Below are 57957 nucleotides of genomic sequence, written 5' to 3' on the forward strand. Positions count from 1 at the left end.
TGTATAGGAAGACTCTTCAAAAAGCTCCTTTGAAAGCGGAGTTTTAAATGGCAGAAAAATCCCTTCAATGATTTCGCCGAAGTTCGAGTAGTTGTCCCAGCGCTTTGGAATTCGACCTTCAAAGTGGTTATTTATATTATTTTCGTCGTTTACCCATTTGCTTCTGTAGCAGGTGATTTTGATCACGCGCTAGTCATGTTCGATCACTTTGATTCGACTTTAATTATTCCTGAAATAGAAACTAATAAGATCAATTGACAAATGCCAATCAAATGAGCTATTTTCTCTAAGGTACAGTAGATTTGATAAATCTTAGGACATTCGGAAAAGAAGGCGGATAAATACGTTGTTTTGGACAATAAAAAGTTAATTCTTCCTTTTACGAGTATCAATTATCGTCAACTAAGCCCGCAAGTCTTCTGAAGTTGGGTTGATGATGACATTGAAACCAAAAGAACGCGAATTTGATTCCGCCAATCTGAGATTAAATAGGAACAGAACGGTCATATGATCAAATCATTCTGTTCCTAGCTACCAAAGGCAAACGAAGACTGTTCAAAAGTCAAACTCCGCCAATTTGCGTCAAAGTAATAAATTTGCTCTTGTGGAGATTTAACTTGTACTTTTTGACATATAATGACTTTGGGCAAACATGAGGACTTATGAACGAAGGTAAGTTAGAATTTTTTGATTTATTTCAGTTTTTTCTTTATATGCGGTGAACGAGTAAATAAGGAGCAGACTCATGAACTTGAAAAGGGGCGCTTTGGCTCGTAATTTCATTAAGGTTGATGCACAGGTATTAATTAATTATTGATGGCGGCTCGAACGGATGAAACGTTGTTTACGAAATGGAATTTGAATTTAATTCCAGTGTAATAAATTATAAAGGAGCGAACTCGTGTTACTCTGCGAGAAGCTGTCGGGAAATGATCAAACGCATAACTTCGTTGGCTCCTTCGAGGATAGAATGAACTCGGAGATCTCGAACAATCTGTTCGCACGGGTAGTCCTTCAAGTATCCGTATCCACCAAACATTTGCAAGCAACTTGAAAAGTTTGTTTTTCAGACAAGATATCGCGAAACATACCCGTTAGCGACTTCAGAGCAACTATCAGTAGCGTGAAGCTTCGCCATGGCACAGAGAGAAGCAGCAGCTGGATCCTTATTGTCTAAAAATTTTGTAAGACAAGAAATATTAAATTCTTTGTTTACCAATAGCCGAAGCTGCGTGTCGAACCATAAGTCGCGAGGTCACCAATTGCGTAGCAAGTTCGGCCATTTTGTACTGAAGATACTGTTGTCTGTCAAGAGTCTGTCCGAACGCCTTTCGCACGCCGATATGTTCTTTTGCGGCTAAGATGGCCTTCTGGGCGCCACCGAGAGAGCAGCTAGCGATATTTACTCGACCACCGTTAAGACCAGACATGGCAATATTGAAGCCTTTGCCTTCGACGCCAAGAAGATTTTTGACTGGCACTCGGCAGTTTTCCATGATAAGAACTCTAGTCGGATGGGACTTCCAGCCCATTTTAGTTTCGTCCTTTCCGAATGAAAGACCAGGAGTATCTTTTGGAATAAGAACGCAAGAAATTCCCTTTGGCCCCTTAGTGGAAGGGTCAGTTCGGACCATGACGGCATAGAGATCATGGACGCCTGCGCCGGAGATGAAGCACTTTGAGCCGTTGAGAACATAGTCATCGCCATCACGAATGCAAGTAGTAGCCAAAGCAGAGGCATCGGAGCCGGAGCCAGGCTCAGTAAGACAGTAAGAGCCGATGATTTCGCCGGACGTCAATCTTGGGCAAAATTCTTCCCGCTGTTCGGGAGTTCCGTTAACATCGATCATCCAGGATACCATATTGTGAATCGTCATCATGGCCGTGGTGGGAACACAATGCTCACTCAGTGCCTTAATTTATTGTAAATTATTGGGTTTCAGAGGAAAATTCTGCTCAAGATCGGGGCTCGATGATTGTACCTTCTTTGAAGAAATATCTAAAATCATCTGCGAAAATATCTTTTTATGAGCACTGGCTTTATAAGGGATGGGGTTGATATAAATAAATCGTCAGCGAGTATATCTACCTCAACAACAATAGACGTTTCCAATCGGGAAAGGCCCATGCCTCCAACATCTTCGGAAGTATACAGTCCAAGAAAACCTTGTTCAGCTGAGGACTACATAAATTTTTGAGGATAAGCAATCGTTGTCAGATCCCAAGACGGAAAACATCCATCTTCATTTATCATTTTACCTTGATAACGTCGATTGGATAGTGGCATTTAGCGTCCCACTCAGCCGAGTACGGACCGAGCTCTGCGGCACCCCACTTTTGAGCGGCGTCTTGCCAGACAAGCTGATCCTCGTTGAGGCCAGTTCCAGGGAAAACTGGAGATCCAGCAGACAGGGCTCGCTGCGAAACTCCCTTTCGTACCAATCGAAGCATCTGAGAATTGAAACAAATTAAATTTAAATTATTAAGTAGATATTTTCAGTGAAGAAAAACTATGTGAAGCAGCAGTAAAAATGACAATATTTTTTTCAATAAATGAGCTCTAAAGAAGTGAGAGTGAAATGTGTTTCGGTCAAGAGTTGGTTAGCTTGAAGGGCCGTTTAACTACAGTCATTTTCGATTAATAATTTGTGATATTAACTATTTTTCGATTAACTTTTTGAGTCCTTTTTCTACAGCAAGAATAGATGTCTCCGATGGAGCGATGGATTCGAGATCACTGTCGTTTCCATCAGCGTCAGGGTTCTCTTCTCTTCGTTTTCTAGCCTGAAGACGCCTCTTCAAACGATCAAGAGATGTTTCGGGCTTTTTGTTTCTTCTGGTTTGGGCGATGACTCCTTCAATTTTCCGAAACCACCAGAAGATGATGCAGCAAATAGTTTCTTTGGTGAAGGACTTGGTGATCGTGAATCTTTGCCTTCTTTACGCTCCCGCATCCGCTTTAGAAGTCTTGCCTTTTGAAAATTTGTATGGTTTTAGGATGAAGAATACAGTACCTTTAAATCGTTCGTCGTGACGTCTGATTTTGGTTTGATATCATCAAAAGCGTCAATAGAGTCTCTGCGAGAACGCTCTTTCTTTTTACCCTATGAGCATTTTAATAACTAGATTACTTCATTAGTACGAACCTCAGACGAGGAGTCTCGTTTTCGTTTTGAGCTTCGCCTTTCAGGTGCAGCTGTCGATGAAGGTTTTGGGGTTTTAGATCGCGATCTGGATTTCTTTGTTGGTTTCCTTTCTGCTGATCTGCGTTTCGGGGTTTTCGACCTTGAACGTCTACTTTTTGAAGTTGAAGGCTGGGATTTATCATCTCGATTTCGTTCTGGGCTCACCCACAACGTAGGCATATTTTCGAAATTTTCCATATTGCTTTTTGCGTCTTTCGCTTCAGCAGCCCGTTGACCTCGCGTCTTTCGCGGGGAGTACGCTCTCGCCTTGACAGGAGAAGGAGATTTTCGACGTTTTGAGGCCTTCGACTTTTTCTCATGAGAATCTTCTGTTCTATCGCGATGTTTGCTGTAACTCTTGTTCGGCTTTGAGGTCGTTGGACTTCGATCGGAAGGTCGAGACGATTCAGCAGTTTTTTTGATACTAGCACTGGAACGCGTTGAGCGAGGCTCTGGAGATGATTTCCTCCTTGTTTTTCGTCGATCGGGCATCAAATCTTCTCGCGGTTCGGGGGATGATTTTTTTCTCGTACGCCTTCGATCGGGCATCAACTCATCCTTTTTGGTGATTGATGGCGGCGGGACGGGGCGTGGCTCATCACTTTTCTCCGTTGGCGCTGCCCAAGAAGGCGTTCGACCTTCAATTGATTTAGATTCTTCAGTTGAAGTCCTTGGTTCTTGTCGCGATTTCCTGCTCCTGGGTGGCGAGACGGGCTTCGGGGGAGCATCTCCAAAGGCGGATGTTTCTGGCGGAGCGGGGTCGAACTCTGTTTCAGAGTCAAGATCTACTGAGTGAGTGATTTGCTTCGCTGGCTTTGACGGCTTTATGGTCAAAGAAACTGGTTTTTGCTCCGTGGGTGATGTAACTCGTCTGCATAATTGGATATTAAATGCAAATAAAATAGACAATAAATTTACCTGACAATCTTTTCAGCATTTTTCTGCGCGGCGGCTAATTCTGCCGGATTCAGAACGTCAAATGATGGCCTCAGTGTAGTAGAAATCTCAATTTCCAGCTCGTCCTCCTCGTAGTCTGATTGTTCCGCTGCCGTTTCATACTCATTATCCGTCTCAATATCAGTCATAATTGGCTCTTGAGCATTCGTAATCGAATCAAAGAAGGTCTTCGACTTGACGCGTTCGGCAACTGACTGTTCCGGCTCAGGATTATTCTTCTCTCGTTCTAGTTTCTCCTATATTCCATTATTTTTTGACCGAGCGACAACTGTAAATTTGAATATGTTACCAATGATTACATGTCAACGGATGTTTTCTACCATATTTCCTCGCAACAACAAAACGCACGTTGACAAATAAATAATTTGAAATAATCATTCCAAAGAATATTTTACCAACCTTTAACTCGTCAAACATCTTGTGAATATCAGTTTGATATTCGACCGGAGCTCCTTTCGTATCAAATCGTACAGAACCAAACGGAAGGAAAGATTCTCGCTCGATCAGCCGTCTACGAATTTTCTCCTTCAAACTAAACTCTCGCTCCATTTTTGAGAAGTTCTCCTTTCCGTACTCTTCGAATTCTTCCTTTGAAGGAACAACCTCGCCCTCCTCAGTTGGTGATGGGAGATCAAAGAACTCTTGGTCAGTGTGGGGCTCAGATTCAGAAGAGATTTCATGAGGCTGACTTCTTCTCGCGCCGTGTTCATTGTCACTAATTTCGGAATCAGATGAGATTTCTTGAGGTTTCTCATGTTTATCTCCCTCGTTTTCACCGCCACAATTTGTCGAGGAAGACTTACGCTCAGCATCTGAATCGTTACCCTTCCGTTTCTTGCTGAGGGATGAAATTTTTTCGTCAATTTTCTTGAGTACTTTTTCTTTGAGATTCTCCTCGAGCTCTTCGAGTTTCTCTTTCTTTTTGCGCTTCTTCTCTTTCTTCTCTTCTTTCTTGCGTTTCCTTTCCCAGCGTTCTTCTCGTCTCTTCTTTCTTGCGTCACGGTCGTCCTCTGGAATGTCTCGTATCTTTTCCGATTCCTTTCCATAACGCCGCGAATGCAAGATATCCACGATATCATCAACCATATTTTCATCTCGGCCATCAACATCTTCTGGACTACGCCTGTCATCCCTTCTTCTTCGAGATGATCTATCTTCAGGTGAACCGCTATATCTTCTTCTTCGATGAGATCTATCTTCTGGTGAGCTACTATAATGTCGACGTCTGCTAGAGCGATCATCGTGCTCTGCTGAATATTTTCTTTGTCGCTGAGGCGATGAATCTCTTCCATGTCGACGACCGATAGCATCACGAAGGCGATCATTACCAGCTTCAAAGACTCGCTCTTGGCTATCCTCTTCGTCAGAATAACGAACACGATTTTCGTAACTCTGTCTCCTTCGTCTCCGTTCAGGACTGATAGGTCTCTCGCGCTTTTCCATATCACGCTCGCGCCTTGCTTCATAATCAGCTCCTTTGGTCCCCCATCCGTGAGCTTCTTTTTTGCCTTCATACATTTTATCAACATCTTGACGCATGCGTTTTCTGTCGAAGCCCCACTTTTCAATAGGCATCAAATCAGTGGTATTATTCTGTTCTGTGCTACGCCATCCTTTGTGTTCTTTCGCCTTGATTCCATGCTTGACACAATACCAATACGGAATCTTGTCTCTTTCCATATCAAAATCGGGATGATCAGGGCCCCATCGAGGTGTTCCGTCTGGGTAGAAGCCAGACACATTCTTGTATCGCTTCTTATCGTATTCATTGCGAGTGAACTCGGGAGATCCACTCGACCGCCGACGACGGCGGGGAGGGGATCGGCGAGCTTCACGCGGAGGCGATCTTCTATCGCGATCGTCTCGTCTATGTCGACCATCTCTACGAACGCGCCAGTCCGGAGAAGGCGATCGATATCTGTCACTTTCTTTATGAAGGTATCGTCTGCGGCCCATTTCGTCGAAGTACAAGCCATCGCGTTTACGTTGAGATCTTCCACTAAACGTATCAGGAGCTCTGTCTGACATCTGATAAAGCTCTTCGTTCATATCCATGATCTCTTTCTCGGACATGCCAGCAATCGTGAAACTTGGAACTTCAATCCTTTCTACGCCATCGACGAAAGTCACCTTTGAAGAGTCACCAAAGGTTTCAGCTTTTCGGGATGAAGCCTCATCTATAGTTCGTTCCCGATACTGCTCTTTCAACTTTTGGAGATCTGATTTTCCGACCCACTGAGATTGTGGGATGCCTGGTGGTGGTTTATGAGCGTATTTCTTCTTTCGAGCACGGATATCGCGCTCTTCATCAGAAACAGTGTACTCATCACGGCGATGTGGGATTCTGTATTTACCCCTTTCAGTTCTTTTGCGTCGCGGGTTGTAGTAGTCTGAATCACCACTGTCGGAGTCTGATCCAGAGGAGCTCGACCCTTCGGAATCTGTTTTTCCAGTCAAATCAAAACACTCGTCTGGGACCAGATTGTCAAATTCTTCAGCAAATCGATTCTTGAGTCGAGCTGGAACAAAGTCCTCATCTACAGGTTCTGCCTTTACATCATCGTAGGTCGCATTTCTATTACGAATTCGGTCTTCTCGATCGTTCACTTCCTGTCCAAGTTGATATAAGAAGTCTTCATGATGAAGATAAGCCATTTGAGACCGGAAAGCATCTTCTTTTGCTTTCTTCTTAGCTTCAGCGATTCTTTTTGCATCTTCATCTTCGGACTCCGATGATGAAGCTTGGTCTTCAAGTTGCTTTGCTTCCTCTCGAAGCTGTTCTAGTTCCTCGAACATCTTTTTGTAAACAAGAAGCTTATCATCAAATGAGAGAAGTTGGTTGTTAGAATCCAAAAGAGGTGTTGCGGTAAGTTTGTTGATCCAGCCATCTTCATCATTATCTGGATCTTTTGGTGGATTGAACTGCGGAACGGGTTGTCCGCTGTCTTCGGCGTCGATTTCGGCCCGCACCTCATCCATAACGCTCTCATTGGTAGCATTTGGATGAGCATGTTCAGTGATTGGCAACCCTTGTGGGACAGAGCCCTGACCACCCATGGTCTCGTTCGTCATGTATATCATCATGTTGTAAGCAGCGATTTTCTGTGATTCCGTGGCGAGATCATCCTGTCTATTCATGTAGTATTTTTGTCTACCACCACATTCGTTTTGTGTACGTTTGAAGCCATGTGGATTCCCATCAGAAGCATCAAGCCAGTCAGGTGCCGCCGTTTGAGCGTATTTTCCCTTGCCGACGAAGTAGTTTACTCCTTCACTTTCCGTATTCTTTATGTGTTTTTCGATATTCATGACAGCTTCGGCTCGCTCAGAGCGTTTGTATGCATACTTCCAGATCTCAGAAGGAAGAGGTCTAGGAGTATTGCACTCGTGGCATTTATCACGAGGAAAGAAACTGTAATAATCGCAGGACTCGCACCACCATCCGCACTGGGAAAAGTTCTTTCGGAAGCGATTTAGGTAACCAGTGACTTTTTCACCAGCAAGCTGTTTTTCAGCACGACGTTGCATTGCTCTGATTATACGTTCTTTGCATCCCTTGCCGACGCTCGTATCCAGGCTATTAGCACCTAGAGTACTTAGATAGTCTGGCGACTCGGCAAAACCCTGTTGACTCATGATTTTTCTCGTCTGTTCGGCAGTTTTCACTCGGAGAGCTCTGTATTCCACCAAATCTTGTCGCACGGCTCCGTGTTTGAAGAAATCACCACCGAATAAACCTTGTTCCTTTGCGTGCTCTCTTTGCATGTAAATGGGAAGACCTTTAACATCTTGCGGTTTCTCGGCTTCAGCTTCCGGGTTGCTTTCGATCCACTTTTTTAACTGTTGAGTATGTCTCCAGTCATTTTCGTGAAAGACAGACGGATGAATAAGCTGTTTATTCATATTTCCATCGATATTCTTTGGCGCAGCTATATCACAACCAAAACAAAATTTGTAACTTCCGGGATTCTTGTGACAGCACACCTTGCACAGCCAGCAACCATCTTTGAGCCACCAACCCGAGGATAGTTTCTTTGGAATCCAGGCTTCTGATTCAAGCTGTTGTCTGATTTCAGGACGCTCGTACATCAGCGCTTTTCGTCTTTCCGCCTGTACAGCTCTTCGATATCTCTTCCTCGTTTTGCTTCCATCACCCTTTGGAGATTTTGGTTCTTCTGGAATTTCTTCTTCTGGTTCTTTTTCCTCGTTGCTATCACTTGATTCTTGAATTTCCCCGGATTCGTAACCGTCCTGGCAAGCAACAGTATCCGCATTTTTATAAGCATTCTCTTTGATTCTCTCTTCGAGAGCATCTTCCATTGGCAACGGTTGGTCCTTATCGAGATCCAAGCCCGGGTGAGACTCCTCAATTGATTTCATGAAATCTTGCACCTGGAAGAATTGCATTTCGTCATCAGTCATGACAGGAACCTGCGACATCGCGTTTATGTATTTTGGCAAAGTGGGACCCCTCGCGAGCTCTTCGCCTTGTCGGATTCGCTCAAGGAATTCTTTTCTGCGATCACGAATGGCATACTTTGTCTTTCTCCGCTCCATGCGCTCTTTTTGGCGAGCATCATCTTCCTCAGCTTTGATGATATAAAAGAAGTACGGATCAGCTGGAGCTGCTTCGCCGCAGTTCAAACAGTTAAGTCGCGTTGATTGATTCACGGAATCACACGGATACCTTGAGCATTGCCACTCATCAAGTGACCATTCGGTCAGCTTCTTTGCTGTACGATTCGTCTTTGTTTTTTTGAAGAAACCATCTCTCAATTTCTCCGCTTGTGAAGTAATCAGGCCTCTGTGATGCATGGTGCGGACATTGACAGCGACTTTCTTGAATGAGGCGGCTTCTTTATTTGCAATCATGCTTATTTTCTCCTCCAGTGCTTCCTCCAGATCATAATCTCGCAAGGCGTCTGCAAAAGTAATAAGTAAATCGATATTTATGTTTATGAGCTTGATAACTTCTTATTCATAAACTATAGATTGTATTTACCTGTCCCGTAATGAGGCCAGTTGGTAAGAGCAATGTATTCCTTCATGTACTGCCTTCGTAGGTATCCTAAAACAAGATCAAAAAGAGTTCTGCAGTTCCCGACTGCTAACCTAATTTATGGCCATGCGAGGTCAAATGATCTCGAATACAGTCTTGATGAACTGTAGGTGGCCAATCATAGCAGCAAAGGGCACAATAGTATCCATTTAGCAATCCATTGCTAAAACAAAGTTATAGAACAGCTATATTATAACGACATATAACGATAATATAACGATGATTATTAACTTAAAATTTATAACTGTAAGAATCGACACGTAATTTTGGTGATACAAATTAACTTCAAAGGAGTAATAATAATTTCGTTATTTCAAGCGGTTGTCGATATTGAAGTATTCCATATGTTCTTGCATTCAACTCTTTCCTACTAGGGGGTCATTTTTGTTGGTAAGAGAGATTATAAAGTACCATTTTAAAGAACAAAAATTGAGATGCACTCTGCTCTTTAAAGTAGTTCGACTGCCTAGTAGAAAATAAGTTTCTTTACTGTGCAATAAACACTTGAAATACTCAATATTTGAAAGCAAAAAAAGCTTTTCTGGGAATCTTGAAGTATGCTTCCAATCATTTTTAGTTCGATTTAATAGCCCAAAATACTGAGAATTGGGCTTTTAAACGACTACGGACGGGAGCATACATCAAAAAGGCACGAGAGTGGCCTTGAGTTGTCATTCACCTGGAGTAGAATTCGTAAATAAATTGGGTTCCGGTAACTCCAAACGACTGTTTGATCCAGTCGTCTACACATGACTAAATGTTGTGTAATATTTTGCCATCTCCCCTTCAGTCGACAATTTTTAGCAATAGTAATATTTTTGTTCTATATAATTGTTTATATACCTGAATTCTAGCAAAGTTTGGCAGATCATACGTTGCACCTTTACCACCTTTTTCATCAGCTTTCCAAAGAGCTTCTCGATCTAGCTTTTCAAGTTGATCACGAAGCTCGGGGCGAAGGTTGTTGCCATCTATTCGAGGAGGGGCGAACCAAGGCACTCCTTCTTCGCGAGGATCTCGTTGGTGGTGCATAAGGCCTTTTTCGGCAAAAGATTCATCAAAATATGTTGTTTTGTCTGAAAGATGAAGAAAATAATAACAAATTTGGATAAGCTACCTTTTTTGAGATCATACTCAGCCCATTCGTCCTCCCAATCTTGATACTTTTCAGTATCAAAAAGCTCATCATTCCAAATCGCCTCTGCAGAAGTAATCGAGTTTTGCTTCTCCTCATACGTTGGAAAACCGAATTTGATATCATCGACATCGTAATACACCTCGTATCCAGCTTCGATGTGACTCTTGCAGCCCCAAACACTGGACCAGCCCTTTGGTTTGACTAATCCTTTAGCGCTGTTATAGGAGACTTTTTTCATTTTAGACGCAGGAATGATGTTGTTATCCGTTTTCGGCGGTGGCATCAATTCCTTGTTTTCAACGAAGGCATCATCTGAGAACTGAGGATCCACGTAAAATTCTGATGATGGTTCCCAGCTGTCGTTTTTATCCCAGCCGGACCATGTATTCTTGGCGTTTTTCTTTTCACCATTTAGTTTTGGCGGAGCTGGTGGTGGAGGGAGTGGAGTTGTATGAGTCTTCTTCTTTGGGGATTTGCGGGAGGGCATGATTTGACTCGATCCTGTCCCATTTCGATCTGGCAAAAGGTTGAACTGATTTGTGCCTTGCATACTTTTAGGCCCGAGGGGCCTTGGTGGGCGCAAGTTTTGGCTCATTGGTGTCGGTGCTCTGAGACGAGTTGGTTGAGAAAGTGGACGAGGAGCAGTCAATCCGGATGAGCCAGGAGGTCGAGGGAATGAGCCCAACGGACGAGGTGGGCGTGGCTGACTACCCATCGCTTGCGGTGGGTGATAATTCCCTGCTCGTCCCGTTGTTCCCTGTGCAAGTGGCACTGGCGGCCGAAGAACTCCAGTACTGGACGTTCCAGCATTTGGAGCAGTTGATGTCGAAGGCTTTTCTTTGTCATCTTCTTCTATAAGCTCGGGCCATGGAGCTGATTTATTTTCAGCTTTTAACTCGTTTATCTTTCTAATCTGGGCGGGATCCTCCTCGACTGGATCACGAATACCTTCTTCAGGCACTGATTCATTAAACGGAGTTGCCATCTTCGCCAAACTATTAGGATCGTACTGGTCAGGTTCGTACGTAAATTGTCTCGAAGCCCATTCTTTTCCAGCCCTTTTGCGCTCCTTCTGATTCTTCGCTTGTCTCTTTTTCCTCGACAACGCGCTAGAAGGAGGCTCGTTCAAACCGGCAGCCATCCAGGCAGGTGTGTTTGGGTCGTCATTTTCTTCTTCGCTTTCTTCTTCATCACTATCTCTGCATTCCCCTGGTTCCAAAAATGAAGGCGGCTTTGGGGGCTCGGGAAGATGAGCATGATCACCGATCCCGGCCAAATTGCTCATTTCATCTCCAGTCAGGAGTTTTCCTCGAGTTCCAGGACCAAGTGGCGCAGGATTAGGATGCTGCTCATTGTTCTGTCGCGTTGGAATCGTTTCCGGATTTCGGGAAAACTCTACCTCGTGAATGATTTTTCTGAGGGCGGCGGCAGCAGCATGTTTTGCTTTTTGCTTGGAGTGGTCCTTGCCCTTCGCTGCGTACCAGTTTCCCTTTACTTTCGCGGAGCATTCGAAGGTGAAGACGGGCTTGTGCGGTGGACCAGTAAGATCCGTTTGAATAACAGTGACGGCGCCGTATTTTTGAGATCTGCAGTAGTGGACCAGTTCGTTCAACGGTTGTTCAACTCCGGATCCTCTGCCACCACCGCGTCCTCGACCACGGCCGCCTCCTCTGCCACCGCGATTGTAGCTTGTCTTCGAAAAGGGATTTATACTTGATTACCAACGATTTCATTGGTTTCATTTCATTGTCGTTCTAAGTGATTATCCCTTCCTGAGCAAAATTATTTTCTGGGAAGCTTGATGAAACGTCGAGAACGACTTTCTTCACCGGTCGACTCATTTCATCTGACCTCGCTTTTCTTCCATCAGTTTCTTTCTTCGCTTTTCAAGAACAGTAACGATTTTTATCTCTTTTTTTTTCGAGAATAGAACTTGGTAGTGGTTCGATCCGAAAGGCAAGCCAGCGCCAATCCGTAAAACGATTGGCCAGACGAATCTTTCGCCACCCCCGATTGGGCATTTTCTGAGCTTTCGTAGACGCGTAATTCGCAAAGAAATATTCGAGAAAGAGCTTTTATCGAAATAAGAGACTACTCTGTAACTATTGTGAATTTCTACCTCAAGAGATAAACAGAGATACCTCGACTTTAAGAATTGTGGAAACAACTGTTCGAAAGAAAGAGATTCTAAAGTTCTTAAAATTCAGACTTCAAATGCCTTCCAAAGTTCCCGCCGAAGAGCCTGAAATTGACATGGACGAGTCTGAGTTCGATATGGACGATTCTGCCATGATGGGAGCTCCCGTCCCGGAACGAAAGGAGTATCTTTGGGCCACAAATCTTGAGGGTTTTCTTTTTATCTTCGATCCCACTTTCCACTTTTTGCCTAGGACCTGCACCATACAAATTCGAGGGCGGAGACAACGAAGATGAACAGGTCATCTTCAAATCCTGCGCTCTTGGCCCCGGCGCCAAAGGAAAGCATGTCATCGAGCTTTCCGCTGTTGATGCCAATTCCGAGAAGGCCACAGTCATTCTTGGCATTCTCACGGATGCTGTAAGTCGAGTAATTTTAATTATCTTCCAACCGTTCTTAGAATCCCTACCTTCGATTGCCCGATATTTCCGTCGAGCCACCACTTTTGTTGAAGCTCTCCGAGGGCAAGGGGCCAGTGAACATCGGCGCCAATCATTTGGTCAATGAAGAAATGGATGATGAAGACGACGAGTCGGACATGGATGAAGAAGAGATGGAAGCGGTACGTTACAGTTTTTTTTTGTCTTGCTTTGAAACATATATCACTAGGAACTCCGAACCGCCGAAGACGTAGAAAGTGAAGAAGAGGAAGAAGAGCCCGTCAAGCCCGAGCCAGTAAAAGCTGCTTCGCCAAAGAAAGCTGCGGCGAAAAAAGTAGAGCCAAAGGCCGCTACGAAGAGAAAAGCTTCTGAAGTCGAAGAAGAGGCTGACAACAAGAAGGCAAAGAAGGGTAAGTGTTTACTTTCAATGGTCCTCTTTAATCCTTCTTTGCAGCGCCCAAAGAATACAGCACCGTCGAGGAGCTGAAGAAAGCTATCCAGGCGAATCCGGGAGGAAAGCCAAAGAAGGAAGAAAAGTTCAAGAACTGGCTCCGAAACACCATGAAGTGCCAGAAAGAAGAATGGTTCTCGGACGTTTTCAAGTGGTGGCAAGCGCAGGCCAAGTAAACAACCGGCCTAAACCCGCTAACTGTACATCCGTGATCTGTTCTGCTCCTGTAAACGCCTCCCTGACGTTCTTAGATTAATATTTTCACGACTAGAACAATTGTTAGAACGACTGCCCATTTTCCCCTCGCAATAAACTTATTGAGGATGCTGGAATCAAACGACTTACTTTGCAAGTTCAGGCTTTAGAAAGAAAACTTGACAATTTCGAATAATGCGGAATCCCCATTTTAGAATTGATCGGTTTTGCTTCGCATCCAGACAGAATGAGCCCCCAAGCAAGAAAGCCCAGTCGCCTACGAACTGAGCAGGATAAAGATCCGCCGAAGGTTTTCCGCGGACAGGGTGTTCATGACTCACTCGAATTTCATTTCAAAAGAAAAATTTCCTTTTGTCGCTTCCAGTGTTGACTTCAAGAGATTACTAATGTTTCAGGGACATTGTCTCTAATTTACGATAAACCCGAGTGATCGACCTATTTTCTTCAAGCTACTGATAATTTGCGAATTGTGAAAAGAATTTTGAGAAATTAATTCATATCATATTCAGAATAACTCGAAACCCGAATCCGTACCTATAAATCAAAAATGGTTCAACCTATGACTGAACCTCAAAACAATAACAAGGGTAGTTTCAAAGCACTGACAGCGTTTTTAAATGGGAACAACCTGGGGAGTGAAATTTCTCAGAGTACAATCATAGGAGAGAGTCCGATAACGGCTAGAAATGTAGCTGAGGGTCTACTCTGTGCACTGGTAGGGTTTATAAAATGTATACAACACGTGATCTGGAAGATATTACGTCATCAATTCCAAATTCTCCGATTTCGCTCATTTATACCTATTTTGGGAGTCAAACAGCTCCGAGTACAGTCATCATACAGGATCTCTAAAGCTATAGAAATAAAGCTCTAGGTCTACTCTGTGCATTAGTAAGGTTTAAAGAGCCAGGTGATTCACTCAGCGTTTTTCTAGAGGGGTTCGAAAATCGGTGTTCCCATTTAAAAAAAACGCTGTCACTGCTTACTTTTTTCTCTAATCGAAGGTCGTCTTAGCTCTGTTGGCTCATAATTTCGTCCTCAAACTCGTCTGAAATTGTCTAAATTGGTTGTTTTATGGCTCATCAGAGTGATGATCTGATAAGTGAAACTTTTCTCTACCCAAATAACAGAATGGCAGCACAATGCCCAACCGTGTCTCCACTCCGAATCAGAAACAAGGAGGCAATCCTCAACCTGCAACCCCAAACGACAAAAACCAAACACCAAATAACCGAAATAACGATCGAAACAACGATCGAAAACAAAACACTCCCCGAAATAATATGAACCGAGGCAACCAGGGCGGCCATAATAGAGGGCACCAAGGCAATCAGAACAGGGGCCAGCAAAGTTCTAGCACCAAAAATTTTAACGATGGAAAGCCCATCGAGTTTGAGCCAGATCCAGAGAAGGGTAAATAACCAAATAGAAAAGTATAAGGCCTCTTTTCTCGTGGATCTGCATAGAAAGCTTTTTTTGTTTGAACTCCTCTATGTTTTCAGTTGATATCCGGGCTCTCTGTTTTTTTCAACTATTTTCTATAGACCGGACTTCTTATTGATTCGAAAAGAACTCTTGGTCGATAATCGGCTCATACTAGCATCGGTAGCAGCTAGTCTCTTTTTACTTTTATTGACTCGTTAAAAAGCTTATATTTTCAGTTCCACGAAAAGAGCGCAAAACTAGAATTCAGAACGTATACAACCAAATCTTTATTATCATAACTCTTCATCTTTCTCTTGTAGAGGAAGGATCTACAGAATCTACTGGTCAATCCCGACTTTTTGTCGGCGGTCTACCAGAGAATATCACTCAAGAACAAGTTCGCTCCATGTTTCAAAAGTTCGGCGAAGTCAAGGAAGTTTTTATCCCTCAGGGTAAATATTTTACCAGCTTATTTAAATGTCAGAATTCAGTTATTTTTCGCCTCACGATAATTTTTGAAAACTCCAGAATTTAGAACTACAGTCGGAGCCAAAATAAGGGACACCAAGATAAGGGACTTTTGCTCAAAATGCCGAAAATCAGCGGCAGAAAAATCCAATTTAAGGGACTTTCCGAGATCAGTAAGCTTCTTCAGTTAGTTGAGAGCTGATAAAGGGTATCAATTACCTTAATTTCAACCAGCTTTGCCCCAAACTGAAGTGATTTGCCTTTCAGAATATGTTTTCCTCTTTCAAAAATGTCTTCTAAGTCACAAAAACAATAACTTCAGCTTATTTTGCCGTAAAAATATACTTCGAAAAAACTTCTCAGCGACATATTTTTGCTTTGATGACCCAATTTAAGGGACTTTTTCGAAAATTTTGGAGCAAAAGTCCCTTATTTTGGACTCCGACTGTATATCTTTATCCCAAGAATGCAACCATATACGTACATTTCATATTCCAAGAATCTCATAGCGGTATCTCATCAATTCTATTTGAAAAGAAAATGTTCACAAATAGTATTCAAGCGTAATTCTTGAGAAACTCTCTGACAGAGAGTTGCATCTTCATCGAATCGTTCTCAAAGAGTCCCTTCTTGAAAATGTTTTTCGTATGAGCAGATGAATCAATCTATCAAAAGTATCGGGTCTTTATGTCATAATCTCATTGAAGAAACCTTATTTAGAAATTATCGTCCGAGCAAAAAATATTTCTATCCATAAAATTATAAACGATATTATTTATTTTTTTCTATATTTATAAAAAGATATTGATTTATATTCAATAGGAAAAACATTCGCCTTTATCAAAATGACCAACCGCATGCAAGCCGACCAGGCTAAATATGGCCTCAGCGGCAAAACCATTGTTGGACAGAATCGCCCCATCCGAGTAAAATTCGCTGCTCAGGGAACGAGCATTGAAGTCAAGAACCTATCTCCTCTCATTTCCAACGAGCGTCTTTATGATGCATTTTCTCGTTTCGGTAAAATCGAACGAGCCGTTGTTATGGTCGATGAACGAGGCAAATCCCTCGAAAAGTAGGTCACAGAATTGTTTGAATGTTCACTTATCTCCTTCATTTATCTCACATATTCTTCTTTTACTTCTCGGTGACATGCATTTCGAATATTTAGTTTAGTAACAGATAAATTTTTATTGGTGATAGTTTTAGTTAGATTTTGGTTAGGCTATAACCCGAGAAATTTCAACTTGTTTGTCCCTTTCTTGTCTAAAAATCTTTCATAAGAGATCAAGTTGATTCTGATCGACACAGAATCTCGATCGACGAATTTTGAGCCAGCTTCGTTGTCACCAAGAAGTAAAATTCTTTGTCTTGTTGCTTGCTATCTAAGAAGTATCTTTCTTTTCGTCATTTGATTTACATAAAAACTTAAATGGATCTTTGATCTGAATAAAGAACGTAGAAACGCAGAAGGATATCATATGTTTTCGGAAAAAATCTTCAGAATTGAAAAAGCAAAGCGACATTCGTCGCTTAAATCGTATTCAGAATATATTCAAATTACAGAAAACTCAGATACATTAAAAATAATCTTAATCGAGAGAACCTTATAAAAATTGTCTTTCAAAGGGGAATCGTCGAATTCGACCGAAAAACTCGGCAACGAAGGCGATCGAGCAAGTCAACCAAGGTTGCTTCTTTTTAACGCTGTCTCCGCGAGCCGTTGTGTGCTCCGCGGTTGACTCTGTCGATGACGCCGACGGTCTCCAAGAAGAGTGTCTCTACAATACTTACGGCTTTGAAGAAGAATACTCGTACCCTCCTCGATTCGCTGCGCCAGAGACTTTCGAAATGGACTTTGGAAATCGATGGAAAGCGCTAGAAGAACTGGAGCGTTCTCAAATCGAGCAAGTGAAGTTCGAATCTGCAGAAAGAAAGCAACGCCTAGAGCAGGAGATGCGAGTAGGAATCGGCGAGGAGCAGGTAAGCCATTGAAATCATAGAAGAGAACTCTAGCTTTCTAAATCAGGAACGACTAATTCGACGAGAGATGGAACAACAACAAGCTCGATTGCGACAAATGGAAGAATCTCGACGTCAGCGCCAGGTAATAATTGCAATTGAGATTATTTCTCATGCGAGATCTGGGAACCGGACGTCACAGTAACACTCACTTTTTAGGAGCAACTCCGTGCCCGTCATGAGCAAGAAATTGAACAGTCGAAGCGTCAACGACTCTCTCTCAATGAAAATCACGAACAACTCAAGAATCTTGTTGAAGGTGCCGGAATGCGCGCGCCTGAGACTTACCGACCTCCTCCAACCTACAGAAAGCCAGGTAAATTATTTCGAGTTCTTTGGAAAAATAACATGTCTTAGAGCAAATGGAAATGGACGGGGGTTGGAGAGATAATGACTTCGGCTCCCAGAACCAAAGCTTCGATAATGACTCCCGAGGCCAAAACAATCAGTGGCCATCTCCTGTACAAAGAGGCGGTCGAGGTGGAGGACCTCGTGGCGGAGGAGGACCGCGAGGCGGCTTCTCTGGTAGCCAAAACTTTGACCCTATCCAGGTACCCAACGTCATCGCGTAAAACAGTTCACAAATTTTGTTCAATAACCCTTTCGTAACAAAATCATTTTGTCCTACGAGCATAAACACACTTCGTCATGCTATTACCCTCTTTGTTGCCGTTTTACACGTCGTCAATTTGTCACCGAGGACTAATTTTATATTAGCACTTTTTAAAAATGATCGGCTAGGGTTGGCATTCTATTCTATAAATCTGGAAGGAAAAGGCATAAATTTAACGCTTAAGATCGTTCTTCCACGAAACTGTTTGCTTATAGATGCAAGATATGACAGCTAATTTTCGATTAGGTCCCAGAAAGTTCTCTTGCAATAGATGAAAAGATCCAAGAACTCGAAAAAAAGGCAGGATTATATATTTTCATTTCAAATGTTTTATGCACAGAATCAAAACTGGCCTCAGCATTTCGAATCTCTCAGAAAGATTACCTGTTATCAAGCGGAGAACTATGAAGGTATATTAAAGGCTCTGGTAGAGCCGCTCTACAGATATGCAAACAGCAAGCAGCTGACATAAGAAGGGGTCAGTTTTGAGCGGGAATCAAAGACAGCACATAATCACGCTGGCAAGTTTAGATTTCTGCAGAGGATGCCGACCCTATCTCACACTCGCTATCTTCCTTAAAGCATTTTTGAATAATCCCCTCATCACTTATTGAACGACGAAACATTCGAACAAACTATCAATGAATTACGTCAGGAACAGCGCGGCGGCAATACTCCCCAACGAGGTGGAGGTGCGTATCGTGGAGGAGGAAACTTCAGAGGTGGCGGCCGTGGCGGCTTTACCGACTCGCGTGGCCGTGGTGGACGTGGCGGCGGAGGACATCGAGGAGGTCGTCGTGGACCTTATTAATTTCTACTGTTATCAGAGTCTGCGTACTGCCCGTAATAAATACTACATTTACCTTTCATCCCAAATACACACTTGCCATATTTATATTTTCCTTAAGGGGGAGGTCGACGAGAATTGGGATTTCCGTGACCAAAAATGCGGAGAAACCCGATTAGATAGAAAAATTCTGACTTTTCGGATTGAAAGAAAAGGGTTTGAAAAATTAACCGGCGAAAAGCAGAAAAAATTTTTTGAAAAATTTTTCAAAAATTAGGGTTGAAGTGGGGTGTCTCGTGACCAAAAATCTCGAAAACCGAGTTTTTTCTTCATCAAATATAATTAATAAGTAGTTTAGACCCTTAAAAATTAACCGGCGATCAAAAATTAAGGGTTACTTTCATAAAAAATTTTTCTTATTGATTAAAAATATTTGATTTTCGTCAAAATCGACATTTTTACCCATTTTTTCATGGAAAATTATTCAAAAATCACAAAGACTCGGATTTTTAAAAATAATTAGTCAGAAATCATTTTAAAACAATGCCTAGAGTATAATAATCAGTTTCAGATAGTTTTTGGACGAAATCACCAACGAATAATTTTCAAGAAATTTCAAGTTCGAGACTTAAAATCGAAAATTTTACATTAAAAAGTTAACAAATTAAGAAAAGCTAGGGACCAAAAATACTCCTTTTTATCGAGGAATCCAAAAATATAATCAAAATTTTGAAAAGGCGAAAAAATTTCTCGACGACCTCCCTTAAATTAAAGAGGAACGGAAAAATGAAGTAATTATTGTAAGGCAGCGAGTTATAGGAATTTTTCCCATGGGGAATCATCTCACGCTTACTACAACTTCGAGCTCGCTGTAAAATCTTTATGATCTGTTCCGTTGAACCAATATTTACTCGAGCAGTGTTCAATCGTCACAATGAGCCTTATTAGAGTCCCGTTCGGCGATGATACGTAGGAGCGTCGCTTACACAATCCGTCCTTAATTTTCTTGTTTTTTATCGCAGGTGCTCTATCACCAATATTCGTCCATTGTTGACTCATGATTGTTGTTCTGAAGCCAGCACTTTACGAGCGCGCAGATTTCTTAAAGCTTTTTCTCTTTTAGAAAAAATAGAGGTATTCGTGAATGGACTCGGGGAAAACGAAAAGTCCCAATTTGAAAAGTAACGAGAATGCGAAAACAAAAATGGAAGACTCGGCTAAAACAAAGGGACATTGCAGGTCAAAGAGCCAAACTTATAGTTTCACAGGTAAACATCTTTTTCTGTTTTCTTTTTCACACAGAAAATTAGGCTCCGTTTGCGATGAAATCGAAAAACACTTTGAGCAAAGTTTGTCCCTCCTCGACCAAAAGCATCAAAAATCGAAAAGTCTTCCTCGTGCCATGAAAGGTAAAGTTGGTTAATCTTGAAAAGTGGTAACTTTCAAGCAATAGGATCTTTTCCAGCCTCATTTTTCGAGCAAAAGCTCAAACAACATTCTTCAACAGACTCTCTTCAAAATTCATCAGACTCTGGCTCTCTTGGCCCAATGCGGGTCCATCGAACGCACTCTTCCTCTAAAAGAAACCGAAATAGAGAAATCGAAAACAAAGACTCGCACAAGAAGGGTCGACAATATAAACAACTCCAGGAAAGCGCTCAAAGATCTTTTCCAAGTATTTTAACGATTAACCGTTTTGAAAAGAATGTGTTCTCCTCTTCGTGACATCATTTTCGAGCGTTTTGATAAGTCTCTTATCAAAAGCGAACCTCCCAGCGCACAGAATCACCTCAAAGGAGTTGGATCTCCCGGCTCTGCTTACTCGTCATCCCTTGGTTCGCCTCAACACGCAAGTAACTCACTTCAAGGCTCTCACTGCACGGTTGGTGTCCACAACGCCGGCAAGCCTCCGAACGCCCAAGCAACGTCAATCAACCACTCGCAACACTCAAGATCGCGTTCGCTGCCGATAATACCAAAACGTCAGCCCACCCAAGCAATGTAAGAAAACAAGAAAGAATTATAAACCACAATGCCAGGAAATCGATCTGATTTTTACCCTGAAATTTTCTTCAGGGGCCGAATACAGCCACTCGCAGTTGATATCGAGCGAATCCCATTGCCTGGAAACTGGGAAATGTGTTTTCAAAACGGCATACGCTACTTCGTCGACAGATCGAGAAAACTCTCGCAGATGGAAGATCCCAGAGTGCAGATTCTAGAGCAGTTCAAGCGAAAACACATGGAACTGTGCGAATACAACGATGTAAGTCCCAGAGCTCGCGCCAACTATAACACTATAGCTTCTCATTCTCGCCCTAACCCATTTTTCATTTTTAGGCTTCACAATTGCCGTCGCATTGTGAGCGACAAGTGACACGTGACCAGAAGGTCTTTTTCATTAATCATGAGACTAAACAAACGAGCTGGATCCACCCACTCGTCGAGCAACAGTTACTACCAGAAAACTCACTCGTGGGACAACCACACTCCCTTCCTGGGCCCGATTGCATGCACCTTAACGTAAGGATCATTTTTCCGCACTTTATGTATTGATAGAAGTCTTTATACCGACCGTATCATTAATAGCTCCTCTCTAGGGACCTCTCAACGATCAAATCAGCGAAATAACAACCGACAGTTCCATGACCGACGATTCCATCAATATGCACTCAAGTTTTGACTCCTCATTGAGCCCCAAGGTTAGTCGAATATCTCGCGTTGAAGCCTCGGCGCTGAGATCAGAATCTATTCAAGTCGATAATAAGATTCCGTCCTCTCATTCCGAAAGCTTCTCTCTCGAGAAAGAGGAGTTTGTTGCCAGAGCGATGATTGTTTCAGTCGGATGTGACGAGTTGAATTCGGCATTCTAGTGCATCGATAAGGCCAGAATGCTTCAAAATTCAATTTAACTCGTTATCACCCGACCGAAAAAGTAGGCTTCAGAGATCTCTTTGTTGACCTCTAAAGGCACAAAAATCATCAACGCGAGACTCTATTTACCAGCTTATGGTTCTCAACTCTTGGCACATTCACAACTCTTATATTTTCGTTGTCTATCAGACAAGAAAACATCAAAGGGCTCAATTTGTCATTCGATTTGTTGCTCATTGAGAGTCAATTGAAATTCTTTTCAGCGCCCTTCACACATGACGAATATGCCCGTTCAGTCCCAAAACAATTGCCAATTCGGAAGCAATGGCCAAAGTACTGGAAACGGCACTATGTACTACGATTCGACCACCTCCATGATGAGCCGCCTTCAAATGCACCAAATGTCCCCCTCTCCCCAGCAGGCGCCTTCATACGACCACAATCAGAATTCGAATCCTACCTTTTCTAACTCCCCTCATAATCAGCAACACATCGACTCGCAGGTCCAAGACTACATGATGGACATGGGACTTGATCCAAATCGTTACTCTCATTTTCAGTCTAATTCTTCGCAATCATTGCCCCAAAGCCTCCGGTATTCTAGCATGTCGAGCTTCCGAAAAATAATCCATCTTTAGAAGAGGAATTCAGATGAAGCAGTTCCCACAGAGGCCGATGTACCCTCATCAACGATCCCATTCTCACCATCTTCTCCCAGACAGGTAAACGAGTACTTTCTTGAACATATTCACAAGGTGCATTAGACTCCACCAGCCGGTTCCCAGATCACATTCAAATATCTCCATGGCCGAACAACGACACTATCAAAACCCAGGCGATCAACACGATATCCTCCAAAGTCAGCACTTCCAAGGGATGGAGCAAAGTTCGAACAATAACTCTTCTGGCTTCGCTGACAATGATCCATTGAGCCAAATCGAACTCGACATTGGCACTTTTGGAACCGACCTGCCAAAGGATATCTTACAAAAGGCTCTTTTTCCCGACCGCGTCGTTCGCAGCTGATAATTCCTCCTTTCTAAAAACTAATTCAATTATTTTATTCTACTTACCCTCGCTGAGCGTACATTCCCACTACATTTCAAGGCTCCCATGAGAACTTTTCTTATCACTGTGCCTCAGAAAACTTCAACTCTACTAACTCAATCACAATTCTTTATTCTCGCTATTGTACCAAATTCGATACAGATTCCTTATTATTTCCGACATTGTGAGCCTATGATCTTTCATTGCTTAGAATCTTCGAAGAACTTATCAATTTACACTCAGTTCAACTAATTATTTTATTTACAAATGTACAGATTTTCATTTGCGTGCGATAACAGTTGTAATTATATATCTCCCTTTGTTCCTTTTTTCCATCAGACTATCTATTGGCTCCGACAGTTCCTAAAACCCGAAAATTTCACAAAATTGTATTTATTTATTAAAAAAAACGACAAATAACAATTTCTTAACTCACGAAATTCAATTCATGCTTTCTATCTTCACCATTGTGCTCAAACAGAAAACGAACATAAAACCGACTGCATCGCGAATATGCCTTTTTCTTCAGACCTTGTTAATCCAACTATCATTATCCTATCATTACTAAATGCAAAATTCGAAAATTGAAATAATAAACTCGCAGCGTTGCAACTTACAAGCTAATCTTGTTAATAAAATATCTTCCAGCTGTATGATAAATCTTCAATAAAGAAAGCTTAGCCAGACAAACAAATCATTGCGAAAAAAACGGTGGGCAATCGACCTCCGCTTATTGTTTTACTATCAGTGTGTTTCTCTTTTATTGTCCGTCTTTGAGGCAGTGTAACATATAAAAGGCTTTTGATTCATGCAGAGGAACAGAAATGTTCAAACAGGCGGTTTCTGAGTACTGCTGGCATGTTCCTCTCGGTGTAGATCAGTCGGTAGTTATTCGAGCAGTCAAGATTCGTGCAAAACTCTTCGTCTAAATCTTCGATCGACGCTGTCCCGAAAGCTACAACAGTGTTGTCATCAATTTTTATTGGACCGTTACCTTCTTTGTGGCAATTAAAGCATTTCCGCTGATATTTTGATAGATCGTTTTCGACTATTTCTTTCTCGTTCGCGACGACACGCATCACTGCGCTATTTTCTTTGCATCCTTCGCAGAAAACATTGTTGGGTGCAGGATCATCCATTTCGCAAGCAATACACTGTTCGGCGGCAGAAAAGGTTTTCCATGAACCATTCGTGGCAGTAACCGATGCTTCTTGTCCTGTAATGTCTTCCTCCCACCGTGACGCTCGAAGTAGAGGGTGAACTGCGCCTAGTAACCGCTCTAAACCAGGAAGAATATGAATTCTGATTATCCAGTCTATATCAGGCTAGAAAATGAGTTTCAAAATAATCTGTAGTAGATCTTATATTTATTCACTAAAGCGAGTTTTGAAGCTCTTTTCCTGAAGATCACCAAATAAGAATTCCTCAACTTCCCACGTTCTTGAGAAAACAGACTCTCCGGATTCTGGGGTAGGAACCGCCACGCAATATTTTATCCGTTCTCCTGAAGGAGGGCCATTGAGGGGTCCTCCTCGTTTGTATTTGATTCTTGCTATTTTCCAAGCAGGAATTTTAGCTCCTGGCGCATAGCCATCATATCCACGCCATGATTTCTCAAATATCAAATCAGGTAGAAAAGCTATTGGGTTAGACTTTATCTTTACGATTTCGTCTATCAGTATTCCCTTTAGTTTACTTTGCAAGCACTCTACATTTGAAATCAACAAGGAGTTCGATACCTAAATATGATCTATGATAATGGAGCGCGATCCTGAAACTGAGTTTGCCATCAACAACCATGTCAAAGAGCGTTTTCGCCGCCTTCGTTACCAGTTTTCCACCTGCAAGAACTCCATCTCTTCGGATATTTTCGATTCCCTTTGATTCCAGCTCAGGCTTTTTACCAGCCTTTTCCCATGGATATCCACAGTATCTCTTCTTTGTCTCCAGAATACAGGGCCAGTAGACTTTCTCGAACTTTAAGTCAATGGGCGGCGGGAACATTGCTGTGATTTCTTCAGCCATAGTTTTAACATAATCTATCAGATCGCCAATATTCTCTCTTTTACCGGACTGATTAATTTGATGAGTTTGGATTCTAAAAATTAATTGAACCGATCCTATTTACAGTTTCTTCCATATCGACAAAGACAGAATCCGTATCCCCATAAATGACTGTTTTGCCGAACATATCTCTACAAGCAATCGCTGCTCTTTCGGTCAAACATCTTGCATCACCGACAATTGCTTCTGCAAGATGTCGGTTTGGCATTCTTCCGGAGAATCCAGCGTCTGTGTATCCGTACATCGTGTTTGCAATCATTTTTAGTGCGTGTTGACGAGAATCGAGCATTTTGTATTCTCGGTGAGAATGAGTGCCGGATTTCATCATTTTCTTTATTGCTGCTCGGCTAGACAGGAGCTATTTAAGTTTCGAAATAAATTCAACTAAAACCATGAGTTGGTATTCAAAACCTTCCTTCGTCTGAATTTGCGGCAAAATCCCCATTCGTTTTTCTTTATTAACAAAACAACAGTTTGTTGAAGCATAATGAACGTCCGTCTCATCAGGAAGTTGCTCACGAGGCAGCGCCCATGCAAATTTCGTACCAACATTTTGAGGCTCTCCATTCAAATGATCTTGATAATTCCCGAGAATGGTGGTGTAGCACATGTTTTGAGCGATAATAACAGAGGGATACAGTGATGTAAAATCAAGAACAGCAACTCCACCAGTATACATGCCAGATTCGGGCTCAAGATTGAGAGCAATTTGTTCTCCTGCTCTTGATTCCCGAACATCAGCTTCAGTTGGTGAATCCATTACCATTTCTTTCACTTAGTTTTAATACAGGTTACTCTTTTTTTATAAATTAACCATTGAAAACTCTCCTAGATAGGTACAGCAGTTTCCGAATATACCTTCATGTCTTACTTGACATCCTCTAGTGAGCGAATCTTTCATGGATACATTTGCGATTCCTGAGACTTCGTATCCGATTTCTAACAACCCGATCTTCTTTATCATCAAAGCAAGTCTTTCTGTTCTGCACGTGAGGAAATTTAACACTTTTTCCCAATCAGTAGAGTTCCACATAATCCGCATCTTTATCCGTTTCATCATTGGAGTGCGTTTGCCGAGAACTTCATACGCCGCCGCTTCAAAACTCGTTGATCTCAGACTCAACTCATCAGCAGCCAGGCGCCAGAACTCTAAGACAGTTCGGCCAGGGATCGCCACATCCCCAACCGTTGCTTTCTCGAAGTAATTATTTTCATCCCCTCCAAAGTGTCGACTGAGGCACAACCCGAATTTCTTCCATCCAAGGCCGAAAACTGCTCTTTTGATCAGAAATCCGAGCGATCGTCGTCTCATTTCCCAGCCAAGAACTACGTCAGGATTAAGACTTTGGAAAAGTCGAGCAAATTTATCGAAAAGTGTCATTTCATTTTTGCAGAAGATCAAACGGGGGTTCAGATCGTATCTATCGTCTTCGGAATATATCTTGTCACGAGTATATAACAACCATGTTTCGTCTTCTCTGTCTTCATCCGAGTGATAGTACACGATGCAAACTGCTGTTAGAGGATCTTCCTTGGGATCTTGTGGTAAATTTTGCCGGCCATCAGAGAAGACCTCAATACAAACAGCAGAGTAGCTACAACGGAAGTCGGGGCTTTCAGCCATAGAATCAACCCTATGCAGTGTTTGGTCGAATACATTATCTTGCGTTTTCTCGTGGAAAATGGAAAAATCATGCATCTTTTCTTTGTTACTGTTGCTATCAAAAACTGTCGAATTCATTCCATTATTCGATATCTGACTTGCAATTCTACATTCATCGTCCTTTGGGGGAGGATGATCATAAATATACGTGTCTTTTGACTTTGATTCAAGCTCTTCTGCGAACTCTTTTATCAGACGTGCCCTTTTAGACATTCTGAAACTTACAATACCAAGTTTATGGTAAAGACCAAAAAGTGTGCGATCAATTCTTGATCAGACACTGATGTGATATTTTTGGAATAGATTTATTCAAAGAATAGATACAGAAATTTATGTATAGTATAGGCTCTATGACGGAAACAGTTATAAACAAAATATCATAGTTTTGGACTTGCGTTGAAATCTTGATACAGAAAGTAAAATTGGTTACATGGACACTATGGCATGAAAGCGGAGTCTTTCGGATTTTCGTAAAATACAGGTTCTTGAGGTCTACAGAATGAAAAGTCTAGATGGGTAGGTTAAGATTCTATCATTTTTCGTTGTTGTCGATTGAAGATATGTGGCTGCAAGGAGTCATTGGCTGATGGGTATCAACACCTTCTGGACCAAGAGGGATAAGTTCGACGTCGCATGAATGCGCGTGTTGAGTCATTTTAATCACAGTATGCAGTGGTACTTTCAGGAAAGGAAGCTAAAGCAAAACGATTAGATTGCTGCTTTTTGAATTTTATTTACCGTATCGACTGGAAGATTCTGAAAATACGCCATGAGACAGCGAACAACTGCTTGGTGACACACGACGAAAGTGCTGTCGGAACGCTAGAATCATTAGTGAAAACGAGAGAAAGCCTTTTGTTAAAACCTCAAGCTCCATTATCACAGGTTCAAGACGAACGACAAGATCATAGTATGATTCTCCCATCGGATAGCGGTAGTAGTATTTGTTGTTCTGTCGCATATTGTATTCGTTTGGATATTTTTCTTTGATCTCCGTATATGTCAGTCCCTCGCACACTCCTGCATCTATCTCATTCAGTGCTAGAAGCGTGATGAAAGCAATGAGTACTCGTTGAAGCATACCTTTCCAGGGTTCAAAGTGAAGATCAGCAATCGTCGCAGTTTCTTGCGTTCGTTTAAGTCCCGATGTCCACACATGGAATCGCCCAGGAATTTCTTTTCGAATGCCTTCTATGTAGTCCCCAAGATTTTGTGCGAATTGACGACCTCTTGAGGATAAGTTTGAATCGCCACCTATTTGAAACGATGAGAATTTGATCTCAAAACTCAATGCTTACCGATTCTACCAGAAACATTCATCTCCGACTCTCCATGACGACACAAGTAAATCGATCTCTGACGAACTCGTAAATTCATTAAGAAATAAACCATTCTGCTTTGAATATGACCAGAAACATTATGGACGATATAACTAGAGAACGACGCGTTAAAACTGCATATACTTCGACAAATTACCTTTTTCCAACATCAATAAGCTTGATGAAAGAGCAATGTCCATCATCGTCTCTATTCATCGGCTGATAGACCTCCGTGTATTTCCTGATTCGTTCGTTGAAATCTTTCTCGGCTTTGTCTTTATCCACACTGATATAGTCAGGGCCGTGAAGTTTCACCTCTCGTACCGTATTATTGACGACTTCCGGGTCATTACATTCGCTCTCGATGAAGAATAATTTGAATCCATGTTTCTCCGCAAACTCCCAAAGAAACTGTCTCGCTGATCTTTCCACATTTGTAGCGTCGTAAATAGCCACTTGGCCATCGTCTTCATGGAACCACCGTTGGATATCTTTAAGTGCTGCTTTTCGCCACTTCAGTCGCAACTCCATCGCTGCTTTGTTATTGTTGTCGAAGAAGTTGGAGGTGTGCATAACTGTTGAATCCTTGCGTCGGTAACTTCCGACATTGAACACGCGGCAATTTGTTCCGACCCAGTTCAAGTACCTCGACAAACGATTTCCGATGTACGTTTTTCCGCGAGCCGGAAGGCCTTAACTTTCAGAGTTTATCGAAAGGATCAACTTTAGTTTATCCCCTTATTGCTATTCCTGGAAGAGCAAAGAGACTTACCCACAAGTGCAACAATTGTAGGCGTATTGGTCCAATTTGGATTCAATTTCGGCAATTTCGTATCACTTCTCGAGGACATATCCGATCTGTCCGAACAGGCGGGTGATGAGCCTGAATAATTTTTCAAAACAAATCGATATTTTTGAATTCTGATCACTTCCAACAAGAATGCTGTTTTTTATGCTTTAGTGCATTAATCGATTTCGCACTCGAGTAGATAACCCACGAATTCAAATCGGGTTCTTGAGATAATTTCAGAAAAAACTTCATACCTTCTCCGGTACCACCATCCGGGAGAACAAGTCTTGGAACAGGTCTTAACGGCGTCTGTGGTGTATCTCCTCCCGAATGACAGGCATCATAAACTCCCGAAAACGGATCGCTCATATGAATTCCTGAAAAGTAAAACTCGTCAAAATACAATCTTTCTCGCGCACAAAGAAGTCAAACAGATGCACAAAAGCACTCGAAAAGACTTCTAGTCAAATATCAAAAACTTCAAGCTAAATATCATCACTCTCTCTAACAGCCAAAACAATTAGTGGCGAAATCAGGTCACGCCCAATAAAAGTTCGTTAAATGGTCACAAAAATACCTTTTGTCGGAGGTCAAAGAAGGAGCCAGAAATGATTAAAAATTATAAACTAAAGCTGACGCAGGAGAAACGCGATATTTTACGTAGCTTCACACATGTAATATTCTCATCGAACTGTGTCTAATGTTAATGCAACGTCTACATTTCTGGACCCTTCCCTAGTTTCGTACGATAACGGGCTTAATTCGAAGCTGAAGCTCATCACGATTGCCTGCTCTCTTTCACTAGCAAGTTGGTAGACTGTATGCAAACTGCGTAAAAAGTATTGAAAGACTAAGTTGCAGCTTTACAGCTATCCGTTTTTGCCTTGCCCTCGAATATTTTTCTACACAATGATCACAACTGATTCTTACATAAGTAGTCTTGCGACTTATCACATTTTATTTGTGTCAAGGTAAATTTCGATATATTTGCACTTGTAGAGTATCTTTTGATTTTGACCTGTTATCCACATCAGACATCATCTTACTTCATAAAATTTAACCCAAATGTAATCTAATTGCCTCTTGAAGTAAAGAAGACGCTACAGGGAAAACAGCAGATATATCGAAGAACTGAAAGGAAGGGACGAATGGTATTGCACTGGAAAATAATGATACAAATAAAAATAGATAGATAGAATTTTGACTAATTTAGGCGATCGCCGATGCAACAACAGCGACTGAAGTTGGATCTGTTCCACGCACGGTCAATTGCATTTGAACACCGTCCTGAATAATGATAGTTTCTCGAAGCAATTCTTGATTTCTTACCTTGAGAACAAGCTTCGATCTGACGAGGATCTCATGGCCACCTCTGTAAACACCGCTGAGAATAAGAACATGGTGAACTTTTCCTTCTGGCACTTTGTCACTCCTCTCACATGGCTATAAATAATTGAAAACTGTTTTTAAAAAATATCTTGCAAACCTGCATGCCGAGGAATGTGATGATCTGTTTGACAGCTTCTTCAAGAGTGCCGATTTCAGAAAGATGATAGGTTTCTTCGAGTTCATGCTCGTCACCGACTTCTTCCCAGGAAGCGGGGAAGTTAGGTTTAAGCACTCTCTGATCGAAAAGTGAGCTCGTAGTTTATAAGAAATGATTTACCTGAATATGATCTCCGACGGAAATTTCGATATCATCAATAACGTATTCATCTGGATAACCGGTTTCATCGACGTCTCCAGTGTTGGGGTCGCAGTCGTGGACGATGAATTTCATCTGACAGCTCAAGCTGGAAGCGCAAACTTCATCGGCTTCTGGTAGATCCATAATGCAGTAGGTTTTTCCAGGAGTGCCGTAGACAAGTTCTTCCGTAGAAATGTAGCTTGTGGGTTCGTATCCATCAGCGCCTTCAACCTCGATCGTAAGATCTTTGAGAACTTGGTCGTTGAGAGTATTGGCGCAGTTGAACTGGAGAACCATGTGGTTGAGGAAGGTGTGCTTGACAACGGAAACTTGGTACTCTGTCTCGGCTTCGGTGAGCTTCTGCTCAGCGGAGGACTTGAACAGAGGGCCAAGAGCAGCGAATTGAGGGATGCGCGAAAGTTCTTCGGCGTAGATCTCATCACGGCTTGGCTCCTTCTTTTTAGTAGCAGTAGCTTGCTTCTCGACTTCTTCCTTGACTGCCATGACAGGAACAGTCTTCATATCAAATGGTTCTTCTGGGCAGACTTCGAGGTAACCAGCAAGTTGTCGCTCTAGTGCTGGGAGAGAAACAACGAGACCGTTGATGATCATCTGAGAGTTGAGCTTATCATCCTTGAGCTTCAGGATATGGTAGTAGAAAGTTGCTCGGTCTCGAACTTCATCGTCTTCGTCGACCATGGATCTGTGGAGGAGAGTGAGAACGGAGTCTTTATAGAGTTTTTGAGCTGCCGAAAATAACGAAATAAATATTCTAGCGCATAAACATTCCTGTAAGCTCTCGGACAGCTCCAAACTTAGCAAGAGCAGAGATCGCAGCAGCTCGAACAACTTCGTTTTCCAAGATGACTCGGTTATAAATAAACCTGATGAACTTTGAAGGATTAGCACATAGTGGACCCTGGTCGCCCAACAGTGTGATAACTCGAGTAGCGAGAGAGGTGTGTTCGCAATCTTCGATGAATTCACAAAGCTGCATGAGGCCGAGTTCTTTGGACTCAGGGGACTCGGAAATGATAGTAATGAGGCAGTTAACGATGGCTTTCTTGTAGTCGAATCCACCATCGTCTCGAAGCATCTTGGAAAGGTACTCCATCATAACAGAGTGTTTTCGTGGGTATTTTGCACAAAGCGCAGAAACAGCTTCGACAACGACGATCTTGAATTCGTCTGAGATCTCCGACATGAAATTGGAGATCTGTTTCATGAGGCGCTCAACAGAGGACTCTGATCCAGTCTTCAGAAGAGTTGTGATAGCAAGAGTGGCGATGGATCGGTTAGAGTCGGTGATAAGGTTCTCCAAGTCCAAATTGCAAGCAGTAACTGCAGATGGGTGCTTCATCGCAACCTTATTAAGCGATCGTACACCAGCATATCGAAGGGCTGGCTTTGGAGAGCCACAAAATTGTTGGAGAACTGAAACAGCTGGAGCGATCTCTTTGTGAGTGATGTTTTTCATGTTGACGATGGCACTTGCGGCTTCATAAACAACCATTTCGTTTTTGTTTCTCAAGCAGGACTCAATAAAATCGAAAAGAGCTGTTCGATCGTCATCCTCGGCGAGAAGCTTGGCGGCGATTCTGATCAAAAGAGTGTAGGCCAAGGGAGACTTGAGGCCACTTCGGGAGAGCTTGACGACGAGCTTCTCGATGGCAAGAGGATCTCGTTTTCTCAAGTGGTGAAGGAGACCCAAAGCGTGGTATTGCACCATTTGGTTGTCGGAGCTGCTAGCTTGCTGTGCTTCATTTGCCCATCGTTTAACGATATCGTAGGCTCTGTCACAGAGATGGAAAGAAGAAATGAGTGCGGCGGATGCAACAGCTGTGTTCTTATCAACAATAGCTTGCTTCATGTATCTTTCGATCGACTGAAGAGTAGTGGGATCTGTAATCGAGCAAAGAGCTCGGACAGCACCTGGTCGGAAAAGATCTTGACTGCCGTTCATATCTTTGGTCAGCGACTGGGTCATGATAAAAGCGTGTTCGGTCATTTTAGAGAGCTCTTTGATAGTCAAATAGCACATACGACGGAGAGTGATATCGTTATTTTGGAAGAGTTTGGTCATGGCAAAGAAAAAGTCGGTTGCTTCTGTTGTAGTGAATTCTTCACCTTGGTTTGCAAGATAGATAACCTTGGTGCAAGTCTCCGAGCAGAGTCTTGGTCGGAGTGGGGTTTCGTGGAACTTTTTAGCTTCCTGGAGTGCGGTTGAGCGGTCAACATTTTGAAAGGGGTTTCCCGCCTCCTCGTCTTTTTTACCCATTTTATGCATTTTTTACTTTTTTCTGAAATACAAAACTGAAGAGGTGTTTATGAAAGGCAAGGATTGAAGTTTTGTGCTACAAATCAGAATTTTGGACACTAAACAAAACATGAACACGAATAAATGGAAATAGTAAAAAGAAAGGTAAAATCACGTTGAAGGAAAATATAAAACCGGGAAATAGCCATGATTAGAAAACAGGCTCGTGAAAGAAAGGAAACTACAAAGGATTATAATTTCATAAATTGGTGCTTGGAAGAAAATAGGTAAAAACGCGACGAGCAGCTGATTATTGCGCTCTCAGGTGGACTTTCAATTTAATCTGCCAAGGGTGGACCTTAATTTCCACCTGATTGTCCCAATCTAGTACTTTAACACCTTTTTAGAATCCTCTCGACGAGATATTTTTATTTATCGAGCAAAAAATTAAAAAACTAGAATCGTTTGGAACTTATAGGGACTTGAAAAATGCATTAGAAATCACAAAAACCGATAAAAATCCGATAAAAAGTCCGAAATTCAAAAATCGGCTTCCATATGGGAAAAGAGCAGCTAAAGACGATTCTAAAAAGGTATGATACTTGGGGGGTCTAATGGAAACTTTTTCCGGAAATCGAAAAGCAAATCTGGCAGATTAAATTGAAAGTCCACCTCAGGATTCCTTTAGAAATTATCTGTCAAGATGCTTTATAAAAAGATATAGGTACAAGTACTATTTAAAAACAGGTGGACTTTGCGATATAATAAAGTTTATGGACAAAAATGGAACTGTGCACTGAGTTGAAGAAGACAGGAAATCGCTATTTACAAAGAAGCAGTTATTTTTTCAGTTCGGGACTCGTTGATTAATCTTCTTTCGGACTAAAGAAAAATATAAAATTTTGTTGCCGTAGTAAACTTTACTTTTTGTGATGAAGAGCTTGGAAAACGGCCATCTCTAGCTTTTCTACACCCCCGTTTGCTCTGAGAGCGAATATATAGAAGACAATGGAGCCGAGTCCGTACCACTTGAGCATATGGCTCACAATGAGGCCATAAGAGCAAACAACACTGAAACATTGTGTCACTACTGAAATGACTCAAAGCTTGATCTTACGTGAAAGAGGGCCAGAAAACAAGAGCGATCCAAATGCTAATCGTCCTTTTATCCCAGTACGGTTGGCGAGTATCGTTGAATTTTCGATCGACTGTGTAAAATTTTTTTAGTTTCTCTTCTTTCAATCGCCATTTTTCGTTGAGCCAAGTGGACATTTGATCCTGGTCCGATGTTGGCAGAGTGTCGACCGGATGACGCGTGATAGAGAAATGGACTGAAATCAGTCAAAATCTTAGCCAAGTTTTACTAAATACCTTCTTTAGGCATTTTGCCGTCGATAAGGTCGTTTTCATCTCTTATCAACCCGGCTGGATATCCAACAGTGATATCATGAATAGAATCGATGGCATTAGCTTCCGTCAGCTGTTTTACCAAGTGCGTGAACCCAGTAGTTCTATTATCAATAGTTATTTAACCGAAAAGGCGAGTTTATTACCTTGGATGAAGAACGTAATCGTACTTTGGAAGTCCTTGCTTATCAGCGAACTTGTCACTCCTTGACTTCGTGTTCTCTGTCAAGTCAGTTCCTTCAGGAAACATAAGCAAAATAAGTGGCTCGTTGATGTCCGGATCATTGAAGTAATGAAGTAAATCTTCAACATGTGGTCGATCTCTTTCCCACTTTCGGTCAAGGAAAATAAAACCCGCCGCCTGCATCGCCCTGGGGAAAGACGCGTCATTATTGTTAATAAGTGATAAAAGACTAACCATCCTGGGCCAGGGATGTACTTCAAGTCGGACTTTAGAACGATCTTCAACTTTCGCAATCGGGCACAGTGAAACAGACAGGGCCAAAAGAGCATCCAATCCACACGAGTTCGATGATTGAGAATGATGACAGTTCGTTCCATGTAGTTGAACCCATCGCCTTTGACAAAAAACTGGACACGAAAGACCTTTTCGAGCAAGGCTTAATAACAAGATTATTATAGGATGAAAAGTCGAACTCACCAATGGGAAAAATTAGCCAAAACGCAACGATCCGATCAACAACTCTTCTGTACAACCAGGGCCAAATATAAATTAACGCAAAACATGGGCCAAGTAGAAATATTGCACCATAAAATGAAGTTATGAAGATCAGAAAGCAGAAGAGCGCACCACCAACTCGACCTAGAGGTCTGTGTTCTACGTCCACACTCTCATTTTTCATCTGAACGTGAAAAGAAGTCACTTTAGTTGTGAAAACTATGATAGTTTTTTTTCGATTGTTTTTATAGAAAATGTTGAAGAGACGAGACAGAGTGAGAATAATGACAGAATACAGACTAGCTCTCTCCATAAAGAATCTAAAAAATCCGCGTTAGTGTCCGATTGTTCATGTCAGTTTTAAGTCTGATAAATGTTTACGACCACAATCACGTCGTAAAAGATACATACGTTACTTACGACGCCTGCCGATAACGCTAAAAGGGTGATCATCGCGAAAATTGCCAAGTTTGAGAGTCCCTGTTCTTGCTTGACAGCGGCCCTTAAATCCGCTGTGGCATTTGTTGCTTCCTTGGTTGTTTCTTCTGACTCTTTCTCTGGCTTTGGTATTGGCTTTGTCTGCGCTCTTCTCTTTTCAAGTTTTGAATTTATCTCTTCGACAAGCTCGGGGAACAACTCGCAGAACTTTTCGTTACGCAAGTTTTCTGCGCCTGAATCTCTTGCTAATCGCTGGCGGACTGCGTTGGGGGTTTCGATGGATCCATATGTTGTTGCTTCCTCGACCATAAATGAAAGAAGCCCATTTAAAATTGTTCCGACTGACCAGGCTGGATTCCAGCTATCTGGGTGAAAATCTGATATGGAAAGGCTACAAATTTTTGTTGCAATCAAGGAAGAGAATACAAAGTTACCATAGTCTCTGATTTATTTTGAAACGGCCGTTGGGAGTCATCATCAGGATTGAAGGAGGTTTGAATGGAAATTCTGGCGGGAATTGAAGTTTCCCGTGAAAATAGCCTCCTTCGTAGGCAGTATGCGGCGGCCCGATTACACAGTAATGCCATACTAACATATTTGCCGGGTCGGGCTGAAGTACTCATTTGGTCTCTTTCGTTTATTTTACGGTATTATTGCAAACACGCCTCTGACAAGATTTCCTTCCTGCGAAGGACATAAAAACAAAAAGCTTAGTTTTATTTCATTATTATCTCTTTCTCATAGAATAGGATGTGGATCCTAGCGCGTATAAAAGCCAACTCACCTCTGCATGAATCAAAGGAATTGGGTCTTTCTTTAGTCGTGCATAATCGTTCTTCAGGCGATTCAACGCGCTCACATGTCCTTGGCGTCTTTGGGCCGCCATTTATCTTCAAAGTATAAAATCATTTTAGCTAAATTTCAAGACAGAACTATTGATCATTGAAAGCGAAGTAGTCCAGTTTGTTTAGATAGATAATAATCACAAATTTATTGTCCGATTAGGTGAATAGCGTTTCTGGTGGCAGAGTTTTCAATCACAATGAATTAACAACTTGTTTTCAATTTGTTTTTCAGTTGTTTTCAATTACACGAGATGAGGTTTCAATCATAGAGGGAAGAAAAGAAGTTTAATATGAAGCACTAAAAGGAGTCTGAACGCGGATGTGATAATACTGCTTGAGCATTAGGTTTTTCCTGAAGAGTTAAGCGTTTTTTCAATGAATTGTAGTTCGTATTTAGAGTGACTAAATAGAGTGATTAAATTTTAGAGTTATTTCGTTACAGTCACACGCACGTCCAGATAAAGTGGAAAGGGATCAGTATAAAAGCGAAATGGGAACATTATTGAGCTGGATGATTGTCAGGATTGTTTACATTCGTTCTAGAAGATAGGGGAAGAGCTTGCAGAACTTTTCGTTCCGTTTGTTGAAGGCACCAGATTCCCTGGCCATCTTCTTTCGTTCACTTTTGGATTCTTGCATGCCCCCGATGGCGTTGGGGCATTCCTCAGTCATGAAAGAGAGGAGTCCAACTAGCACTGTTGAAATGGTTTGCGTCGATTGCCAGGACTCGGGATGGAAGTCGGAGAACGAAGTGCTAGAATTGAGTAATAAATCAGTCGCTCTTCAATGTACCAAATTCGAGTGTTTTGCTTGTATCGTCCATTTGGCGTGTACATATAGATTGCAGGCGGCTTGAAAGGGTACTCGTTGGGGAACTTCAAAACACCATGATAGAAGCCGCCTTCGTACGGAGTATCTTTCGGTCCCTCGAAGCAATAGTGCCACTCTTGGATGTTCGCTGGATCTGGTTCAGTCCAGATCAAGTCAAGTGGTTTTTCTTCAACTGCTTCACCTCTTTTGCCAGTCGCTTTCGAGCAGCGTCTGCCATTCTATGGAAAGAAATATTTTTATATAACGTTGGATATCAAAATATATACAGAGTAAAATATCATCATGTCTTTAGCCTAAAGACTTTAGGTTGAATTTAGCTACAAAAAGTTATCTCGATCTTATTAAAGACTTCTACTTCTCTGAATTATGTTATAAAATTTTAATTACAATTTTTGGTAAGGAAAAAGATGGATTAAATTGGCTTCTCTTGGTGACGATATAAATAACTTATTCACTAAATCAATAAATGAAATATCTGGACCAGTGATTGAACAAGCTCTCTCGATTTTTCGTTCGCTGGTTGGGACATTTCGCGAAAAAGTGTCACCATTCCTTCGATATCTCGCGCGGCAGTGCTCTTTTACCATTTTCCAAACGTCTCTGGTTCAGCGACCTTTACTTCACCAAGTAAAATAGGCTCAGATTTTCTTTCCGTTCGCCGCAGTTCTGCTTGAATGTCTCGATCGAGTTTTGAATTTTCCCATTGTTTTTTCTTTGAGATTTCACGGTGCTTATCGACGTCCTGCAGAAGCTGATCATAGGCGCTTGAGTGAGGACCGCTGCGTCGTCCCATGGGGCGGTCGATTCTTCCTTCGTCAAATCGCGGAACGTTCCGAGTTGAATTTGGGCGACTATCACGCGACGACAGATGATCTCGTTGACCTCCACGGGAGTAATCGCCTTGTGTCCTGTCGTTTTCTCGTCTTCTTTGACCAGTGTTCGAGCTTGTATAAGAGGAAGGCCCTCGACGAGGATTTGGAGCACTTCCATATCGAGGACGATTTTCTTCTTCGTATGATTCCCGCCGCGGTGGATCACGAGAAAATCCGGGGCCGCCGCGGGAAGAAAATCCATTCCCTCTTCCTCGTCCAAAATCGCCTCTTGATGGCGGCCTTCCTCCTCTGAAAGAATCACCTCTCAAATTTGGGTGGCCTCTTTGAGGGAGTCCTCCTCGATTAGAAAATGGCATTCCACGATGATTGACGGGCGGAACTCCTCGTAAAGGCGGCCCACCGCGGTTGGGAAAACCTCGCGAATTATTTCCACGGAAAGTGAATCCACCTTGACTTGTTCCTCCACTTGTATTGGATCCTCCACCGCGTCCACGAATGTCGAATCGAATACCTCCCCTTCCCAGCGGTGCTCCTCGTCCTCGATCAACGAATCCCCTTGATGGTGGACCTCCGCCTCGTTGATTGTAATTAAATGGAATCGACGTATGAAACTTTTTTGGCTCATTCTTTTTGCTTGCGTCTTCCTTCTCATCATAAACTCTCTGGAATCGAATACCGCTGAGCTTTTTGAAGTGAGCAGTTGATCTTCCAGGCGCTTCGATCGCCTTTAAATTTTCCTGGGCTTTCTTTAGTTCAAGGTTAGCGTTGTGTTTTGTTGATGCGAGCCATTGCTGCAAATGGCTCAGACTTGAGTTTGAAAGACCAGAACCAGCAGGTTTGAGTTGATCTTCTGGAAGTGCCACCGCCGTATGCGGTAGATCTGAGTACTCTCCTGACTTTCCACTCGCATTTCGAACTCTTGCAAGGGCAATTGACTTTTCTGGAGATTCTTCAGAGCTCTTCTCCTCAGGCCGTTTTTTCTTTGGAGCAGATGGGTCTGTCAGACCGTCATTGTCATCCTGATCAATCTGTTCTGAGCTTTGGCCTAGTGATTTGGAGAAATTTATCTTCATTTGAATCTTGAAATAGTAACATTTGAAACTGAAACGTTAAAATGTGTTTTTACCTTTGGCTTTGCAGGCTGAGTTTTAGAAAAGTCTGGAAGTGTTTCTGTATCATTCAAGGTAACTCCAGCAGCTGGCGGTGCAGTAGATTCATAGGCTTCAAATGCTTCATGAGTTTGGTAAGTAAACGCTTCTTGGTTTTGGATTTTTGTTGTCGTTCTTCTTCCTTTCGCTTGAGTCGTTCTTTCTCTTTTTGAACCCTAACTTCTTCTAATTTTTTCATTTTTTCTTCGAGGTCTGCAAGATCAATGACTGATGCAGCTTTTGATGTTTCGGGTCGCTTACGTTTCCGCTGCTAAAGAACAGGTTTATATCTTTTACGTAAGACCAATTTACCTCATGGAGATCTCGTTTAATTGCCAACAGATTTTCTTTCTTCGCTTTTCGCTCTTTATATTTCTCGCGAATAAATCTCCATAGCCCGTCTTTCGTGTGGTACGCATTACAATGACGTACTTTTGCATCGGTCCAATAATCGCATTTTGATGCCCTGAAAGAAATGTAGAATGACAAACCAGCTTTTTCTCTCACTCAATGTCGCAAATGTAGCAGAAGCATTTTTCGCAGAACTTTTCATTCTTCGCGATGACTTTTTCTCCTTGAACGTTTTTCTGAATGGATGAATCGGACAACCGCCACGGGGGTGAATGAGAATGTCGGCTTCCTTCACCACTGTTCCCGTCGTTATAATATCTTCGTCATCATCTGAATCTTGCTCATCTGAGTCTTCGTCCGAGTCTTTCAAATCTACTGATTTCTGTGGCTCAACAGTCGATTCTTTTTCTAAGCGCGCTTCTTTGATGACTTCCATTTCCAGCTCATTATCCGAATTCGAATTTGCCATTTTACACAGAAATTCTGAACAATTTTCATGATTTAACTCAATATCTAACTTTTATGGGCCAATAAATTATGGCGCTTTTTATACAGATTTTTCAGTTTCTTCTTCGTCGACCACCCCGCTTTCGTGCTCTTCAACTTTGTCTATTTTTCCCTTTTTTGGTTGTTTTTCTTTCTTTAGCTTTTCTTCCCATTCTCTTCTGCTTTGGAGCTACGAAAATATTGACGGAATTTGATACAAAACAACTCAATTATCTTCAAATATGGTGAGGCTTCTTCGAGACTTACGTATATTCTCAATGCAGCTCGCGCATCAACAATAGGAGAATGCTCCCCTGTCTGGATTTTTATCCCAAGCCTTTCAGAAGCTAATGTTTGGAGACTTTGCTTCGATCCTTTCGCATTTTTGAAATAATTAGCTGTTCATGATTATTTTCTAATTTCTCAATTAAAACATCAATAGAAATTTTTCCATCTGCTTATAAATCATTTCCTGTATCTCTTATATCTGATGCAGGATGATTTATCTTTAAGCACTTCAAGTCGTTTGAAAGACCGTGGCCAACAAGAATCTTTCCAGCGAGAGCTTCTTTTACTTTCTTTCTCAATGATTCAAATGGCTGCGCGTCCTTGAGGTCCTTGGGCCGTACTCCTGATACAAGTGTTCTGTAGTCTGTCACTTTCTCCGGCGCCCGACAAAACTCGTCTGAACACGACATGTGATTGATGGGATCTGATACTAGTAGACTAATGATTGCGCCTATTTATCAAAACAATATTATTGTCTAAAGATGGCAGACTCTTTCGAAATCAGCCTAATTGAAATTACCTATAAGCACTTCCCCGTCGCCCGAAACAACACTCGCTCTTGCCAAGACCGATTTCTTCCCGCCAAAGCCGATCCCCACCATTTCACAATCAATCGCAACAATTTTGTTCTTCAAACTTGAAGCCTTCCCTTTCGAAGGCATCAAAGCATCATGCTGCTCTAAAATCGACTTGTCGACGTCGAACCAAATGGTCTTTTTGCCATCTTTTGTTTTCTTCTCATAGTTCACTTGTTCTTTCTTTTTCTTGTTATGTGTGACTGCTCCTGACTGTAATAATGCCTTCCAATTTTTATCGATAGCCCGTTTTGTCATTTATTATTTTTTCTGTTCTGAAATATCCGATTTTAATCCCGAGTTTTCTCTCTTTTTCAATGAGTCACGCCGCAGGGCAAAGCGAATTCTCCCCGATAAATATGACTCATCGATAGACAAATGTTTTTTTATAAAATTTATTCTTGAAGATGAAAAACTAACTAAATGCAGAATTTGAAGTGATTAATTTACAGTGACGAATTGGACATTTGGAGCAAGGAGTAAATGATGGCTGAAAATGAATACGGGTCATTGAGTTCTGATAAATACTTTGGTAAGTTGATTTTTTATAAAGAAGCAGGTAACACCAGATTTGAATTTGAAAGTCTAGTTGTTGGTAAGAAAGGGCTTTATTAATTGGGTAAGTTAGGTAGCTAAATTTTACTAGAATACTGATTAAAGCGAGTGATTGGAAGGGGAATAAGATCGTCGGTTGGAGAATGCCCGTGCATTAGAGCCAATTTGAACGAGTCGTGCGCGTCTTTTCGCTTCGCGAAGTTCCTCCTTTTTACTTCCTGTTGCAGCTTTTCAATGGCCCGTTCTGAAAGAAATTGTAAGGTTTATTTTAGACACGAATATCGCTTTCGGGCGTGGCGGAATTTCAATTTTGATGATCAAAATTTGGTCTCATAAATTTGTGACCCAATTTTACGAATTGCTCGTTAATTAAAGATCATTAAAAATACGCTGAATTGGTAGAGCTAACATGAGTTCGGCTATTTTAACAAGTCTTACATATTCATGTAAACATTACTTTCAACGAGGGGAGTGTTTATGCTCAAAATACGTAATTTTTACCTTTTGCCGCTACTTTGCGCAAATAGAGTCGGTCCTTGAGCCGCTGGATGGTGGTTTTGAGGGATGATGAGATTTCGAATTGATGGGTCATGTCGGCGAGAGTGGGTTAACGCCGTTTGGTGCAGTTAGACAGGGTCGTTTCCTTCAACCAAAGTCGTCCTTTGGCTGAGCTACTCGTGGTGCGACAACAGGGTGTTTTTCGGTGCCTAGAATCATAAAGTAACCATCACTAGAAATCTTCCTAGCTTTGAAAATACTGACCTGCAGTTGGAGCACTTGATCGGGAATCAAGTTGAGCCAAGTTCATCAATAGTTTTGCCAGCTTGTGTGTGTGTTGCTGGGCAGTCGCAGCGAAGTCGTGGAGAAAAGAAAATTGACTGAAGAAGTCGTTCTTTTTCGTATTTGCCCTGGATACAAAATTTAAAAGGTTTTTCTCTCAAGCTGTCTCTAGGCTCTGTTTCTGGAGTAAAGTGAGCCGCGAGGAAATAAAGAGCGTCCCTTTGTGAGTCAAGTCGTTGGCGCCCCAGGCTTGAAGCTGCGCTCGAGCTGCCACTTAGGGTCGCCAAATATTCCAAATAGAATGCTTTAGTTGCCTTTTTCTTAGTAAATATAGCTAAATATGGAAGTACTTCAAGAAATACTTTTCGTTCTATTCTACCACTGTAGTAAAATCATTGAAAGCCATTCTTTTCTGATGAACAACAACGTATTAACAAGATCAACAGAATACGTTTCCACGAATTTCTGTTGATCCACTGATTTTTATGGAGATAATCAGAATTTCGTGAACCCACTGTGATTTATTTACATTTTAGAAACAACAGATAAACATGAGAATCGTCAGCTGAATCCACTTGAATATTACAGGAGGAACTCATTAGGTTTAATTTATTAACATCTTTGGGTAGAAGATGGGTTCTAGTACTGATGATGTCAGAGAACATTAATTAATTATTTCTATAGGCAAGAATCTTGGTGAATTAGAGAATATCCAAAGAAGTCCCTTAATGTCACATGGTGCCTAAAGCGTCCACCCACGATCAGTAAATCAAATGGCTTCTTGTCACCCTTGACAAGGTCGAAGTTGTTACTTTCGTCATCATAATTAACCATTTCTGACGTAGAATGGACAAAACCTATGATGTTTTACAATTGAATACCGGGCTTAACTGAACGAATGCTTTTCTTTGGCATAAGAAAACAATGGAGAATCTTAAGAAAATCCGCAGTTATTCATCATTAGAGAAAACAAGCGGCCTTGTCTCAGCGGGAATGATCCTACTTGTAAGTCGTGTGCTTTGTTGACCTTCGGCAAAGATCATTCAAATTCCACCGGCGGCAGTCTTTTGTCGTTTATGGGTTACCTGACGCAAAATATGAATCGATAAGCTATTTTCTTGGAAGCCGGCTGAGAATATCACAATGACTCTCATAGATTGAGAATTCTACTGTGCAAATGGTAATATGATGGTATTGAGAATAGAAATCATGGAAAATGATCGTGCTAGTTGCAGTTACATAATTACTTGTTGCCGGGTGTGAGAAGAAATTCGAAGGGCAATATATGCTAGACGAGTGATAAGGCAAGGAAGCTGTCGCAAATACAACTTCGATAGCGTGGGAACCTCAGTTACCCTACGTACTGTGGCATCCGCTACTGGTTGGCAGTCAAAGCGCCCCTCCTGCCAACTAGTAGCAGTGAGCGCGCGCCGCCAGGGTCCGGGTCCCGTTTTCCTTTCCCAGCAGGAAATCATGCAAATATCTCGGACTTTTTGGGTGGTTCGATACCGAAAACCATTCCGGAAGTGGTTCTTTTGTAAAACTTCGAATTTGAATGGTTTGATTAGCGTAAATTCTATTTCAAGCCCCAAATTAGGCTGGCTTATCAAAAGCGCGCGGGTGCCAACTAGTAGCGGAATTTCGGACTGCCAACTAGTAGCGGACGCCATAGTATGGATGATACCGGTTATTCCGAGACCTGCCCTCGAAGCAGATTTCTGAGAATCCTGAGAAATATTTGAAGCTATCAAAATTGATGTCTTGAAATAACAATGATTTTTCCTTGCTTTTGTATTCTGAAGGGACAACAATATTCTGCGAAGAGTAAGCACTAGAAGTTAGAGGTCACACCCTAGGACTGCCATCCTTGGCGCGAGGTCCCAAAACGTATAAACATTGTGACGTCAATTCAGCATCCCTTTTTGGAAGGAATGGCTGCTGTTGCGATTTTTTACGCCGAATTCAAAATTCAACACTTGTAAAACATCATGAAAAAGCTTCATCTTTGGTCGAAGTAAATCTGTAAGCGCAGCAAAATCTAGCTATATTGAGAAATTATTGACGAACTAACAGGATTGACTCGCGTATGGCCGCGTCTCTTTGTTGATTTCATAAGCATTTCTAGGAAGGCGGTGGCCCAGATAATCGTCGCAGACAGAGGATAACAAGATGAACCCCTGTTGAGTTCGATCGTCTGCCAATCAGTCCTATCTTTGATTGCTGACGAGACTTGATTCCCGCAGCTAATTTCTCTTATGCGCTATTTTCTGTGTGACCTGGCTTTATTTTGATGCGAGCTTGATAAAATTTAGTCTCAGTAGATCGCGCCATTGCCATTTACGGACAGACAGCTAGATTGATAAATTCCGGGACTCAAAGACTCAAAAATAAGATTGAGAATATGTTTATGCATTCGGCAATTTATTCTGAAGGTGGTGTGCTCTGAAGCTTTGCGATTTTTTCCTCAAGAAGCTTGAATTCATTTGCTGTTGCTTCAGAAATTCGCTTCTGAGATTGTTTTATCAGCTGGTGAATTGCATCTAGCTCGATTTTCGTGTCCTCGAGCTTATCATCGACCTTCTTCTCATCATTTTCGCTTTCTGGCGATTCAGCTTGGTTACTTTCCTCAAGCTTCTTCTTCAGATTGTCATTTTCCTAATTGTTTTGAATGTGATAGGAATGTTTAGTCGCCTACTTTTTCGTCAATTCATGAGCTTCATTTTCAAGAATCAGGACGCGTTCGAACTCCGTTAATTGCCCCTTGAGCTGGGCAATCTCATTTTGTTGGTCGCTTACATTCGCCTTCAGAGATTTAGTTAAACATACATAAGGGTTCAAGGTACCTTTAGATCGTTGAATTCTTTCTCATCCTTTTCAATTTTTCCTTGAAGCTCTCTAATATGATCTACGAGAATCGCATTCTCGTCTTGCAAAGTGCTCATTATTCAGACTTATTTTTGATACTGGACTTTCGCGGTCAGTGAAAATTGAAAAAGGCCGCGCTTGAAAACGTTCCGATTTATTATTTGTAAATTTGATATGCAAATTTGCCGAAGGAAATGATTATTCAGTTCTTTTGTTTATCGAAAAAGAGCTCTCTCAGCTGGTGAACTTGCAACTGGGCAACTGCGTGCTTTGACGCTAGAATAATGAATAAAAAGTTGTCTATGCGAAGTAGAATTTATTTTAATAAATACCATATTCAACCAAAAAGTGAAGGGAAGAGAGCTGAACAAGGGGGGCAAAGAATAATTAAATGGAATGAGTTAAATTTTACAGAAGCAGAAGATAAGCAAAAGAAAGAACATTGAAAGGTAAAGATCAATAAGTAGTACCCAGGCATTTTTTTACATGCTTAGTACGGAAACTTGGAAAAGAATTGTAACAGTCATGACTTGTACGGTATATTCGCAAAAATGTGGTAATATGCTCAAATTAACTAATTTACAAAAGAGAAAAGACTGATGCTCTTGTTTCTTCGAGAAAACTAAGAAAATTAAAGATTTAGTCGATATTTTCGCCGCGTTTGATCATCGACACTAACGTAATTTTTCGGAAAGAAGCCGCGTTTTTCGGGGTTCGATTCTAGATGCCCAAACCACCAGTCGCTATCTGAAAGAAAATTTCAATAGAAGAAGGAATATCGGTGTTTTACCTAGATTGCTCTTTTCTTGTCCAGGAACTGAAACATGAACTTGGATCCTCGTGTGAGGCTCGAAGCCCAATTCGTCGCCGACTTCACTTTTAAAACGATAAGCAGAGACGGCTGAAAAAAGGGATCAGAGCAAGTGGTGGTTTTAAGTTCTTTACCTTGGAATGTTTCGACTTGTTGCGTTTGATTTAAGTTGACTTCAACGAGTCGAAGATCTGTTTCTCGGCTCACCGAGTGCTGCATGTGATGATGAACGAGTTGGTTGAGACTGAAGAACGTTTCTGACCAGAGATGATATTGACCCTCTGAATTTAATGATCAGCTAGAGATAGTCTTTTGACTGTCAAAATTGTTATTCTTACGTTGATTCTTCAAAATTCGATAGTGTTCGACCAAATTTCTATGCGAGGTATTCTTCACCGACAACGAGAAAGCACCCGGGCCGCCACTCTTTTCAGACGCGCGGATCAAGAACGCCCCTCGAGGCAGACTGAAACAAATTTGTTAGTATTTAATCAGTTGAAGTAGGGGCGTACTCTTGTCTGGAGAGAATCTGTTCGGCATGTTGTCTAGGCACGCCGCCGTGGAACCATGGATTAGGCTTTAATTACTGTAATTTAGAAAAGAAAATTTGAGATTTACCAGAAGTTCGACATAATTCGCAGGAACGTAACCAGTTCTTCCTTGAAATTCGGCTCTGTGGTGTTCATTTTGCTAATTTTTAAATGATTAATTATAACTAATAAATTATATTATATAATATGGAGATATAAACAAGAAGATTAAGAAGACTTACGATATCAATAACAGTCAGGAAATCTCCCTGACGAAAACTGAGCTCATCGGAAGATCGACCGTTGAAATCGTAAAGCGCCCGCGCTTCCATTTATCTTTCTCGATTTTCACTAGAAATATCCCTTTTTTCTTCTGGTTCCTTTTGTTTCTTTCTGTTTCTCGCGAACGATCACACAATCATTTAATTGAGTGCTCTAGTCATCGACACACTCGTACAGTCGTTATTCGCAGTCTAACTGGATCGGGCTCAAGATAAAGCGCATGCATTTTTCAATCCGCAATTTTAATTATACAGAACTATACATACAGCTGGAGCAGTGATTTTGAATAATAAGCAGGGTATTCTCTCAGAATTGAATCTTCACAAAATCTTCACGAACTCGCGAGGGAAAAAGCCCTTCTCTGACGGTTTTCCTTCAAGATTGCCATATAGCCACTCGGAATCTAAAAAGTATTTTCACAAAATGAATTCGTATTTTTGTAGGATACCATCGTAAGTTTCAAAAGCGGGTTTCTTTCGACCTTCTTGTGGAACTGGTATTTTCTTATGAACGATTATGTGACTCCCGGCACCAAAGCTGAGCTCGTTTATTTCTTCTTTTTTGAAGGAGAAAAGGGCGATTGCTAGAAATATTTGTGTATTTAAAATGGCCTGAGACTAGGATGGTCAGAAAGTGAAATTACCTGGTGTAGGCTTTCCAATATCGTTCTCGCCGCCTCTGAAGCCAAGATCAACATGGTGAAGCTGTGGTGCACCTTGTGGTGCTTCGGGGTCATTCTGAGGATCACTGTACCAAAGGACTAGTTCATCCAGACTCGAAAATCTTCTATTCTCATACATCCAGTAAAGCCCTTCTTCGTCCTTGGCGATTCGGTAGTGCTGAACAATCTCTGGACAATTCTCGTTTTTCACTGACAAGCCAAACAGAAATGTGTCATTCGGCTTCGTCTTTTGGCGATTTCTGATGAGAAAGCTTCCGTGAGGCGCATTTCTGAGGATGTTTTCTGCTTCTTCACGTTCTATATGACCAAGAAACCACGGAACATCTCGTTTGAGCTTTACGTAATTTCCAGGAACGTATCGTTCTTCTCCTTTTATGTCAGCCAAGAAAAAATCTCCCTAAAAAGAAACTTCGAACGCGAGGATTTTTCAAAAACATACAGAATTATCAAGGATGTTAATCTCTAGGCCAACAGTAAGGGTGAATTCGTCGCCTTGTGCTTGCACTTGATAATCGCAAATCGCCACGGCTTCCATCGGAAGATTTCGGCTGGGATTCTTCGACTTCTCTAGAGATTTGTAATTTCTCCCGCGCGCGCCTGATTGGTCGGTCAAATTAGTGCCCTTTTTGGGGAGTCCGGAAACTGGAAGACCTGCTTTTCACCGACAAACTTACCACCAGCTGATTTAACATACATCGATAGAGTTTTCTCTTGATCTAAGAATATGAATAGAGAAAATTTTCATGATAAAGATCAGGAAGATCATTTGACGAAGATCGAACTGCAATTTTCTGATGACATGGGATGCTACAGCAAAGACTTTCTGCGTGAGAATTTTCCCTACTTCAAGGCACTATTTGAATCTGGAATGAGCGATGCTTGGTAATTTTTACAATCTCGCGGTATATTTCAATTCTTCAGTAAGAACGAATATTCTCTCCCGATGAAGAGATCGGTTTTCGATGTGTTTCGTCAAAATGGCGAAGCGTTTCTGCAAGATCTTGCAGGAATAAATGATGGTTCCGAAGGGTTTCCTGGTAGCATTAGAGATGCTATTCTATTCTTGCAGATTGATCATAAGCTGGTTAGTTATCCGTCAGGACAATTGTGTCAACTGAAAGAGAAGATTGAGTCTTCGTGGTTTCACGCTGGTGGCGACCTGGAAGTCTTTCCAGTATCATTAGCGCGGGATTTCGTCAAACTTCGATATTTTCATGATGAGATAATGAAAATAGGGACAGAAGAGAAAGAGAAGAACGAGTGGCGTAAGACGAAGATACCGGATATTATCCCTATTGTACCGAAGAAATACACCCAGATGCAATATATTCCCAATTGCAAATTTATTGCTTTCTTCCAGAAAGAAATGCTCGACAATTGCGAGGTGGAATCAATTTTGTTCGACGACGATATTGTCTACTGCTTGTGAGTAGCCCTGAAAAATACCTTTTTATCCCTTGTTTCTAGTGCCTTGGAAAAAGAGACAGATTTCAAAATAGCGGAATATGAAATTCAAGAGCGTCGAATCTCCGATTTTCTTGGCGATGAGGATAAGAATTCACAACTTATGCTTGAAGGAATCAGCCCGTCTTTCCCGCTTGTTTCCGTTAAATCAAAAGAGACAAACAGTTTTACCGTCACAGTCAAGTCCCCCTTCTCGCAGAAGAAAATTTTTATTCAAAATGGATTCCGAAGGAAAGGACCTTGGCGAAGACTCTTTGACTTTTCTTTTGACATATTCTTTTCTTAGATTTTGTAGTATTTTTAATTTCATCCTGACTTACTAAAACTGCCTTTGAAAGAACTACTGCTGTTAATCAGTCAACTTATCATAACCTGCTTCAGAAATGGCGACATTCCGGGTAAGCAAACAAGACTCTTCTATGATTTCTGATGGATCTTATTGAGGAACAAACTATGAGGCTAAATTAGAGACAGCGCGCAACGGAAAAACCAAGATGCACGATTTTCACGCATGCTCCAAAGATGGCATTTCCCCGATAAACTACCTCTTTTTCAAAAAGTTGCGGGGGTCATGGCGTTTTGGGAAAATTGGTTTGGTCTTGCCACCAAGCGGGTCGACTTCGTTGGCTCGAAAGTGCTTCGGATATAAACAGCCCGGCAGCGGAAAACGCCTCACTCCAGTCTTCGCCGAGATTTTAAAATCTCGCCAAAACCAGAGCCCTTGAGTTTTTGATTTTTGAAACCAATTTATCATGCGGGAAGTTATCTCCATCCACGTCGGCCAGGTAAAGCGAAAACAGAGAGATAGAATTAATATTATTTTTCAATCGCTGACCTATTTTCAGGCCGGTTGCCAAATCGGCAACTCGTGCTGGGAGCTCTACTGCTTGGAGCACGGGATCAACCCCGACGGAACCGTTCCAGCAGGAATGAACAACGAGAACTTCTCGACGTTCTTTTCCGAGACTGGAACCGGCCAATTCGTTCCTCGCTCCGTCTTCATGGACTTGGAGTCGTCCGTCATCGGCCAGATCCGCACTGGAACCTACAAGCAGCTCTTCCACCCGGAGCAGCTGATCACTGGCAAGGTAGCAGTTTTTTTATGATTCCGGACTAAAATCATTTTCAGGAAGATGCAGCGAACAACTACGCCCGTGGCCACTACACCATCGGCAAGGAGATCATCGACCGGGTCCTGGACCGAATCCGAAAGCTCTCGGATAACTGCACCGGTCTCCAGGGCTTCATGGTCTTCCACTCCTTTGGTGGCGGCACCGGAAGCGGTTTCACCTCGCTTCTGATGGAGCGACTTTCCGTCGACTACGGAAAGAAGGCGAAGTTCCAGTTCGCGGTCTACCCAGCTCCGCAGGTGTCGACTGCCGTGGTTGAGCCCTACAACTCGATCTTGACCACACATACGACTCTGGAGCACACCGACTGTGCGTTTATGGTCGACAATGAGGCCATCTACGATCTCTGTACGAAGAGGTAAGATTGTCAACGCCATTTTATTATCCAACCGAAAATCTTTAGACTCGGCGTAGAGCGACCATCGTACAGCAACCTTAACCGAATTATCGCTCAGGTTGTCTCCTCGATCACCGCTTCGCTGCGATTCGAAGGATCGCTCAACGTGGATCTTAACGAGTTCCAAACGAACTTGGTGCCGTATCCACGAATCCACTTCCCGTTGGCGACCTACGCGCCGATCATTTCCGCCGAAAAAGCGTTCCACGAATCGCTTTCTGTAGCGGAATTGACCAACGCTTGCTTCGAGCCGGGCGGACAGCTGGTCAAATGCGACCCAAGAACTGGTAAATTTTTAAAAGAGAAAACTAATCCTAAAATTTTGTCTAGGCAAGTACATGTCGTGCTGCCTGCTCTACCGCGGCGACGTTGTACCCAAGGATGCCAACGCTGCGATCGCCGGCATCAAAGCTCGACGATCCGTCCAATTCGTCGACTGGTGCCCAACCGGCTTCAAGGTTGGCATCAACAACGAGGCACCCGCCGTCGTGCCGAACTCGGACCTCGCCAAGGTTCGACGAGCACTCTGCATGCTCTCTAACACGACGGCGATCGCAGACGCCTGGTCGAGATTGAACCACAAGTTCGATCTCATGTACGCGAAGAGAGCCTTCGTCCACTGGTAAGAATACTCAAATATGCAAGAGCTAAAGTTACCTTCAGGTATGTCGGTGAAGGCATGGAGGAAGGCGAATTCTCCGAAGCCCGAGAGGATCTCGCAGCCTTGGAAAAGGATTACGAGGAAGTTGGAATGGACACCAACGACGCTGAGGGCGAAGAAGACGAAGAGGAATATTAAATTCATTTTTTGAAATAATAAGTTCAAGAAATAAACCTCTTTTTCTTATCTTTTAGTTTGTAATTGATTTGATGCAGGTTATCCACAATAACATTGATTATAAAAACACCAGTAAATCACTCTCAATAGCAGGCTAATCAAGAGCATATGGAAAACAAAGCAGCCTGCATTCTCTTATAAATACAAGAATAACCCGCTTGAAATTCATGAACCCTTAAAAATTCAAAACCCCCGCGCGCTTCCGCATCTTTTCCTTCACAAACTAATTGTAAATATGACAAGGAGAGCTTATTACCCGAAAATTCCGCAGGACGAAAAAGCAAAATATGCAAAAATAAGATTAACGACGAAACAACGTTACGTTAAAAGAATTCTAGTGGCGTCTTTTTATTTTTTCTACATCCTTGTCGGCGCATACATTTTCAGCTTACTTGAGCATCCCCTGGAAAAGAGACTCTGTAATGAAGCGATTGAAGAAATTGAAATTCAGTAAGCATCAGTGTCCCTTTCACTATCAAATGTTCTTGAAGGATCGAAAATTACGAGAAAACGAAAGAGTATTTGACCAGAGAGCTTATTTTTCCAAATGCGACCCTCCCACCAGAACTGAACATTACAACAGCAATATTTGATGTCTCGACTCTAGCCCCAAAAACGATCCTATCTACCCAAAACTTTACTGTCGCTGAAGCAACTGAAACTTATTCAATATCCCCGGCACCAGCGAGAATTCGACGGCAAGTAAATATTGATAGCATTCTGTTGGAGTACAGCTTCTGTACCCACAACGAAACGGGGGCAATCATCATGGAGCTTCCAGATGATGATATGCTGATGATCTTGCGATCCTCCCACGAGGATTTTTTCTCTCACACAGTTTCTATTTCGGGGATCAACGAGGAGAACAAGGAATTCGAGAATGCTGATGAATATAAAAGGTAAATTTGCAAGTTCAAATGATTACGATTCAATTTTAAATTTAAGTTTGTTTGGAGGACTAAAGACTTCTTCGATAACAACAGGACTTCGATTTGTAAACGATTTCGCTCAATTAACGCTGAAATGGAGTGGCTCAACTGCGATATGTCTTGAAAGATTGATTCTCAAGCTTCCGAATGGGATGCAAGCCGATTTGATTGCAAAGGAGAAGAGAAACGCAAATTATATTTGGTTCAGTACTAAGTGCGATGATTTTATCGACAGGAAAGAGTTTGAAATATCAACGAACTGTCGTCAAACTTCAAACTACTTCTTTGATTACGAGTGGACGTCTTGGGCCGACTGGGGAAGCTGTTCAAGCTCATGTGGACTTGGCACCAGGCAACGAAGTCGATCTTGTGGCCAAAAGAAGCAGAATTATAATGAATTTGCAGCTATTCCAAGCGAAAGATTCACCGTTTTGCCCGTTGATGAAGTCCGACTTTGCGCCAATCTTGAGGAGGACTACATCGAAAACCAGCCTTGTTTGAATTCAACCTGTCCGGTTATCACTGAATGGTCGAACTGGTCTGATTGTTCTGAGACTTGTGGTACTGGAGTTCTTTATCGCAATAGAAAGTGTGAAGTGTCTGGTGATGAATGTCTTGGTGGAGAATTTGAAGTAGAGAGTTGTGAAACAAATGAAAAGTGTGCGACTGCAGTGTCACCTGAAAATGTAACCATAGACAATATGACAGTGTCAACAGGATCTACTACAGTTTCTCCATCGACAGAGGAAGCTAGTGACTGTGTTTGCGAAGAACCTGAAGTTAAAGAAATCATCAAAGAAGTCGATAAAGTTATAGAAGTTGAGTCCGAAGAATGTGAAGCATTGAAAAGACAGGGACTTCCACCATGTGTTTATGAAATCATGCAGAACATGACGTATATAAACGGAAAAAGTAATCTTTTGTTCGACCAAAGTGCTACGGTAAGCGTATCTGATAATTTACGGTTACTAGAATTTCAATAGTTCAGCTTCACTTTGGACAATGTCAGAATCCCCTATGCTCTTGATGGCAACGTGACTGACATGCTGATGGAAATATCGAGAAATCTAACCGTCGTTACCCAGAACTTGACTTTATTTAGTTACAACTTGACAGACCCAGTATTTGAAAATGTAACAATTGGTGAGACTCAAATTTGGGAATTCGGTTTGACAAGAGCGAATCTTGAGGCCAGAAGGCTTTCAGAATCAATTCTATCATCTGTCAGTGGGATTATAAGAGACGAAGTGGAGTTGCTTGTTGAGAGAGCAAATCTAACAGTTAATCAGTCAATAGAACTCATCGATGTGAAGCAAGGAGACCGGCTGTATACTATCGCCAAGCTTCAAAAAACACGAGATGATGTAGGAAACATAACGTGCGAGGTGGACAGTCTTTTTGAACGATTTGTAGTCGACTTTCTTGTTGACGAACCTAAGCGCATCAAGCATATTATTAACGATGTCAATTCAGTAATCGACGAGCTAGAAGAGGCAAAGAGTCAATCGATATATTTTATGAGAGCCTTATCGACTGAATTCAGTAGAAATCTCACTTCAGCTATAGAATCAGAAATGAGAATGGCGGAGGAACTGAAGCAAGTAGAACTCATTCTTATCAACAAAGAAAAGCTGGTTGAAGATCAATCGGAGAAGATAGACACCTGTGGGGCCAATCTTGAAAGTACTCTTGAAAAATATTTGGATTGTCGGGTTCCAAAGAGGATGATGAACGGATCGATTTACGGAACAGACTCCTATCTTCAGCCGGAAAAGAAAATACACGATTCGCTCCAAAACTTCGTTCCTTCTTATGGCACTGAAAATGGAACATTCACTTGTCCGAATTTCTGGAATTACAAAAACTCTCTTTTCTACGTTTTCAATACTATCGCCGTTTTGGGGAGCAAAGACATGGAGCCCTTCACAACATCGGGAAAGGTTTTCAAGGTTTTTTATTCGCTTGTTGGCATCTGCGCTTTCCTGGCTTTATATTTCTCAATTTCTTCATTTGTTCTTGCGAAGGTTAATAATTACGCTGACAAGCTTGGGAAGAATTATTCGTCTGATAAAAAGTATAGAATTCACGTTGGTTTTGTACTTTTTCTTATTTCATTTTGGGTTTGCTTTCTTGTGCTTATACCATCGAATGCTATTTCACAGGTGAAGTTTTTAGCGAATTCATCAGGTAACATTGAAAATTATTAGATCGAAGGGTGGTCCTTTGGCGATTCTGTGTATTATCTAATGTCATCATCCTTCTTCTCTGCAGGCACAGATACAGGAAGGGCGAGAATTCAATCTGTCACTATATTTATTTTCAAAATTCATCGCCTAGTAAGTCCCAAGCTTTCTGCATGATAATTACCTTTTATCCATCTATCGAATAGTCATTATTATCTGGAACTTCATGAGCAATGCGAGTGTTTTCATCATCTTTCGATACCTGTTTTCGATTTCGCAGACTGTCGTTACAGGTTTTTTTGGTCTACTTGATTATTTATAGACAATTATTAGCACGAAAGCGTGAGTTTGAAGAAAGCATCAGACAAAAACATATCGTTGAAAGAAATGTTCATTCGAATGAAGTTGTAAAACACGTCCCTATCCCTAAACCAAGAAGACCGAGGAATGAGCTTCGAGAGGAAGAAATCACCGCGAGAAGAAATCAATATGGAAATCATCGAGTTCGTTATATGCACAATATTCATCTTTAATAAACTCTTCTTACTAACTCCTAATATTTACTCTGCGCTTTGCTATTTGTTCTGATTTGTGTTTTTATTGAAAAAAGAGATGGCTAGAGCCTGGATAAAAAAGAAAATTTTACTGTTACCGCTGCCAGTATGAACAATTTTCAACTGACTATCAGAAGTACGAAATTGATTGTAGATCTTGTGGGGAGAGATTGTTTGAAATTGAAGAAGAACGTGAATATCACGGTGATGGGCGGCTTTTTGGATATTATAAATGCATATGTGGGAGGTGGTGGGAAAGCGCTTATGCTCAACTTGCTATTTCATCAGTCCCCGCACTTCCTCAGCCTCAAAGGAACAATTTTCATACGAGTTCACAACCACATGGAAATCCGACAACCACCAGAAGAACGAATATGCGTCATGACCGATATACTGAGCCTGTCTACACAAACCAGCCGCTATCTTATTCAACTTTTCCTTATTCATCCACAGTTTCAACAAGAACAGCTCGAAACAATGAAGAAGATTGCTCCTGTTGCCAGTGTCTTTTCTGTATATGCAAGTGCTTTTGCGGACTAATAGTTATTACTTTCATCACGAATATCATTAATTAGTTTTAGCTAAAATCACTGACCCGCCTAATTTTTAGATTACTGATCTGTCCAATAAACATAAATAACAATTACTTGCATGAAACACATTTTAATAGTTTGTTCTTTGCTTGGTATGTTTTCCGTATGTCCGGGTGCCCCCCCCCCCAATTATATTTTCTAGCAGCGTGGAGAAGCGCCTTTTTAGAAGCGCTTATGTAATCCGGAGCCAATTGCGGGTTCTCGGTGGTGTAAGTTGTACCTGCTGGCGCTGGCACCGTCGTAAATACTACTGTACCTAGCGAAGGTGTAGTATGGAGCGGTGCAGTACTATTACGATTCTAGTGCTGAGCGAAGTCGCTCCAGTAGGTGGAGTTGGAGCCAAATCGCATGGAACAAGACGTTCAATCCTTGCCCGGATTATCAATTTTTCCGAGAAAAATTAACAGCAATAAAGCCAAGCTCTAAATCCACCTAAATAAGACCTAAAACCCCAAGAGAAAAAATTCGAAGCTCTTAGAGAATCAAGAAGCCTTCTAAACTGGAAATAACTGAGAGGCCATGGTAAATTACCGTTTCTAAAAGAGTAGAACTCGTCTGAGAACATCAACTATTCCAATTTGGGAAGATGAAGAAGTTTTCTATATGTGGCTATATTCTAGTCACCTTGATAAATATTGCATGTTGTGAGAAAACCACAAATCCATACTTGCTCAAGGAATGTTAAAGAAATTAATATTTTAGTGTATCTTCAAAATACGTTAGGTGTAACAATTAAATTATCCCTGCTTTGTGTAAATATTTCTACCACTTATTGCATTAGGTGAGTATATTCAATCATAATGGAGAGCGGAAGAAAAATAGCCACACTTAGCAAAGACGCTAACATTATTTTCACCATAACAAAAATTACTATCCAAAGGATTTCTAAAATGAACATAAGAATCAACGACAATCGTGCGTTTATATTTCGTTAACACAACACAAGTTTCTTTATGATACGCAATCGAAATCGTCACCGAAATTCAACTTAGATGAATTTATTCAAGAGGACACACTATCTGGCTGGAGCAAGTGGACCGAGTGGTCGCAATGCTCGAAGCGTTGCGGCAGCGGGAGACGCATGCGTTATCGGACTTGCCGGACGAACCTCAAAGCTGCTTTCTCAAAATATTTAACTGGCGCAATTACCTTTCATCAATACCTAAAGGATCAGGTCGCACTCTAGCAATTATCTTAGTAGAAAACGCTCAAAACCAATATTTTCTAAAAAAGTGCAAACTATTATAAAAAAAAAGAACTAGAAAATGACGTTTTTTTGACCTTTGGTAAAGCGAACACCAACCTGCTTTGGCCAGCCTCTCGAATACCTACCTTGCAACGTACACTCGTGTGGGTTGGCATGGAGCCAGTGGGAGTCCTGGTCTACCTGCTCAAAGACTTGTGGGTTTGGAGGTCAGCAGGCTCGTCTAAGATCATGCAAGCTCGAAAGTCCCAATTTCGGAGTAGCGAGTGGAGAATTTTCCGGAAATCTTGCGATGGAATTGTTTCTCAAGACATATTCAAAATGCCAAGGAAATGGATTAGAAAGCCGAAAATGCTCTGTGAAAGTTTGTCCTGCTACGCATATCAAACAGAAAGCAGACTTATTGGAACGACTCAAGCCTAGAAGCGAGTCGTTTGAGCTCTCCAAGTCTGGATCCTTCGATTGGATGGACTTCTTGATGATCCAGACACTATCGAACGATATCAACTTTGATTTGTCAGCCGTTGTTGAGATCAACTTATCCGAAAAAGATAATCAATGGAGTGAGCATCTTCTCAACCTCTCTCAGCCCAGTTCACAAAAGCTCAATCTTTGTTACTCGGCCGTGTTTCTGTTGATGAAGATTATGTTGCACTTCTGATCAATTTCTCGAAAGATGAAGAAGGAAACGGTAAAAAGGCGCGAGTGCTGATAAGAGCGTCGGAAGAAGACTTGAAATGGAGACAAGCCGAGGTCGAAAATGGATTCAATATCAAGCTCCGCGAAAGCTTAGAAGCAAAAGGCTTCAAAGTTGGAGAAATTTCTGTAGATTCTGCAACGTCTACGCTCAATTTCTGCACGTTTTTCGGAGATTCGAAAAACGCGGAACCACAGTGCGAAAACGGCGGTTCGTGTTTCACTCGCAAAAGGGATGATCTGTCGCTGCCCGATCGAGTTTTACGGAGCTAAATGCCAGCATCAGCGATTCGCCCTCCCTTCGAAACCAGAATTTTTGACCGTCGTGGCAAATTTCAACGAAATCATCATCAAATGGCTGCCGATTTTCGAAGATTCAAGCAGCAATACAGTCATCGAAAGTTTGAAAGTGTCCATCGGAAGCGATGTCTACAGTATTTCCGACTTTAATTCCAATCAGCTCAAGAAATCAATCGCTCCTGATACCGAAGTTGAACTAAAAATTCACGTTATCTACAAAAACGGAATTATGGCTGAGTCTGAGGTTTACAACATTAGATCTGCTCCGGAACTTCAGAAGCCTGAGATTCTTGAGCGACTCTCAAATATTGTCAAAATGAAATTTGGTGACGACTCTCTTGTAGAAAGATATACAGTAATGCGCACATACAAAAAGAGGATTGGTAAAGACAGATACAGTGCGCCCATTTTCGAAGGTAGATCCGGAGAGATGAATGTTGTGCCCCAAATTGCATTTCCGAGTGGACGAGATGTTACTCTTGCGATTCAAGGCCAGACTGAATTCGGCTTGACTAACATCAAGGAAGTCACAATAAGAATAAAGCATGCAGCTCCTCTCTTTATTGCCGAAAAAATAAAAGTGGGAATCACTAAAGTGGAACTTTACTGGAAACAGGAAATGGACGAAGAAGATGCTTCCGTGAGTATGCTCAGCTAAGGTTACTTTCAAGCCAGGAAACTTTT

General features: G+C 41.8%; 18 protein-coding genes and 2 long non-coding RNA genes across 23 annotated transcripts; 6 read left to right on the forward strand and 14 right to left on the reverse strand.

Annotated features, from left to right (window-relative positions):
* Positions 1-262: 262 nt before the first annotated feature.
* LOC145710803 (isobutyryl-CoA dehydrogenase, mitochondrial-like) lies at positions 263-2394 on the reverse strand. Its single transcript, XM_081788509.1, has 5 exons — positions 2260-2394; positions 2090-2182; positions 1217-1913; positions 1092-1173; positions 263-1049 (listed from the first exon to the last, which is right to left on the reverse strand). The coding sequence occupies exons 2-5, from the start codon at positions 2126-2128 to the stop codon at positions 905-907; spliced, it is 963 nt and encodes a 320-aa protein (XP_081644635.1). The 5' UTR covers positions 2129-2182; positions 2260-2394; the 3' UTR covers positions 263-904.
* A 111-nt stretch (positions 2395-2505) lies between these two features.
* On the reverse strand, positions 2506-12360 carry LOC145710817 (uncharacterized). The gene is made up of 11 exons (XM_081788523.1): positions 12347-12360; positions 10319-12051; positions 10045-10277; positions 9881-9954; positions 9255-9364; positions 9145-9210; positions 4542-9064; positions 4104-4378; positions 3147-4056; positions 3015-3104; positions 2506-2972 (listed from the first exon to the last, which is right to left on the reverse strand). Exons 1-11 carry the CDS (start codon positions 12358-12360, stop codon positions 2799-2801), a joined length of 8202 nt encoding a protein of 2733 aa, XP_081644649.1. The 3' UTR covers positions 2506-2798.
* Positions 12361-12523: 163 nt separating this feature from the next.
* Positions 12524-13681, forward strand: LOC145710810 (uncharacterized). Its single transcript, XM_081788516.1, has 5 exons — positions 12524-12686; positions 12730-12896; positions 12937-13098; positions 13146-13326; positions 13371-13681. The coding sequence occupies exons 1-5, from the start codon at positions 12554-12556 to the stop codon at positions 13541-13543; spliced, it is 816 nt and encodes a 271-aa protein (XP_081644642.1). The 5' UTR covers positions 12524-12553; the 3' UTR covers positions 13544-13681.
* Positions 13682-14228: 547 nt separating this feature from the next.
* LOC145710802 (uncharacterized) lies at positions 14229-19005 on the forward strand. The gene is given in 9 exon segments (XM_081788508.1): positions 14229-14996; positions 15329-15460; positions 16299-16551; positions 17106-17122; positions 17125-17459; positions 17506-17583; positions 17658-17814; positions 17856-18049; positions 18767-19005. Coding segments are annotated over 9 exon segments (1593 nt in total). The 5' UTR covers positions 14229-14725; the 3' UTR covers positions 18923-19005.
* A 666-nt stretch (positions 19006-19671) lies between these two features.
* LOC145710809 (uncharacterized) lies at positions 19672-20628 on the forward strand. The gene is made up of 3 exons (XM_081788514.1): positions 19672-20166; positions 20209-20307; positions 20352-20628. The coding sequence occupies exons 1-3, from the start codon at positions 20043-20045 to the stop codon at positions 20621-20623; spliced, it is 495 nt and encodes a 164-aa protein (XP_081644640.1). The 5' UTR covers positions 19672-20042; the 3' UTR covers positions 20624-20628.
* Positions 20629-20634: 6 nt separating this feature from the next.
* LOC145710808 (uncharacterized) lies at positions 20635-23498 on the forward strand. The gene is made up of 7 exons (XM_081788513.1): positions 20635-20899; positions 20975-21164; positions 21239-21421; positions 21499-21600; positions 22036-22367; positions 22411-22494; positions 22537-23498. Coding segments are annotated over exons 1-7 (1155 nt in total). The 5' UTR covers positions 20635-20897; the 3' UTR covers positions 22799-23498.
* Positions 23499-23576: 78 nt separating this feature from the next.
* On the reverse strand, positions 23577-24510 carry LOC145710811 (uncharacterized). The gene is made up of 2 exons (XR_014135085.1): positions 23814-24510; positions 23577-23774 (listed from the first exon to the last, which is right to left on the reverse strand). It is a non-coding gene; the product is annotated as an uncharacterized LOC145710811 (long non-coding RNA).
* Positions 24187-26759, reverse strand: LOC145710804 (DNA polymerase zeta catalytic subunit-like). Its single transcript, XM_081788510.1, has 5 exons — positions 25742-26759; positions 25275-25657; positions 24948-25241; positions 24559-24892; positions 24187-24491 (listed from the first exon to the last, which is right to left on the reverse strand). The coding sequence occupies exons 1-5, from the start codon at positions 26757-26759 to the stop codon at positions 24187-24189; spliced, it is 2334 nt and encodes a 777-aa protein (XP_081644636.1).
* Positions 26760-26844: 85 nt separating this feature from the next.
* LOC145710797 (6-phosphofructo-2-kinase/fructose-2,6-bisphosphatase 1-like) lies at positions 26845-29520 on the reverse strand. The gene is made up of 10 exons (XM_081788503.1): positions 29391-29520; positions 29233-29246; positions 28910-29032; positions 28638-28748; positions 28023-28557; positions 27845-27978; positions 27630-27800; positions 27412-27587; positions 27285-27368; positions 26845-27240 (listed from the first exon to the last, which is right to left on the reverse strand). The coding sequence occupies exons 1-10, from the start codon at positions 29432-29434 to the stop codon at positions 27079-27081; spliced, it is 1554 nt and encodes a 517-aa protein (XP_081644629.1). The 5' UTR covers positions 29435-29520; the 3' UTR covers positions 26845-27078.
* Positions 29521-29673: 153 nt separating this feature from the next.
* Positions 29674-32647, reverse strand: LOC145710813 (coatomer subunit gamma-2-like). Its single transcript, XM_081788518.1, has 5 exons — positions 31130-32647; positions 30322-31068; positions 30142-30279; positions 29985-30098; positions 29674-29942 (listed from the first exon to the last, which is right to left on the reverse strand). The coding sequence occupies exons 1-5, from the start codon at positions 32627-32629 to the stop codon at positions 29865-29867; spliced, it is 2577 nt and encodes an 858-aa protein (XP_081644644.1). The 5' UTR covers positions 32630-32647; the 3' UTR covers positions 29674-29864.
* A 26-nt stretch (positions 32648-32673) lies between these two features.
* Positions 32674-34879, reverse strand: LOC145710814 (lysocardiolipin acyltransferase 1-like). 3 transcript variants are annotated; one of them, XR_014135086.1, is made up of 8 exons: positions 34668-34879; positions 34425-34626; positions 34153-34377; positions 33971-34110; positions 33717-33930; positions 33524-33670; positions 33272-33481; positions 32674-32919 (listed from the first exon to the last, which is right to left on the reverse strand). XR_014135086.1 is itself a non-coding variant. In XM_081788519.1 (7 exons), the coding sequence occupies exons 1-7, from the start codon at positions 34867-34869 to the stop codon at positions 33466-33468; spliced, it is 1146 nt and encodes a 381-aa protein (XP_081644645.1). In that variant the 5' UTR covers positions 34870-34879; the 3' UTR covers positions 32674-33465. The 3 variants fall into 3 exon arrangements, 1 of the variants encoding a protein (XP_081644645.1); XR_014135087.1 differs by having other exon boundaries at positions 32674-32929; XM_081788519.1 differs by having other exon boundaries at positions 32674-33481.
* An 11-nt stretch (positions 34880-34890) lies between these two features.
* Positions 34891-36016, reverse strand: LOC145710815 (ubiquitin-conjugating enzyme E2 J2-like). 2 transcript variants are annotated; one of them, XM_081788522.1, is made up of 4 exons: positions 35908-36016; positions 35558-35733; positions 35106-35514; positions 34891-35005 (listed from the first exon to the last, which is right to left on the reverse strand). In XM_081788522.1, the coding sequence occupies exons 1-4, from the start codon at positions 36007-36009 to the stop codon at positions 34985-34987; spliced, it is 708 nt and encodes a 235-aa protein (XP_081644648.1). In that variant the 5' UTR covers positions 36010-36016; the 3' UTR covers positions 34891-34984. The 2 variants fall into 2 exon arrangements, with proteins under 2 accessions (XP_081644648.1, XP_081644646.1); XM_081788520.1 differs by having other exon boundaries at positions 34901-35005; positions 35097-35514.
* Positions 36017-36095: 79 nt separating this feature from the next.
* LOC145710805 (ubiquitin-conjugating enzyme E2 J2-like) lies at positions 36096-37080 on the reverse strand. Its single transcript, XM_081788511.1, has 3 exons — positions 37066-37080; positions 36761-37017; positions 36096-36722 (listed from the first exon to the last, which is right to left on the reverse strand). Exons 1-3 carry the CDS (start codon positions 37078-37080, stop codon positions 36497-36499), a joined length of 498 nt encoding a protein of 165 aa, XP_081644637.1. The 3' UTR covers positions 36096-36496.
* On the reverse strand, positions 37002-38894 carry LOC145710798 (uncharacterized). The gene is made up of 2 exons (XM_081788504.1): positions 38759-38894; positions 37002-38711 (listed from the first exon to the last, which is right to left on the reverse strand). Exon 2 carries the CDS (start codon positions 38703-38705, stop codon positions 37380-37382), a length of 1326 nt encoding a protein of 441 aa, XP_081644630.1. The 5' UTR covers positions 38706-38711; positions 38759-38894; the 3' UTR covers positions 37002-37379.
* A 23-nt stretch (positions 38895-38917) lies between these two features.
* On the reverse strand, positions 38918-39654 carry LOC145710800 (uncharacterized). Its single transcript, XM_081788507.1, has 3 exons — positions 39288-39654; positions 39093-39246; positions 38918-39051 (listed from the first exon to the last, which is right to left on the reverse strand). The coding sequence occupies exons 1-3, from the start codon at positions 39598-39600 to the stop codon at positions 38976-38978; spliced, it is 543 nt and encodes a 180-aa protein (XP_081644633.1). The 5' UTR covers positions 39601-39654; the 3' UTR covers positions 38918-38975.
* A 17-nt stretch (positions 39655-39671) lies between these two features.
* Positions 39672-40775, reverse strand: LOC145710799 (RNA exonuclease 4-like). The gene is made up of 4 exons (XM_081788506.1): positions 40426-40775; positions 40090-40302; positions 39885-40015; positions 39672-39807 (listed from the first exon to the last, which is right to left on the reverse strand). Exons 1-4 carry the CDS (start codon positions 40736-40738, stop codon positions 39679-39681), a joined length of 786 nt encoding a protein of 261 aa, XP_081644632.1. The 5' UTR covers positions 40739-40775; the 3' UTR covers positions 39672-39678.
* An 84-nt stretch (positions 40776-40859) lies between these two features.
* Positions 40860-41933, reverse strand: LOC145710801 (uncharacterized). Its single transcript, XR_014135084.1, has 3 exons — positions 41798-41933; positions 41537-41742; positions 40860-41279 (listed from the first exon to the last, which is right to left on the reverse strand). It is a non-coding gene; the product is annotated as an uncharacterized LOC145710801 (long non-coding RNA).
* A 2583-nt stretch (positions 41934-44516) lies between these two features.
* On the reverse strand, positions 44517-47605 carry LOC145710807 (uncharacterized). The gene is made up of 12 exons (XM_081788512.1): positions 47425-47605; positions 46947-47382; positions 46752-46886; positions 46643-46706; positions 46264-46354; positions 46110-46181; positions 46004-46068; positions 45830-45957; positions 45626-45772; positions 45471-45581; positions 44659-45427; positions 44517-44617 (listed from the first exon to the last, which is right to left on the reverse strand). Exons 1-11 carry the CDS (start codon positions 47518-47520, stop codon positions 45312-45314), a joined length of 1461 nt encoding a protein of 486 aa, XP_081644638.1. The 5' UTR covers positions 47521-47605; the 3' UTR covers positions 44517-44617; positions 44659-45311.
* LOC145710796 (uncharacterized) lies at positions 47471-48765 on the forward strand. Its single transcript, XM_081788502.1, has 3 exons — positions 47471-47867; positions 47907-48410; positions 48453-48765. The coding sequence occupies exons 1-3, from the start codon at positions 47710-47712 to the stop codon at positions 48733-48735; spliced, it is 945 nt and encodes a 314-aa protein (XP_081644628.1). The 5' UTR covers positions 47471-47709; the 3' UTR covers positions 48736-48765.
* Positions 48766-49076: 311 nt separating this feature from the next.
* Positions 49077-50823, forward strand: LOC145710812 (tubulin alpha-1 chain-like). Its single transcript, XM_081788517.1, has 6 exons — positions 49077-49234; positions 49295-49537; positions 49579-49937; positions 49983-50263; positions 50307-50598; positions 50640-50823. The coding sequence occupies exons 1-6, from the start codon at positions 49202-49204 to the stop codon at positions 50773-50775; spliced, it is 1344 nt and encodes a 447-aa protein (XP_081644643.1). The 5' UTR covers positions 49077-49201; the 3' UTR covers positions 50776-50823.
* The last annotated feature ends 7134 nt before the right edge of the window (positions 50824-57957 follow it).

Source organism: Oikopleura dioica, unplaced genomic scaffold (genome assembly GCF_907165135.1).
Source record: "Oikopleura dioica unplaced genomic scaffold, OKI2018_I68_1.0, whole genome shotgun sequence".
NCBI lineage: Eukaryota > Metazoa > Chordata > Appendicularia > Copelata > Oikopleuridae > Oikopleura > Oikopleura dioica.

Excerpts from the sequence above, each read along its gene's own strand:
- LOC145710815 (XM_081788520.1), bottom strand. The coding sequence starts at position 36,009 with ATGGCGGCCCAAAGACGCCAAGGACATGTGAGCGCGTTGAATCGCCTG. Across the intron at positions 35,515-35,557 it reads AAAATAAATCAGAGACTATG|CCTTTCCATATCAGATTTTC; the intron begins GTAACTTTGTAT and ends AAAAATTTGTAG. Across the intron at positions 35,006-35,096 it reads CGGCAGGCGTCGTAAGTAAC|ATTCTTTATGGAGAGAGCTA; the intron begins GTATGTATCTTT and ends CGGATTTTTTAG.
- LOC145710799 (XM_081788506.1), bottom strand. The coding sequence starts at position 40,738 with ATGACAAAACGGGCTATCGATAAAAATTGGAAGGCATTATTACAGTCA. Across the intron at positions 40,303-40,425 it reads CGACGGGGAAGTGCTTATAG|ACGAGTTTTGTCGGGCGCCG; the intron begins GTAATTTCAATT and ends TGTCGTGTTCAG. Across the intron at positions 39,808-39,884 it reads GAGCTGCATTGAGAATATAC|CTCCAAAGCAGAAGAGAATG; the intron begins GTAAGTCTCGAA and ends ATATTTTCGTAG.
- LOC145710814 (XM_081788519.1), bottom strand. The coding sequence starts at position 34,869 with ATGAAAAATGAGAGTGTGGACGTAGAACACAGACCTCTAGGTCGAGTT. Across the intron at positions 34,111-34,152 it reads GATTACGTTCTTCATCCAAG|AACTACTGGGTTCACGCACT; the intron begins GTAATAAACTCG and ends TATTGATAATAG. Across the intron at positions 33,931-33,970 it reads CGGCAAAATGCCTAAAGAAG|TCCATTTCTCTATCACGCGT; the intron begins GTATTTAGTAAA and ends GACTGATTTCAG.
- LOC145710808 (XM_081788513.1), top strand. Across the intron at positions 21,422-21,498 it reads CCGATTGCATGCACCTTAAC|GGACCTCTCAACGATCAAAT; the intron begins GTAAGGATCATT and ends GCTCCTCTCTAG. Across the intron at positions 22,368-22,410 it reads TCATTGCCCCAAAGCCTCCG|AAGAGGAATTCAGATGAAGC; the intron begins GTATTCTAGCAT and ends ATCCATCTTTAG.
- LOC145710803 (XM_081788509.1), bottom strand. The coding sequence starts at position 2,128 with ATGGGCCTTTCCCGATTGGAAACGTCTATTGTTGTTGAG. Across the intron at positions 1,914-2,089 it reads AAACGTCTATTGTTGTTGAG|GCACTGAGTGAGCATTGTGT; the intron begins GTAGATATACTC and ends CAATAAATTAAG. Across the intron at positions 1,174-1,216 it reads ACACGCAGCTTCGGCTATTG|ACAATAAGGATCCAGCTGCT; the intron begins GTAAACAAAGAA and ends CAAAATTTTTAG.
- LOC145710798 (XM_081788504.1), bottom strand. The coding sequence starts at position 38,705 with ATGAAGATAAATTTCTCCAAATCACTAGGCCAAAGCTCAGAACAGATT.
- LOC145710812 (XM_081788517.1), top strand. The coding sequence starts at position 49,202 with ATGCGGGAAGTTATCTCCATCCACGTCGGCCAG. Across the intron at positions 49,538-49,578 it reads AGCAGCTGATCACTGGCAAG|GAAGATGCAGCGAACAACTA; the intron begins GTAGCAGTTTTT and ends AATCATTTTCAG. Across the intron at positions 49,938-49,982 it reads TACGATCTCTGTACGAAGAG|ACTCGGCGTAGAGCGACCAT; the intron begins GTAAGATTGTCA and ends GAAAATCTTTAG.
- LOC145710813 (XM_081788518.1), bottom strand. The coding sequence starts at position 32,629 with ATGCATAAAATGGGTAAAAAAGACGAGGAGGCGGGAAACCCCTTTCAA. Across the intron at positions 31,069-31,129 it reads CTGTCCGAGAGCTTACAGGA|TCCGTTCTCACTCTCCTCCA; the intron begins ATGTTTATGCGC and ends CTCTATAAAGAC. Across the intron at positions 29,943-29,984 it reads GATCGAAGCTTGTTCTCAAG|GACGGTGTTCAAATGCAATT; the intron begins GTAAGAAATCAA and ends ATCATTATTCAG.
- LOC145710800 (XM_081788507.1), bottom strand. The coding sequence starts at position 39,600 with ATGGCAAATTCGAATTCGGATAATGAGCTGGAAATGGAAGTCATCAAA. Across the intron at positions 39,247-39,287 it reads TGCTACATTTGCGACATTGA|GGCATCAAAATGCGATTATT; the intron begins GTGAGAGAAAAA and ends CATTTCTTTCAG. Across the intron at positions 39,052-39,092 it reads TTAAACGAGATCTCCATGAG|CAGCGGAAACGTAAGCGACC; the intron begins GTAAATTGGTCT and ends CCTGTTCTTTAG.
- LOC145710809 (XM_081788514.1), top strand. The coding sequence starts at position 20,043 with ATGGACTCGGGGAAAACGAAAAGTCCCAATTTGAAAAGTAACGAGAAT. Across the intron at positions 20,167-20,208 it reads CCAAACTTATAGTTTCACAG|GCTCCGTTTGCGATGAAATC; the intron begins GTAAACATCTTT and ends ACAGAAAATTAG. Across the intron at positions 20,308-20,351 it reads TCTTCCTCGTGCCATGAAAG|GATCTTTTCCAGCCTCATTT; the intron begins GTAAAGTTGGTT and ends TTCAAGCAATAG.
- LOC145710797 (XM_081788503.1), bottom strand. The coding sequence starts at position 29,434 with ATGAGCTTCAGCTTCGAATTAAGCCCGTTATCGTACGAAACTAG. Across the intron at positions 27,801-27,844 it reads GAATGTTTCTGGTAGAATCG|GTGGCGATTCAAACTTATCC; the intron begins GTAAGCATTGAG and ends CGTTTCAAATAG. Across the intron at positions 27,369-27,411 it reads CTGTGATAATGGAGCTTGAG|CGTTCCGACAGCACTTTCGT; the intron begins GTTTTAACAAAA and ends TAATGATTCTAG.
- LOC145710810 (XM_081788516.1), top strand. The coding sequence starts at position 12,554 with ATGCCTTCCAAAGTTCCCGCCGAAGAGCCTGAAATTGACATGGACGAG. Across the intron at positions 12,687-12,729 it reads TTGGGCCACAAATCTTGAGG|GACCTGCACCATACAAATTC; the intron begins GTTTTCTTTTTA and ends CTTTTTGCCTAG. Across the intron at positions 12,897-12,936 it reads TTGGCATTCTCACGGATGCT|AATCCCTACCTTCGATTGCC; the intron begins GTAAGTCGAGTA and ends AACCGTTCTTAG.
- LOC145710804 (XM_081788510.1), bottom strand. The coding sequence starts at position 26,759 with ATGTCTAAAAGGGCACGTCTGATAAAAGAGTTCGCAGAAGAGCTTGAA. Across the intron at positions 25,658-25,741 it reads ATGTCAAGTAAGACATGAAG|TGAAAGAAATGGTAATGGAT; the intron begins GTATATTCGGAA and ends ATTAAAACTAAG. Across the intron at positions 25,242-25,274 it reads GTTTTGAATACCAACTCATG|CTCCTGTCTAGCCGAGCAGC; the intron begins GTTTTAGTTGAA and ends AAACTTAAATAG.
- LOC145710805 (XM_081788511.1), bottom strand. Across the intron at positions 36,723-36,760 it reads AAGCAAAACACTCGAATTTG|CACTTCGTTCTCCGACTTCC; the intron begins GTACATTGAAGA and ends ACTCAATTCTAG.
- LOC145710817 (XM_081788523.1), bottom strand. Across the intron at positions 10,278-10,318 it reads TGAGTATGATCTCAAAAAAG|ACAAAACAACATATTTTGAT; the intron begins GTAGCTTATCCA and ends TTCATCTTTCAG. Across the intron at positions 4,057-4,103 it reads AATGCTGAAAAGATTGTCAG|ACGAGTTACATCACCCACGG; the intron begins GTAAATTTATTG and ends CCAATTATGCAG.
- LOC145710807 (XM_081788512.1), bottom strand. The coding sequence starts at position 47,520 with ATGGAAGCCGTGGCGATTTGCGATTATCAAGTGCAAGCACAAGGCGAC. Across the intron at positions 46,355-46,642 it reads AAGGGCTTTTTCCCTCGCGA|AATGGAAGCGCGGGCGCTTT; the intron begins GTTCGTGAAGAT and ends TCGAGAAAGATA. Across the intron at positions 46,069-46,109 it reads CGAATTATGTCGAACTTCTG|CCTAATCCATGGTTCCACGG; the intron begins GTAAATCTCAAA and ends CAGTAATTAAAG.
- LOC145710796 (XM_081788502.1), top strand. The coding sequence starts at position 47,710 with ATGAATAGAGAAAATTTTCATGATAAAGATCAGGAAGATCATTTGACG. Across the intron at positions 47,868-47,906 it reads TCTGGAATGAGCGATGCTTG|TAAGAACGAATATTCTCTCC; the intron begins GTAATTTTTACA and ends TCAATTCTTCAG. Across the intron at positions 48,411-48,452 it reads GACGATATTGTCTACTGCTT|TGCCTTGGAAAAAGAGACAG; the intron begins GTGAGTAGCCCT and ends CCTTGTTTCTAG.